At 36.1% G+C, this 72,089-nt stretch overlaps 1 protein-coding gene, 1 long non-coding RNA gene, 1 other non-coding gene and 4 pseudogenes across 3 annotated transcripts; 2 read left to right on the plus strand and 5 right to left on the minus strand.

Moving 5' to 3' along the window:
- Nucleotides 1-7,781: 7,781 nt before the first annotated feature.
- LOC112759094 (DEAD-box ATP-dependent RNA helicase 47A-like) lies at nt 7,782-9,737 on the minus strand (annotated as a pseudogene).
- Nucleotides 9,738-21,646: 11,909 nt separating this feature from the next.
- Nucleotides 21,647-21,754, minus strand: LOC112760273 (small nucleolar RNA R71). Its single transcript, XR_003180722.1, has one exon. It is a non-coding gene; the product is annotated as a small nucleolar RNA R71 (small nucleolar RNA).
- A 12,521-nt stretch (nt 21,755-34,275) lies between these two features.
- On the minus strand, nt 34,276-36,538 carry LOC112757534 (DEAD-box ATP-dependent RNA helicase 47A-like; annotated as a pseudogene).
- LOC140180233 (DEAD-box ATP-dependent RNA helicase 47, mitochondrial-like) lies at nt 34,846-35,319 on the minus strand. Its single transcript, XM_072220685.1, has one exon. The coding sequence runs from the start codon at nt 35,317-35,319 to the stop codon at nt 34,846-34,848; it is 474 nt and encodes a 157-aa protein (XP_072076786.1).
- Nucleotides 36,539-43,382: 6,844 nt separating the features above from the next.
- On the minus strand, nt 43,383-45,249 carry LOC112757535 (DEAD-box ATP-dependent RNA helicase 47A-like; annotated as a pseudogene).
- A 9,122-nt stretch (nt 45,250-54,371) lies between these two features.
- Nucleotides 54,372-62,002, plus strand: LOC112755018 (uncharacterized). The gene is made up of 3 exons (XR_011874560.1): nt 54,372-54,828; nt 61,063-61,281; nt 61,465-62,002. It is a non-coding gene; the product is annotated as an uncharacterized lncRNA (long non-coding RNA).
- On the plus strand, nt 57,853-59,404 carry LOC140173142 (DEAD-box ATP-dependent RNA helicase 47A-like; annotated as a pseudogene).
- Nucleotides 62,003-72,089: the final 10,087 nt, after the last annotated feature.

Here is a 72,089-nt window from a genome sequence, read left to right on the forward strand (position 1 = left end):
ATTTCTTTTGTTTACAAAAGACTTATAATAAATTAATAATTAACTTTAGATCTTTATATATTTTAGGAAAATACCTAAGTTTATTTTATTGTACTTTTGTATATATATACTTAGGTTATTTATATTTTTCAAAATACTAATCAAATTGAAGAACAATCAACAAGAACAAATTTGCCGTGCAAAAAGTAGCATTTCGTTGTCAATTAACTGCTTAAACTTCCATTATGAAACCTCTTAAATTATTGAAACTAAACAAGCTTCCATTGATACGTCAACAAAATTTTAACAAAACTCAAAATACCAAGACTACAAAATACTAAATATGTATGTTCCCTAAAGAAATAATCCGGGAAGGAAAATTGCTCGGGAAGCAAAGAAAACATAGAAACAACTCACTGCCTATTCCCAGCCAGTGAGAGCAACACCTCCAGGTGCAGGAACGGAAGCCTGTGGAGCTGGAACTGACTCTCAATCACCTGTAGCTGCGGATACAAAAGAACTTAGGTCAAATAAATTGCCATCACATTTTTCGACAGAACTATGTTAAGGCGCATAGATTTTCTTGCATATCGAGGGAGAATGATTCAACACAACAATCCAGAGTTATTTTGACTATAACATATTAGAAGCAAATACAACAATTATGTTGCATCAAATTTAACAGACTAATGGGAGAACAAATACAAAGACTTGATAGACAGAAAATTTCAATAGATAAGATTGAACTTAAATCACACATGTGACTAACAGATCCATAGTGGAAACAATTATTCTTACCGGCGTCTGGGGCCCAGTTAGCAGGAGCAGCTACAATGGGTTGTTGAGGAACTGGTTTAGTCCAGGATTGTTTAGCTGTAATAGACCCCCATGCCCCATCAGTTGCAGGGAAGCTGGCAATGCCAGCAGCACCAAAATCTTGAATGCATATTCTGGGGCAGCTGGTAATTCCTCCTCCTCTTGTTGCTTGGCCTCTTCAGGATCTCTATAGAAGAATAAATCCACCTACACATGAAAAGTTGACATAATGTAGCTAAGGTTCAAAGGAAACCACATAATAAGACTAATATCTTTTGTTAAAATATGAAATTTTTTACACCTGTATGTACTACAAGAAAGATTGTTCTAAATAAGTGCATGCAAGATCAGACACTTACAATGCAGACATTGGGAAACACAATAAATCTAAAAGTGCTACAAAATAATAATAGTTCAATCCGTTAAGAGCAAAAATTAGTTTACCATCACGTCCCACTTAAGCCCCGGACAAATAGTACCCCTCATCTACAGAACCATTCTTGCTAATAACCAAACCAGACAACCAATATTGTGCTTCCCCTTATTATTGGCAGGAATGCCAACATCAACATAGCGCATCGGAGAATCAGTGTCACAGAAGGCAATGGTCGGAATATTTCCAAGAGCACCTTCCTTAATGGGTTGCACATATTTTTTTGAAAAAAAAATAGAAAAACAAACCCAAAATGAGATCTAATAACAAAATTTCAAACTCCCATAAAAAACATATTGATAGTTAATAGTGAAAGAAGTGAATAACATAAGGGGCACCAGATGATCAGTCCTTGGATCAGTCAGAATGAGTAGACGAGGCTCGTTATAGGATGTTTCATTTGATTAGTGAATGTTCCAGGAGTGTGCCTTCCAGCAATTGCATTCACACCAGTGTATTGTGCAAACTTAAGGACAACTCTCTGACCATATGGCCTAGTAGACTGAACAATGATATCCTGCGGGTTTTCAATTGCAACAATAATCCTAGCAGCAAGTTGGAGCTTCTCCCATGTCTTGCCAAGGTTAATTATGTAAATACCTGGGAACAAGGAATACGAAAAATCAACCAAACATAAAAATTCTTTCATTTAGCAGCTGAAGCATCGGAAAGATAACATAAATGTTGAGGTTTGACAAGTTTTCATTTTCATAAGCTCTATCATAAAATTATGATAATAAGTTGTTTTAAACACAATGTGGTCATACAAAATACACTTACTCGTATCAAAATTCTGATTAGAAATTAAATTGACTCTTTGAATAGACAACACGAAACAAATAAAGAAAAATTGACAAACCACTAGGGGAGGGCTGGAGAAGAGGACGGCGATACAACAGAACTCAGAGAAGAGGATGGCGGGTCGGCCGCGATCTTGGCTAGACAAAGGTGGCAATGCTTGAGACGGAGAGACTCGACGGTGGCAGAACTCATGAGACCAAGAGAAGGTGGAGCTTGAAGGGCGGTGAATTGTAGATGGCGAAGCTCAAGGCGCAGTTAATCACAAACGGCAGAGCAGGAGCTTGAGGAGTTGTGAATGGTGGATGCTGTGTGAGACTTGAGTGTGTGAGGAAGATTCTTCCACTCAGTGGCTTGATGGGAAAAAATGGGATATATGGAGAGTCGATTATCGAAGTTCAGAATCTCCTGCCATTTTTTTCAATTTTCGGCTTGGAATATCCTTAGGATTCTTTTTTAAATAAATAAAGTAAATATATTAATTACCAAAATATGTATTTACCACCCTTTTTACCGAAAAGCATCACATCACTTATGTCGTTTATAGTATAAACGAAATAAGTTAACACGTATCTCGTTTATACTATAAACAAGATAAGGCTAGAGATGACGTGGTTGTATCACGTTTATATACGTATTGTGTAACGGACTTATCTCGTTTACAGTGTAAACGAAATACGTGTTAACTTACTTCATTTGCACTGTAAACGAGATAAGTGGAGCGGATGCCTATATATGTATCTCGTCCACAGCATCCCTTTTTTTCCTTTGTCTTTTTTTTATTCATGTAGCCGACTCCACCTAGTAGGACAAGGCTTTGTTGTTGTTTTCTCCCACCTTTAACCCTTTTTAATTATATTTCTGAGTTACTCGAAGAATATGGCGTGTGCTAATAGCCATGATGGAGACATTAACAGACTCAATGCGACTTGGCACATTGCAGGGGCAGAGGACTTTGAGGTTAGTATTGTTTTCCCTTTTTATGGTTATGTTTTTGCATAGATGTTGCTCCCTAATTAGGGTAGTTTTACGTAGGTAGTATGCAGTACATGTTAAGATCGGCTTAAATGTTAGGATATGATGTTAGGTACACGTTAAATAGGATGTTATTGATTTAGTTGTTAATTAAGGTTATTAACTTAGGTTAGAATTTGTTTAAATACACGGATATGATGTTAGGTTTAAATGCTAGTATGCTACGTTATTATTAAGCATATGTTTATTAATGTAGTTATTAATTTAGGGGATTGACAATTTGTAATAAACGTAATGACATAGCAAAAGTTTTATGTCTCTATACTAAATGTCTAAGTAAGTTGTTTATTGTGGAGTTTTGTTGTCACTTAGACTAAATAATCTATACAGATGGCAGATTAAGTCAACACATTTACTTACTAATTGACAAGTACATCTGTATAGATTATTTAGTCTAAGTGACAACAAAACTCCACAACAAACAACTTACTTAGACATTTAGTATAGAGACATAAAACTTTTGCTATGTCATTAGGTTTATTACAAATTGTTAATCCCCTAAATTGATAACTATATTAATAAAAATATGCTTAACAATAACATAGCATACTAGCATTTGAACCTAACATCATGTCCGTGTATTTAATCAAATTCTAACCTAAGTTAATAACCTTAATTAATAACTAAATCAATAATATCGTATTTAACATGTACCTAACATCATATCCTAACATTTAAACCGATCTTAACATGTACTGCATACTACCTACGTAAAACTACCCTACTTAGGGAGCAACATCTATGCAAAATCATAACTATAAAAGGGAAAACAATACTAACCTCAAAGTACTCTGCCCCTGCAATGTGCCAAGTCGCGTTGAGTCTGTTAATGTCTCCATCATGGTTACTAGCACGCGCCATATTCTTCAAGTAACTCAGAAATCTAATTAAACAAGGTGGTAGAAAACAACAACAACAAAGCCTTGTCCTACTAGGTGGAGTTGGTTACATGAATAAAAAAAGTCAAAGGATGAAAAGGATGCTGTGGACGAGATACATATATAGGCCTCCGCTCCACTTATCTCGTTTACAGCGTAAATGAAATAAGTTAACACGTATCACGTTTACACTGTAAACGAGATAAGGCCGTTACACAATATATGTATAAATGTGATACGACCACATCTTCTCTAGCCTTATCTCATTTATAATGTAAACGAGATACGTGTTAACTAATTTCGTTTATACTATAAACGAGATAAGTGATGTGATGCTTTTCAGTAAAAACGGTGATAAATACATATTTTGATAATTAATATGTTTATTTTATTTATTTAAAAAAGAATCCTAAGAATAATCCAAGCAGAAAATTAAAAAACAGAGGTAGGGAATTCTGAACTTCGATAATCCACTCTCTATATATCCCATTTTTTCCCATCAAGCCACTAAGTGGAAGAATCTTCCTCACACACTCAAGTCTTACACTGTGTCCATCATTCACAAATCCTCAAGCTCCTACTCCGCCGTCTGCGATTAACTACGCCTGGAGCTCCACGGTCTGTGTTTCACCGGGCCTCGAGCTTCGCCGTCCACGATTCATCGCGCTTTAAGCTCTACCGTCTCTTGGTCTCGTGAGTTCTGCCAGTGTCGAGTCTCTTCGTCTCGAGCATTGCCCCCTTCGTCCTACCAGCGTCGCGGCCGACCCGCCACCCTCTTCTCCGAACTCTGTTGTTTCGTCGTCTTCTTCTTTAGCCCTCCCATTTGTGGTACCATTTTCTGCTTCTACATGCTTTGTTTGTTTTTTTTACCCAGTGAGCTCTAATAATAGTTTTTCAGACAGTGCTGAAATTTGTTCCTTCAGGCAATTATTAATTTAGATTTTTTTTGTTCCCTTGTATAATTTAATTTCAATGTCGATAGAAGTTAAAAGCATAAAATTTTGCACCAATTTGAAAGTTCAATAACGTTATGAATGACTATGCTATGTTCTATGTCATTAGATTTATGTTTTCGTTGAGACTTATGTTATTGTTGATGGATGGAATTGTTATGTACGCTGGATTGTTGATGGGATTGTTATAAATTTATGTTTTCCTTCTTAAGGTGCAGAATTTGAATATTTTGTTTGCATGTGCTTTGTAATTTATGTTTTCAATCTAATGGTTCTTACTTCAGTAGATTGAGTAACGTTATATTATATATTACATAATACATATTTCATTCCGCTGCTGTGTTGTGATGTACTTATTGCCATTTAGACAGTGCTTATTCTTTGGTTTTGTTGTTCTTTTTCCTTTCCTTTTATTTTCAAACACCAAAAGAATATATTACATATTACATATTACATATTCAAATTGATTTAGTTTTTCATACTTTGCATATTGTAGTTAGATTTTTGGTAAGTTATCCTTGTTGAAATTTTTGACATAATCTTTGAAGTTAGGTGTTTTCTTGCCATTCAAGGTTTCCAAAAGATAAACAAATAAGTAATGGAAAAAAGGAAGGTGTTGCATTGTTGTTTTGGACTATTGCAGTGAACTTGTTTTATTTTAATAGTGGTTGCTTGGCCCAAGAAAAAAAAACATTAAGGGGAATGTGCTGTCAAGTTTTTAGTTTAAGACACATATTTACTAATAACTTGTGGTGGGAGAATTTGATAATGAAAATGAATGTGGGCATCAGACACATAGGGAGAGGGAAAGGGAGAGAGGAATGGCAGCTCCATGATTCATTCATGTAGAACTATCGGTGACACACCAACCTTGGAAGACAGCAACCTCATGTTCAAAATCAGTTGTATACCCAATATATGTTGTAACTGTCTGTATGATAATGAAATAATTGTGTGTGATGATGGTGTTGCTTGGGTAAATGAAAAATTTGTGATGCATAAAAAATAGGTTATAACTTATAAGAAAGAAGGGATGAATTGGGTTCTTTTTCTCAAAAATATTTTACCCTTTTGATGAATGAATCACTTCTTTTTATAGGTAAAGTTTACATCAATGATGCATGTAACATAGTAGATTCTTAGAATAGATTGGCCAAATATCAAACACACTTGTTTGATATTTTAAATTTACATTTATTACGTTTTCTGATTTTTGAACATGAGGTTGCTGTCTTCCGAGATTGGTGTGTCACCAATAGTTCTACATGAATGAATCATGGAGCTATAGTTCCTCTCTCCCTCTCCCTCTCCCTATGTATCTGAAGCTCCCATTAATTTTCATTACAAAATTCTTCCACCCCAAGTTATTGGTAAATATGTGTCTTAATGGGATGCACATATTTTTTTTAAACAAAAATAGAAAAACAAACACAAAATGATATCAACTAATAATAGAATTTCAAACTCCTATAAAAATATATTGACAGTTAATAGTGAAACAACACACACCACTACACCATCAACACAAATGAATAACATACGTTTCAAACATCTAAAACATGTGGCACCTGATGATCAGTCCTTGGATCAGTCAGAATGAGTAGACAGGGCTCGTTATTGGATCTCGGCATTTGATTAGTAAATGTTCCAGGAGTGTGCCTTCCAGCAATTGCATTCGCACCCATGTGTTGTGCGAACTTTGATATCCTGAGGGTTCTTGATAGCAACAATAATCCTTGCAGCAAGATGGAGCCTCTCCCATGTCTTGCCAAGGTTAATTATGTAAATACTTGGGAACAAGGAATACAAAAATTCAACCAAACATAAAAATACTTTCATTCGGTAGCTGTAGCATCGGAAAGATAACAGAAATGTTGAGGTTTAACAAGTTTTCTTTTTCATAAGCTCTATTGTAAAATTATGATAATAAGTTATTTTAAAATTTGAACACAATATGGTTATACAAAATACACTTACTCGTATCAAAATCATGATTAGAAATTAAATTGACTCTTTCAATAGACAACACACCATATAAAGAAAAATTGACAAACCACTAGATTATAACAAATTTATAGGTATATAACAAAAAAGAACCCTAGATACAGGAAAAGACAAATATAAAGGTAAAAACTCAGGTACAGTCAGCTTCACCTGAAGTTGATAACTGAGAGTCGTTAGATAAAAATTTAGTCAAATCAGTCAAATTATTTAACCGCTCTCAACTATCAACCTCACGTGAAATTGACTGCACCTGAGTTTTTACCAAATATAAAAAATTGAATACAAAATTCACAAAAGATTCACATCGACACATTCTTCAATAATATTCAGATTCAGAATCCCAAAAGATAAATAAGAAATATTATGTGAAAATGGGAAAGCAAGACTGACCTCTTAGAAGTGTGCCTTCCAGCAATTGCATTAGCACCAGTTTATTGGGCAAATTTCAAGATTGCTCGCTGACTACATGGTCTAGCAGACTGAACAACGATATCCTGAGGGTTCTCAATAGCAATAATAATCCTGCTTAGATATTTAAGTTGCCGAAGCAAAGAGCTCGATTCAAAAAGCAGGAATTTAGAGCAGGAGAACATAAGTTGAAATTGCAACCCCAGAAGACAGAAGACTAGGATCTAGGAGGAAACTTTGCCAAGTGAAAATTTTCCAGTTAAACATTGCGCAATGTTGTATACTACCATGGAAATTCAACTTTTTTTAAATGGAGAAACATATAGGTTCAAAAATAAATATCCTATTCTCCAAGTTCTAAACTAGAAACTTTTGCAACAGCAGTTAACAAAAATGTTATACAGCTATTTTCTATGATTACATCAGCAAATTTAAAACCAGCTACAAATTTCATACTGAATTACTTTGACATCACAGAAAGTGATAATAAGAGGAGAAAAAGAGAAAGAAAAACTGAATTCAGATTTGAAACATTATAAGAACTTGATAACAATAATCAGATATGAGGAAAAAGAAAGATGCAGATGAGAGGGACTCTGGTAACTATAGTTGATGTCATGCTTGACTTACAACGTAAATTATACGGTGAGTTTCTGTTTTAGAGTATGCACTTGCAAGTAGAAGTTGTCTATTCTTGAAAACATGCAAGAGCTAAAACCTAGAGTATAGCTTTGTAAACCTCAACTAAACCTCATTTTCTTGAAGTGCTGAGTGCTTTCTCTTTTTGGTTGACAAGCATCTATCCCTCAACAAAATTACAGAACACCACAGTTACTCCAAGCTACTTCTCCATTTTCTTCACAATAAACACTTCGGACTCTTCACATATGGTTAGCACTATACCATCACTACCAAGCTGACTAGTTCGGCATGCTCGGTGTGCATAGTGACTTGAATCCGTAGGTAAGTCCAGATTAACCACGAGATCACATTCTGCCACATCCAAACCTCTAGCTGATAATTCATTTGTCACAAGAACTCTCACCTCGTCATTCTTGAATTTCTTCAAAGTTGACGACCTAGCAAGCTTCCCAAGATCCCCATGCAACTCTGTCGCTTTCATTCCACGGGCCTCCAGCTTGAAGACGACATCCTTTAGTTGCTTAGTGTTGTTCATGAAAGCTATTACAACTTTTGCATCCAGGGCATGAATACACTTTCTCATGGTATCGACCTTGTGCTGTAACCTCGCTACACAGTAATAGTGTTTCAAAAACAGAGGCAAACTCTCTACTGATGCCTGAGATGGCTTAGTTGGGTCTGGAGTAGAACCGACTGAAGGCCTTGACAAATTGATAGGGCCTGAAGGCGATACAGTATCAAGCGGTATAACTTACTTAGCTTGGACAAGAAGTGGATCACATCCCCAGCTTCTCGCTGCTCTTACAACAGAAAACGGAACAGTTGCAGACACTATAATTAATTGACGCCCAGTCCCTTTAACATTTGGATCCAGGTCTGCACCTGATCTCCTGCCTACATGCTGCAATATCCGGTGCATGTCCACCCGAAAATTGAATGACAAGAGCTCATCAACTTCATCCAATACCAAATAGCGACCGCCATGTGTCCAAAGCTTCCCTGCTGCACTAAGTTTCGCTATCCTTCCAGGTGTGCCAACAACAATGGCATGTTTATTCTTCTTGAGAGCTTCTTCCTGCCTGGTTCAGTTTGCACCTCCCACAAGCTACTGAACCACTTTCTTGTTCTCCACTCCTAGTATCTTCTTAAAATCCCTCACTATCTGCATCCCTAGCTCCCTAGAGGGAGCAACAACCACTGCTTCTACTCCCATTTTCTCACCAGAATTACCACCACTGTAACTCTTGGAAACTTTGTTCATCAGTGGACCAATAGATGATAGTATAGGAAGAAGATAAGCCAATTTCTTCCCCGAACCCGTGTAAGACTGAATTATGACATCATGGTTCTATAGAATGGTAGGAACAGCTGTAGACTGAACCCTAGTTGGAACACTGATCCCCTCTTTCTCAAGTCTCTCAATTAGAACATGGGGCAACCCAAGTTCAGAGAACGATTTTACTGCAAATGGGGCAGCCTTGATTTGTTGTTTCTTCCTCTCAACAATCTCGAACGCTTTCTTCTTCTCACTGGAACCAATAAGTTTCCCTATGCCTTTGCTCTTAAGGGACCCCAGGGATGAACCCAACAATGGCTTTACCTTACTGCTAGACTTGCCACCTTTGTTAATTGGTTTATCAACTTCACTTTGGAAACTAACATTTGAGAGGGTTAAGGAACCATGATTGGGTGGTTCCACTTGGCTCATACAATAAATACTTGTGTGCAACAAAGAAGAAGCATTTTTATGAGTAGCCAATGCCCTTCTAATGGGGAAGGACTCTCCAACAAGAAGAAACCTAGATGGCATCAAAGCTGGCATCGTTGATGTAAACATTACCTATAAAAAGAAGTGATTCTTTCATCCAAAGGGTAAAATATTTTTAAGAATAAGAACCCAAATCATCCTTTCTTTCTTATAAGTTAAAACCTATTTTTTATGCATCACAAATTTTTCATTTACACAAGCATCACCATTATCACAGACAATTACTTCATTATCATACAAACAGACACAACATATATTGGGTATACATAAAAGATTGTCACTGATTTTGAACATGAGGATGCTGTCTTCCAAGGTTGGTGTGTCACCGATAGTTCTACATGAATGAATCATGGAGCTGCCGTTCCTCTCTCCCTTTTCCTCCCCCTATGTGTCTGAATCCCCCATTCATTTTCATTATCAAATTCTCCCACCCCAATTTATTAGTAAATATGTGTCTTAAACTAAAAATAAGACAGCACATGCCCCTTGATATTAATTTATTTTTTTACTTGGGCTAAGCAAGCATGATTAAAATAGAACAAGGTCACTGTAATAGTCCAAAACAACAATGCAGTACCTTCCTTTTTTCCATTACTTATTTGTTTATCTTTCAGAAACCATGAATGGCAAGAAAACACCGAACTTCAAAGATTATGTCAGAAACTTTAACAAGGATAACTTACCAAAAATCTAACTACGATATCCAAAGTATGAGAAACTAAATCAATCTGAATATGTAATATATAATATATTCTTTTGGTGTTTGGAAATAAAAGGAAAGAAAAAGGAACAACAAAACCAAAGAATATGCACTGTCTAAATGCCAGTAGGTACATCACAACGCAGCAGAGGAATGTAATATATAATATAACCTTACTGAATCTGCTGAAGTAAGAACCATTAGATTGGAAACATAAATTTAAAAGTACATGCAAACAAAATGTACAAATAGTGCACCTCAAAAAGGAAAACATAAATTTATAACAATCCCATTAACAATCCAGCATACATAACAATTCTATCTATCAACAATAACATAAGTCTCAATGAAAACATAAACCTAATGACATAGCAAAAGTTTTATGTCTCTATACTAAATGTCTAAGTAAGTTGTTTGTTGTGGAGTTTTGTTGTCACTTAGACTCAATAATCTATACAGATGTACTTGTTGATTAGTAAGTAAATGTGTTTACTTAATCTTCCATCTGTATAGATTATTTAGTCTAAGTGACAACAAAAATCCACAACAAACAACTTACTTAGACATTTAATATAGAGACTGATGAGCAGATAATTTATACGCTTTTTGGCATTGTTTTTACTTAGTTTTTAGTATGATTTAGTTGGTTTTTAGTATATTTTTATTAGTTTTTAATTAAAAATCACATTTCTGGACTTTACTATGAGTTTGTGTATTTTTCTATGATTTCAGGTATTTTCTGGCTGAAATTGAGGGAGCTAAGCAAAAATCTTATTCAGGCTGAAAAAGGACTGCTGATGCTGTTGGATTCTGACCTCCCTGCACTCAAAGTGGATTTTCTAGAGCTACAGAACTCCAAATGGCGCGCTCTCAATTGCTTTGGAAAGTAGACATTTAGGGCTTTCCAGCAATATATAATAGTCTATACTTTGCTCAAGGATAGATAATGTAAACTGGCGTTCAACGCCAGTTCCATGTTGCAGTCTGGCGTCCAGCGCCAGAAACAAGTTACAAGTTGGAGTTCAACGCCAGAAACAGGTTACAACCTGGCGTTGAACGCCCAAAATAGCCCAGGCACGTGAGAAGCTTAAGTCTCAGCCCCAGCACACACCAAGTGGGCCCCAGAAGTGGATTTCTGCGCTATCTATCATAGTTTACTCATTTTCTGCAAACCTAGGTTACTAGTTTAGTATTTAAACAACTTTTAGAGATTTATTTTGTATCTCATGACATTTTTAGATCTGAACTTTGTACTCTTTGATGGCATGAGTCTCTAAACTCCATTGTTAGGGGTGAGGAGCTCTGTAGCGTCTTGATGAATTAATGCAATTATCTCTGTTTTCCATTCAAACACGCTTGTTCCTATCTAAGATGTTCATTCGCGCTTCACTATGAAGAAGGTGATGATCCGTGACACTCATCACCTTCCTCAATCCATGAACGTGTACCTGACAACCACCTCCGTTCTACATCAGATTGAATGAGTATCTCTTAGATTTCTTAATCAGAATCTTCGTGGTATAAGCTAGAATTGATGGCGGCATTCATGAGAATCCGGAAAGTCTAAACCTTGTCTGTGGTATTCCGAGTAGGATTCAAGGATTGAATGGCTGTGACGAGCTTCAAACTCGCGATTGTTGGGCGTAGTGACAGACGCAAAAGAATCAAGGGATTCTATTCCGACATGATCGAGAACCAACAGATGATTAGCCGTGCTGTGACAGAGCATTTGGACCATTTTCACTGAGAGGACGGGAAGTAGCCATTGACATCGGTGACACCTTACATACAGCTTGCCATGGAAGGAGCCTTGCGTGTGTGAAGAGGAGTACAAGAGAAAAACTGAAATAAAGAAGACAAAGCATCTCCAAAACCCCAACATATTCTCCATTATTGAGTAACAAGTATTTGTTTTATGCCCTTTGACTTTTTACAATTAAAACTAAGAATTATTATTGATATTATATCCTGACTAAGAGTTACAAGATAACCATAGCTTGCTTCAAATCAACAATCTCCGTGGGATTCGACCCTTACTCACGTAAGGTATTACTTGGACGACCCAGTGCACTTGCTGGTTAGTGGTACGAGTTGTGAAACGTGTGATTCACAATTCGTGCACCAAGTTTTTGGCGCCGTTGCCGGGGATTGTTTGAGTTTGGACAACTGACGGTTTATTTTGTTGCTTAGATTAGGAAAAAATTTTCTTTTTGGTTTAGAGTCTTTTATTATTTATACATTGTTAAAACACTTTAAATTTATAGCTCAATTAGCTAGAGCGTGGTGCTTATGTTCTTGGTAATTGGCTATCCTATTTTTAAAATCTTTTTCAAAAATAATTTTTCTTTGAATAAATCTTGTGCCAAACTTTAAGTTTGGTGTTTTCTTGTTGATTTTTCTTTGTTTTTCAAAAATTTTAGTTTGGTTTTCTAAAAATTTTAAGTTTAGTGTTCTTTCTTCATGTTCTTGTGTTCTTGTGAGTCTTCAAAGTGTTCTTGAGTTCTCCTTGTGTCTTGATCTTAAAATTTTTAAGTTTGGTGTTCCTTGGTGTTTCCCTCCAAAAATTTTCGAAAACAAGGAGCATTAGATCTAAAAATTTTAAATCTTGTGCTATCTTATTGTTTTTCTCTTTCCTCTTTAAATTCAAAAATATCTTTTCTCTCTATTTTAAAGCTTTTTTTTCAAAAATCAATTTTAAAATCCATATTTTTTTTTGAAATTTAAAACCCTTTTCAAATCATATCTTTTTCAAAACTTCCTAACCACTTTCTCTTTCCTCATTTTTTTTCGAAAATCTTCACCCATTTTTATTTATTTTAATTTATTTTGTTTTTGAAATAAATAAATAATTAAATAAATAAAAATATTTTTCTTCTATTTTACATCATCTCCCTTTCTCCATCATGGACCTAAGCGGAAATGAACAATCTAGGAGGACTCTGGGATCATATGCTAACCCCTCTACTGCTTCATATGGGAGCAGTATCTGCATACCCTCCATTGGAGTCAGTAGCTTTGAGTTGAATTCTCAGCTCATTATCATGGTGCAGCAAAGTTGCCAGTATTCCGGTCTTCCACAGGAAGAACCTACAGAGCTTCTGGCACAGTTTTTACAGATTGCTGACACAGTACATGATAAGGAGGTAGATCAGGATGTCTACAGATTATTACTGTTTTCATTTGCTGTAAAAGACCAAGCTAAAAGGTGGTTAAATAACCAACCTAAGGCCAGCATAAGGACATGGAAACAGCTGACAGAAAAATTCCTGAATCAATACTTTCCTCCAAAACGGATGACACAGCTAAGGCTGGACATCCAAGGCTTTAAACAAGGAGATAATGAATCTCTTTATGATGCCTGGGAGAGATACAGAGAGATGCTACAAAAATGCCCCTCTGAAATGTTTTCAGAGTGGGTTCAGTTAGACATCTTCTATTATGAGCTTGCAGAAAGAGCTCAGATGTCTCTAGATTACTCAGCTGGTGGATCTATCCACATGAGAAAGACAATTGAAGAAGCTCAAGGGCTCATTGATACAGTTGCCAGAAATCAGCATCTGTATCTAAGCAGTGACCCTTCCATGAAAGAAGAGGTTAAAACAGTAACTGCTGAACTCAGTCCTGTAAAATAAGCTGCTGAATTCAATCAGCAATTGGACTTTCTAACAAAGCAGTTAGCCGAATTCAAGGATAGACTACAAGAGACAAGGATGGCTAATATAAATATGGAAGAACAATTGAAGCAAACAAAGCAGCAGCTGTCAAAACAAATAACAGAAGAATGCCAAACAGTTCAATTAAGAAGTGAAAAGACGTTAAATACCCCACCTCAAGGCAGCAAGAAGCCAAGAAATGAGCAAACCACCCAAAATCCACCTGAGGACAGTAAGAGCCCAGGGAAAAATAATTCTGGCGCTAAAACGCCAGAAATTGGGTAGAAGGCTGGCGCTGAACACCCAGACCATGCTCAGGATTGGCGTTCAACGCCAGAAACAAGCAAGAATCTAGCGTTGAACGCCCAGAGGAAGCACAGTTCTGGCGTTCAGATGCCAGAAACAGATGAGGAGTTGGCGTCTAACGCCACTCCAGCTTCCAACCCTGGCTTTCAAATGCCAGTGAGGGATCAGACACCTGCAAGTGCTTATAATAAATCCCTCAAGAAGGCTTCTCAACCTACCTCTGTAGGAAATAAACCTGTAGCAACTAAGGTTGAGGAATATAAAGCCAAGATGCCTTATCCTCAAAAACTCCGCAAAGAGGAGCAGGATAAGCAGTTTGCCCGCTTTGCAGACTATCTCAGGACTCTTGAAATAAAGATTCCGTTTGCAGAGGCACTTGAGCAAATACCCTCTTATGCCAAGTTCATGAAAGATATCTTGAGTCATAAGAAGGATTGGAGAGAAACTGAAAGAGTTCTCCTCACTGAAGAATGCAGTGTAGTCATTCTGAAAAGCTTCCCAGAAAAGCTTAAAGATCCCAGGAGCTTTATGATACCATGCATATTAGAGGGTAACTACACCAAGACAGCTCTATGTGATCTTGGGGCAAGCATCAACCTAATCCCTGCATCCACTATTAGAAAGCTCGGCTTGACTGAAGAGGTCAAACCAACCCGGATTTGTCTTCAACTTGCTGATGGCTCCATTAAATACCCATCAGGCATAATTGAGGACATGATTATCAAGGTTGGGCCATTTGCCTTCCCTACTGACTTTGTAGTGCTGGAAATGGAGGAGCACAAGAGTGCAACTCTCATTCTAGGAAGACCATTCCTAGCAACTGGACGAACCCTCATTGACGTCCAAAAAGGGGAGATAACCCTGAGAGTCAATGAGGATGAGTTTAAGTTGAATGTTGTCAAAGCTATGCAACATCCAGACACATCAGACGACTGCCTGGGCATTGATATTATTGACTCCCTGGTGGAAGAGGTCCATATGACTGAGAGTCTCGAATCAGAGCTAGAGGACATTTTTAAAGATGTTTAGCCTGATCTGGAGGAACCAGAGGAAATAAAAGAACCTCTGAAAACTCCTCAGGAAAAGGAGAAACCTCCTAAACTCGAGCTTAAACCACTACAACCATCCCTGAAATACGCATTTCTGGGAGAAGGTGACACTTTTCCTGTAATCATAAGCTCTGCTTTAGGGCCACAGGATGAGAAAGCACTAATTCAGGTGCTAAGGACACACAAGACAGCTCTTGGGTGGTCCATAAGTGATCTTAAGGGCATTAGCCCAGCCAGATGCATGCACAAGATCCTATTGGAGGATGATGCTAAGCCAGTGGTTCAACGACAGAGGCGGCTAAATCCTGCCATAAAGGAAGTGGTGCAAAAAGAGGTCACTAAGTTACTAGAGGCTGGGATTATCTATCCTATTTCTGATAGCCCTTGGGTGAGCCTTGTCCATGTTGTCCCTAAGAAGGGAGGAATGACAGTGGTTCATAATGAAAAGAATGAACTGGTTCCTACAAGAACAGTTACAGGGTGGCGTATGTGTATTGACTACAGAAGGCTCAATACAGCCACCAGGAAGGATCATTTTCCTTTACCATTCATAGACCAGATGCTAGAGAGACTAGCAGGTCATGAATATTACTGCTTTTTGGATGGCTATTCAGGTTACAACCAAATTGCAGTAGATCCTCAGGACCAAGAGAAAACAGCATTCACATGTCCTTCTGGAGTGTTTGCCTACAGAAGGATGCCTTTTGGTATGTGTAATGCACCTGCAACCTTCCAGAGGTGCATGCTCTCTATCTTCTCTGATATGGTAGAGAAGTTTCTGGAAGTCTTCATGGATGACTTTTCAGTATTTGGAGACTCATTCAGCTCCTGCCTTAACCATTTAGCACTTGTTCTGAAAAGATGCCAAGAGACCAATCTAGTTTTAAACTGGGAAAAATGTCACTTTATGGTGACTGAAGGGATTGTCCTTGGGTATAAAATTTCAAACAAGGGGATAGAGGTGGATCAAGCTAAAGTTGAAGTAATTGAAAAATTACTACCACCTTCCAATGTTAAGGCAATCAGAAACTTTCTGGGGCATGCAGGATTCTATAGGAGGTTTATAAAGGATTTTTCAAAAATTGCAAAACCTCTGAGCAATCTGCTAGCTGCTGACACGCCATTTGTGTTTGACATAAAGTGTCTGCAGGCGTTTGAGACCCTGAAAGCTAAGCTGGTCACAGCACCAGTTATTTCTGCACCAGACTGGACATTACCATTCGAACTAATGTGTGATGCCAGTGACCATACCATTGGTGCAGTATTGGGACAGAGGCATAACAAGCTTCTGCATGTCATTTATTATGCTAGCAGTGTTTGAAATGATGCCCAGAAAAATTACACAACCACAGAAAAAGAATTACTTGCAGTGGTTTATGCCATTGACAAGTTTAGATCCTACTTAGTAGGATCAAAAGTGATTGTGTACACTGACCATGCTGCTCTTAAATATCTACTCACAAAGCAGGATTCAAAGCCCAGGCTCATAAGATGGGTGTTGCTTCTGCAAGAGTTTGATATAGAAATAAGAGACAGAAAAGGGATAGAGAATCAAGTAGCTGATCACCTGTCCTGGAAAGAACCAGTAGCAGGAGCATCCCTCCCTCCTACTGAGATCTCTGAAACTTTTCCGGATGAGTAATTGTTTGCTATTCAGGAAGCTCTGTGGTTCGCAAACATTGCAAACTATAAGACACAAGGTTCTCCTTCTGTAACCATGGAGAGGAAGCATGAAAAGCTTCTCTCACTGCAGAGTCAACCAAAGCCGCCACAGTCAAACTCTAAGTTTGGCGTTGGGAGGTCCCAACCTTGCTCTGATTATCTGTGAGGCTCCATGAGAGCTCACTGTCAAGCTATTAACATTAAAGAAGCGCTCGTTGGGAGGCAACCCAATGTTATTTAATTATATCTATTTATTTTCCATGGCTATTTTATGTTTTCTTTAGGTTGATGATCATGTGAAGTCACAAAAACAAATGGAAATTCAAAAATAGAATGAAAAATAGCATGAAAAATAGCACACCCTGGAGGAAGATCATTCTGGCGTTTAAACAAGCATCTGTCTGGCATTTAACGCCAGAAACAAGCACCAAGCTGGCGTTTAACACCAGAAACAAGCATCAGTCTGGCGTTAAACGCCAGAAACAGGCTATATTTGGGCGTTTAACGCCAGAAACAGGCAGCAGTCTGGCGTTAAACGCCAGGATTGCACAGTAAGGGTATTTTGTACGCCTAATTGGAGCAAGGATGCTAAATCCTTGACCCCACTGGATCTGTGGACCCCACAGGATCCCCACCTACCTCACCATTCAAATTCAAACCATTCCCCTCCCAAACCCACCCATTCACACACTTCCATCTCCTCCATCTTCTCCACTTCTTTCTTCTTTTGCTCGAGGACGAGCAAACCTTCTAAGTTTGGTGTGGTAAAAGCATTGCTTTTGTTTTTCCGTAATTCAGTGGTAGAGCAATTGACTGCAGATCAAAGAGCTATGAGGAAAGAGCAACAAAGGTGATGAGCGGATAATTTATACGCTTTTTGGCATTATTTTTAGTATATTTTTAGTAGAATCTAGTTACTTTTAGGGATTTTTTCATTAGTTTTTATGTTAAATTCACATTTCTGGACTTTACTATGAGTTTGTGTGTTTTTCTGTGATTTCAGATATTTTCTGGCTGAAATTGAGGGACTTGAGCAAAAATCAGATTCAGAGGTTGAAGAAGGACTGCTGATGCTGTTGGATTCTGACCTCCCTGCACTCAAAGTAGATTTTCTGGAGCTACAGAACTCAAAATGGCGCGCTTTTAATTGCGTTGGAAAGTAGACATCCAGGGCTTTCCAGCAATATATAATAGTCCATACTTTGGCCGAGTTTAAACAACGTAAAAGGGCATTGAACGCCAGTTCTACACTACTGTCTGGAGTTAAACGCCAGAAACATGTCACAAGCCAGAGTTGAACGCCAGAAATACGTTACAAACTGGCGTTCAACTCCAAGAATGACCTCTGCACGTGTAACATTCAAGCTTAGCCCAAGCACACACCAAGTGGAACCCGGAAGTGGATTTATGCATCAATTACTTACTTCTGTAAACCTTAGTAACTAGTTTAGTATAAATAGGACTTTTTACTATTGTATTAGACATCTTTGGACGCCTAGTTCTTAGATCATGGGGGCTGGCCATTCAGCCATGCCTGAACCATTATCACTTATGTATTTTCATACGGTAGAGTTTCTGCACTCCATAGATTAAGGTGTGGAGCTCTGCTATTCCTCAAAGATTAATGCAAAGTACTACTGTTTTTCTATTCAATTCAACTTATTCCGCTTCTAAGATATTCATTCGCACTTCAACCTGAATGTGATGAATGTGACAATCATTATCATTCCCCATGAACGCGTGCCTGACAACCACTTCCGTTCCACCTTAGATTGAATGAGTATCTCTTGGATCTCTTAATCAGAATCTTCGTGGTATAAGCTAGATTGATGGCGGCATTCATGAGAGTCCGGAAAGTCTAAACCTTGTCTGTGGTATTCTGAGTAGGACTCTGGGATTGAATGACTGTGACGAACTTCAAGCTCGCGAGTGCAAGGCGTAGTGACAGACGCAAAAGGAGGGTAAATCCTATTCCAGTATGATCGAGAACCTCAGATGATTAGCCGTGCTGTGACAGAGTATTTGGACCATTTTCACAAGAGGATAGGATGCAGCCATTGACAACGGTGATGTCCTTACAAAAAGCCAGCCATGGAAAGGAGTAAGACTGATTGGATGAAGACAGCAGGAAAGTAGAGGTTCAGAGGAACGAAAGCACTTCTATACACTTATCTGAAATTCTCACCAATGATATACATAAGTGTTTCTATCCTTATTTTCTATCTATTTATTATTTATGTTCGAAAACTCCATAACTATTTTATATCTGCCTAACTGAGATTTACAAGGTGACCATAGCTTGCTTCATACCAACAATCTCCGTGGGATCGACCCTTACTCACGTAAGGTTTATTACTTGGACGACCCAGTGCACTTGCTGGTCAGTTGTATCGAAGTTGTGAATGAAAAACGATTTATTAAGACGTGCGTACAGAGTTTCTGGCACCGTTGCCTGAGATCACAATTTCGTGCACCAAGTTTTTGGCGCCGTTTCCAGGGATTGTTCGAGTTTGAACAACTGACGGTTCATCTTGTTGCTCAGATTAGGTAATTTTCTTTTTGTTTTATTTTCAAAAATTTTTCAAAAATCTTTCAAAAATTTCTCATCTGTTTTCGAAAAAAATATACAAAAATCCAAAAAAAATCAAAAAAATCAAAAATATTTCATGTTTCTTGTTTGAGTCTTGAGTCAAGTTGAAAGTTTGGTGTCAATTGCATATTCATCTTGCATTTTTCGAAAAAATTCATGCATTCATAGTGTTCTTCATGATCTTCAAGTTGTTCTTGGTAAGTCTTCTTGTTTGATCTTGATGTTTTCATGTTTTGTGTCTTTTCTTGTTTTTCATATGCATTCTTGCATTCATAGTGTCTATACATGAAAAATTTTTAAGTTTGGTGTCTTGTATGTTTTCTTTGCATTAAAAATTTTTCAAAAATAAGTTCTTGATGTTCATCTTGACATTCAAGGTGTTCTTGGTGTTCATCTTGACATTCATAGTGTTCTTGCATTCATCACATACTTTGATCCAAAATTTTCATGCATTGCATCATTTTCATGTTTTTCCCTCTCATCATTAAAAATTCAAAAATAAAAAAAAAATATCTTTCCCTTTTTCACTCATAAATTTCGAAAATTCGAGTTGACTTTTTTCAAAACTTTTTAAAATCTAGTTGTTTTTATGAGTCAAATCAAATTTTCAATTTAAAAATCTTATCTTTTTCAAAATCTTTTTCAAAAAAATCAAATCTTTTTCATTTTTCTTATTTATTTTCGAAAATTATAAAAATATTTTTCAAAAACCTTTTTCTTATCTTTATCACATAATTTTCGAAAATAACATCATCAATTAATGTTTTGATTCAAAAATTTCAAGTTTGTTACTTACTTGTTAAGAAAGATTCAAACTTTGAGTTCTAGAATCATATCTTGTGATTTCTTGTGAATCAAGTCATTAATTGTGATTTTAAAAATCAAATCTTTTTCAAAACTAATTTCAATCATATCTTTTCAAAAATATCTCTTTATCTTATCTTTTTCAAAATTTGATTCTAAAATATCTTTTCTAACTTCTTATCTTCTTATCTTTTCAAAAATTGATTTTCAAAATTTATTTCAACTAACTAACTAACTAACTTTTTGTTTGTTTCTTATCTTTTTCAAAACTACCTAACTAACTCTCTTTCTCTAATTTTCGAAAATATCTTCCCTCTTTTTCAAAATTTCTTTTTAATTAACTAATTAATTTAATTGTTGATTTTAATTTTCGAAAAATTACTAACCTTTTTCAAAAATTATTTTCGAAAATCACTAACTCTTTTTCAAAAATTATTTTCGAAAATTCTCTCTCTCTCTTATCTCCTTCTATTTATTTATTCATCTACTAACACTTCATCTCACCCAAATTTGAACCCCCTCTTCCATCTGTGTTCGAATTTTTTCTTCTTCTTTTCTTCTACTCACACAGGGACCTCTATACTGTGGTAAAAAGGACCCCTATTATTATTATTTTTCTGTCCCTCTTTTTCATATGAGCAGGAGCAAGGACAAGAACATTCTTGTTGAAGCAGATCCAGAACCTAAAAGGACTCTGAAGAGGAAATTAAGAGAAGCTAAATTACAACAATCCAGCAAGCACCTTTCAGAAATTTTTGAACAAAAAGAGGAGATGGCAGCCGAAAATAATAATAATGCAAGGAGGATGCTTGGTGACTTTACTGCACCTAATTCCAATTTACATGGAAGAAGCATCTCCATTCCTGCCATTGGAGCAAACAATTTTGAGCTGAAACCTCAATTAGTTTCTCTGATGCAGCAGAACTGCAAGTTTCATGGACTTCCATCTGAAGATCCTTTTCAGTTCTTAACTGAATTCTTGCAGATCTGTGATACTGTTAAGACTAATGGAGTAGATCCTGAAGTCTACAGGCTCATGCTTTTCCCTTTTGCTGTGAGAGACAGAGCTAGAGTATGGTTGGACTCTCAACCTATGGATAGCCTGAACTCTTGGGATAAGCTGGTCAAGGCTTTCTTAGCCAAGTTCTTTCATCCTCAAAAGCTGAGTAAGCTTAGAGTGGATGTTCAGACCTTCAGACAGAAAGAAGGTGAATCCCTCTATGAAGCTTGGGAGAGATACAAAGGACTGACCAAAAAGTGTCCTTCTGACATGCTTTCAGAATGGACCATCCTGGATATATTCTATGATGGTCTGTCTGAATTAGCTAAGATGTCATTGGATACTTCTGCAGGTGGATCCATTCACCTAAAGAAAACGCCTGCAGAAGCTCAAAAACTCATTGACATGGTTGCTAATAACCAGTTCATGTACACTTCTGAGAGAAATCCTGTGAGTAATGGGACGCCTATGAAGAAGGGAGTTCTTGAAATTGATACTCTGAATGCCATACTGGCTCAGACTAAAATATTGACTCAGCAAGTCAATATGATTTCTCAGAGTCTGTATGGAATGCAAGCTGCATCCAACAGTACTCAAGAGGCATCTTCTAAAGAAGAAGCTTATGATCCTGAAAACCCTGCAATAGCAGAGGTGAATTACATGGGTGAACCTTATGGAAACACCTATAACCCCTCATGGAGAAATCACCCAAATCTCTCATGGAAGGATCAACAAAAGCCTCAACAAGGCTTTAATAATGGTGGAAGAAATAGGTTTAATAATAGTAAACCTTTTCCATCATCCACTCAGCAACAGACAGAGAACTCTGAACAAAATACCTCTAATTTAGCAAACTTAGTCTCTGATCTATCTAAGGCCACTGTAAGTTTCATGAATGAAACAAGGTCCTCCATTAGAAATTTGGAGGCACAAGTGGGCCAGCTGAGTAAAAGGATCACTGAAATCCCTCCTAGTACTCTCCCAAGCAATACAGAAGAAAATCCAAAAGGAGAGTGCAAGGCCATTGACATAGTCAACACGGCCGAACGTGGAAAGGAAGGGGAGGACGTAAATCCCAGTGAGGAAGACCTCCTGGGACGTCCAGTGATCAATAAGGAGTTTCCCTTTGAGGAACCAAAGGAATCTGAGACTCATCTAGAGACCATAGAGATTCCATTGAACCTCCTTATGCCCTTCATGAGCTCTAACGAGTATTCATCTTCTGAAGAGAATGAGGATGTTACTGAAGAGCAAGTTACCAAGTACCTTGGTGCAATCATGAAGCTGAATGGCAAATTATTTGGTATTGAGACTTGGGAAGATGAACCTCCCTTGTTCACCAATGAACTAAGTGATCTGGATCAACTAACATTGCCTCAGAAGAAACAGGATCTTGGAAAGTTCATAATACCTTGTACCATAGGCAACATGATCTTTGAAAAGGCTCTGTGTGACCGGTTCAGGAATAAACCTCATGCCACTCTCCGTAATGGAGAAAATGGGAATCTTTGAGGTACAAGCTGCTAAAATCTCATTAGAGATGGCAGACAACTCAAGAAAAGAGGCTTATGGACAAGTAGAGGACGTGTTAGTAAAGGTTGAAGGCCTTTACATCCCTGCTGATTTTATAATCCTTGATACTGGGAAGGATGAGGATGAATCTATCATCCTTGGAAGACCTTTCCTAGCCACAGCAAGAGCTGTGATTGATGTTGACAGAGGTGAATTAGTCCTTCAATTGAATGAGGACTCCCTTGTGTTTACAACTCAAGGTTACCCTTCTGTAAACATGGAAAAGAGGCACAGTAAGCTTCTCTCAAAACAGAGTCAACCAGAGCCCCCACAGTCAAACTCTAAGTTTGGTGTTGAACTCCCATATCCAAACTCTAAGTTTGGTGTTGGGAAGTCTCAACAATACTCTGAACATCTGTGAGGCTCCATGAGAGCCCACTGTCAAGCTATTGACATTAAAGAAGCGCTTGTTGGGAGGTAACCCAATTTTTATTTATCTAATTTTATTTTTCTTGTTCTTTCATGTTTTATTAGGTTCATGATCATGTGGAGTCACAAAATAAATATAAAAATTGAAAACGGAATAAAAAATAGCAGAAGAAAAATCACACCCTGGAGGAAGACCTTACTGGCGTTTAAACGCCAGTAAGAAGCATCTGGTTGGCGTTCAACGCCAGAACAGAGCATGGTTCTGGCGCTGAACACCCAAAATGGGCAGCATCTGAGCGTTTGAACGCCAGAATTGCACCCTGGAGAAGTGCTGGCGCTGAACGCTCAGAACAAGCATGGTTCTGGCGTTCAACGCCAGAAATGGGCAACAAATGGGCGTTCAATGCCCAGAACAAGCACCAATCTGGCGCTGAACGCCCAGAGTTGTGTGCAAGGGCATTTTGCATGCCTAATTTGGTGCAAGGTTGTAAATCCTTGAACACCTCAGGATCTGTGGACCCCACAGGATCACCTCAGGATCTGTGGACCCCACAGGATCCCCACCTACCTCCACTCACTTCTTCTCACCCCTCTTTCACACAATCCCATAAACACTCTTCCCCAAAACTCTTCACCAATCACCTCAATCTCTCTTACCCCCCTCCCTTCCCTATATAAAGCCCTCCATTCTTCTTCATTTTCACACAACACAACCCTCTCTTCCCCTTCTTGGCCGAATACACCCCTCCCCCCTCTTCTCCATATTTTCTTCTTCCTCTTCATCTATTCTTTCTTCTCTTGCTCGAGGGCGAGCAATATTCTAAGTTTGGTGTGGTAAAAGCATAAGCTTTTTATTTTTCCATTACCATTGATGACACCCAAGACCGGAGAATCCTCTAGAAAAGGGAAAGGGAAGACAAAAGCTTCCACCTCCGAGTCATGGGAGATGGAAAGATTCATCTCACAAGCCCATCACTAAGAAAAGGATGGAGCAAACAAGAGAGCCCACTCATGGAGCTCAAGAAACACATGAGGAAGCTCACCATCAAGAAATCCCTGAGATACCTCAAGGGATGCACTTTCCTCTACAAAACTATTGGGAGCAAATCAACACCTCCCTAGGAGAATTAAGTTCCAACATGGGACAATTAAGGGTGGAACATCAAGAGCACTCCATCATCCTTCATGAAATTAGAGAAGATCAAAAAGCAATGAGGGAGGAGCAACAAAGACAAGGAAGAGACATAGAAGAGCTCAAGGACATCATTGGTTCCTCAAGAAGGAGACGCTACCATCACTAAGGTGGATTCATTCCTTGTTCTTACATTCTCTGTTTTTCATTTTCTCTATGTTAAGTGCTTATCCATGTTTGTGTCTTCATTACATGATCATTAGTATTTAGTAACTTTGTCTTAAAGTTATGAATGTCCTATGAATCCATCACCTCTCTTAAATAAAAACTGTTTTAATTCAAAAGAACAAGAAGTACATGAGTTTCGAATTTATCCTTGAACTTAGTTTAATTATTTTTATGTGGTGACAATACTTTTTGGTTTCTGAATGAATGCTTGAACAGTGCATAGGTCTTTTAAAGTTGATGTTTAAGAATGTTAAATATGTTGGCTCTTGAAAGAATGATGATAAGGAGACATGTTATTTGATAATCTGAAAAATCATAAAAATGACTCTTGAAGCAAGAAAAAGCAGCAAAGAACAAAGCTTGCAGAAAAAAAAATATAGGCGAAAAAAAATATAAAAAGAAAAAGCAAGCAGAAAAAGCCAAAAGCTCTTAAAACCAAGAGGCAAGAGCAAAAAGCCAATAACCCTTAAAACCAAAAGGCAAGGGTAAATAAAAAGGATCCCAAGGCTTTGAGCATCAGTAGATAGGAAGGCTTAAAGGAATAAAATCCTGGCCTAAGCGGCTAAACCAAGCTGTCCCTAACCATGTGCTTGTGGCATGAAGATGTCAAGTGAAAACTTGAGACTGAGCGGTTAAAGTCAAAGTCCAAAGCAAAAGAAGAGTGTGCTTAAGAACCCTGGACACCTCTAATTGGGGACTTTAGCAAAGCTGAGTCACAATCTGAAAAGGTTCACCCAATTATGTGTCTGTGGCATTTATGTATCCGGTGGTAATACTGGAAAACAAAGTGCTTAGGGCCACGGCCAAGACTCATAAAATAGCTGTGTTCAAGAATCATCATACTGAACTAGGAGAATCAATAACACTATCTGAACTCTGAGTTCCTATAGATGCCAATCATTCTGAACTTCAATGGATAAAGTGAGATGCCAAAACTATTCAAGAGGCAAAAAGCTACAAGTCCCGCTCATTTAATTGGAACTATGTTTCATTGATAGTTTGGAATTTATAGTATATTCTCTTCTTTTTATCCTATTTGATTTTTAGTTGCTTGGGGACAAGCAACAATTTAAGTTTGGTGTTGTGATGAGCGGATAATTTATACGCTTTTTGGATTGTTTTTAGTATGTTTTTAGTAGAATCTAGTTACTTTTAGGGATGTTTTCATTAGTTTTTATGTTAAATTCACATTTCTGGACTTTACTATGAGTTTGTGTGTTTTTCTGTGATTTCAGATATTTTCTGGCTGAAATTGAGGGACTTGAGCAAAAATCAGATTCAGAGGTTGAAGAAGGACTGTTGATGCTGTTGGATTCTGATCTCCCTGCACTCAAAGTGGATTTTTGGGAGCTACAGACCTCAAAATGGTGCGCTTCCAATTGCGTTGTAAAGTAGACATCCAGGGCTTTCCAGAAATATATAATAGTCTATACTTTGGCCGAGTTTAGATGACATAAAAGGGCGTTGAACGTCAGTTCTATGCTGCTGTCTGGAGTTAAACGCCAGAAACACGTCACAAGCCAGAGTTGAACGCCAGAAATACGTTACAAACTGGCGTTCAACTCCAAGAATGACCTCTGGACGTGTAACATTCAAGCTTAGCCCAAGCACACACCAAGTGGAACCCGGAAGTGGATTTATGCATCAATTACTTACTTCTGTAAACCCTAGTAACTAGTTTAGTATAAATAGGACTTTTTACTATTGTATTAGACATCTTTGGATGCCTAGTTCTTAGATCATGGGGGCTGGCCATTCGGCCATGCCTGAACCATTATCACTTATGTATTTTCATACGGTAGAGTTTCTGCACTCCATAGATTAAGGTGTGGAGCTCTGCTGTTCCTCAAAGATTAATGCAAAGTACTACTGTTTTTCTATTCAATTCAACTTATTCTGCTTCTAAGATATTCATTCGCACTTCAACCTGAATGTGATGAGCATGACAATCATCATCATTCCCCACGAACGCGTGCCTGACAACCACTTCTGTTCCACCTTAGATTGAATGAGTATCTCTTGGATCTCTTAATCAGAATCTTCGTGGTATAAGCTAGATTGATGGCAGCATTCATGAGAGTCCGGAAAGTCTAAACCTTGTCTGTGGTATTCTGAGTAGGACTCTGGGATTGAATGACTGTGATGAACTTCAAACTCGCGAGTGCTAGGCATAGTGACAGACGCAAAAGGAGGGTGAATCCTATTCCAGTATGATCGAGAACCTCAGATAATTAGCCGTGCTGTGACAGAGTATTTGGACCATTTTCACAAGAGGATAGGATGCAGCCATTGACAAGGGTGATGCCTCCAGACGATTAGCCATGCCCATCGGACCATTTTCCAGAGAGGATTAAAAGTAGCCATTGACAACGGTGATGTCCTTACAAAAAGCCAGCCATGGAAAGGAGTAAGACTGATTGGATAAAGACAGCAGGAAAGCAGAGGTTCAGAGGAACGAAAGCATCTCTATACACTTATTTGAAATTCTCACCAATGATATACATAAGTGTTTTTATCCTTATTTTCTATCTATTTATTATTTATGTTCGAAAACTCCATAACTATTTTATATCCGCCTAACTGAGATTTACAAGGTGACCATAGCTTGCTTCATACCAACAATCTCCGTGGGATCGACCCTTACTCACGTAAGGTTTATTACTTGGACGACCCAGTGCACTTGCTGGTCAGTTGTATCGAAGTTGTGAATGAAAAACGATTTATTAAGACGTGCGTACAGAGTTTCTGGCGCCGTTGCCTGAGATCACAATTTTGTGCACCAAAAGGCAAGGAAGAGACATAGAGGAGCTCAAGAGCACCATTGGTTCTTCAAGAAGAGGAAGACGCCACCCTCATTAAGGTGGACCCATTCCTTAATCTCCTTGTTCTTATTTTCCTGTTTTTCGTTTACTATGCTTCATGTTTAATTATGTTTGTGTCTTTACTATATGATCACTAGTACCAAAGTGTCTATGTCTTCAAGATATGAATGTCCTATGAATCCATCACCTTTCTTAAGTGAAAATTGTTTTCTGAAAAAGAAAAAGAAGTACATGAATTTCGAATATTAAAATAGTTTAATTATTTTGATGTGGTGGCAATACTTTTTGTTTTCTGAATGAATGCTTGAACAGTGCATATGTCTTTTGAATTTGTTGTTTATGAATGTTAAAATTGTTGGCTCTTGAAAGAATGATGAAAAAGGAGAAATGTTATTTGATAATCTGAAAAATCATAAAAATGATTCTTGAAGCAAGAAAAAGCAGTGAAGAACAAAGCTTGCAGAAAAAAATACGAAAAAAAAGAGAGAGCAAGAAAAAGAAAAAGCAAGCAGAAAAAGCCAAAAGCTCTTTAAACCAAAAGGCAAGAGCAAAAAGCCAATAGCCCTTAAAACCAAAAGGCAAGGGTAATAAAAAGGATCCAAGGCTTTGAGCATCAGTGGATAGGAGGGCCTAAAGGAATAAAATCCTAGCCTTAGCGGCTAAACCAAGCTGTCCCTAACCATGTGATTGTGGCGTGAAGGTGTCAAGTGAAAACTTGAGACTGAGCGGTTAAAGTCGAGGTCCAAAGCAAAAAAAAACAGAGTGTGCTTAAGAACCCTGGACACCTCTAATTGGGGACTTTAGCAAAGCTGAGTCACAATCTGAAAAGGTTCACCCAGTTATGTGTCTGTGGCATGTATGTATCCGGTGGTAATACTGGAAAACAGAGTGCTTAGGGCCACGGCCAAGACTCATAAAGTAGCTGTGTTCAAGAATCAACATACTGAACTAAGAGAATCAATAACACTATCTAAATTTTGAGTTCCTATAGATGCCAATCATTCTGAACTTCAAAGGATAAAGTGAGATGCCAAAACTGTTCAGAAGCAAAAAGCTAATAGCCCCGCTCATCTAATTAACACTGATCTTCATAGATGTTTTTGGAATTCATTGTATATTCTCTTCTTTTTATCCTACTTTGTTTTTATTTGCTTGGGGAAAAGCAACAATTTAAGTTTGGTGTTGTGATGAGCGGATAATTTATACGCTTTTTGGCATTGTTTTTACTTAGTTTTTAGTATGATTTAGTTGGTTTTTAGTATATTTTTATTAGTTTTTAATTAAAAATCACATTTCTGGACTTTACTATGAGTTTGTGTGTTTTTCTGTAATTTTAGGTATTTTCTGGCTGAAATTGAGGGAGCTGAGCAAAAATCTGATTCAAGCTGAAAAAGGACTGCTGATGCTGTTGGATTCTGATCTCCCTGCACTCAAAGTGGATTTTCTGGAGCTACAGAACTCCAAATGGCACGCTCGCAATTGCGTTGGAAAGTAGACATCCAGGGCTTTCCAGCAATATATAATAGTCCAAACTTTGCTCAAGGATAGATGACGTAAACTGGCGTTCAACGCCAGTTCCATGTTGCAGTCTGGCGTCCAGCGCCAGAAACAAGTTACAAGTTGGAGTTCAACGCCAGAAGCAGGTTACAACCTGGCGTTGAACGTCCAAAATAGCCCAGGCACGTGAGAAGCTTAAGTCTCAGCCCCAGCACACACCAAGTGGGCCCTAGAAGTGGATTTCTGCGCTATCTATCATAATTTACTCATTTTCTGCAAACCTAGGTTACTAGTTTAGTATTTAAACAACTTTTAGAGATTTATTTTGTATCTCATGACATTTTTAGATCTGAACTTTGTACTCTTTGACGGCATGAGTCTCTAAACTCCATTGTTGGGGGTGAGGAGCTCTGCAGCGTCTTGATGAATTAATGCAATTATCTCTGTTTTCCATTCAAACACGCTTGTTCCTATCTAAGATGTTCATTCGCGCTTCACTATGAAGAAGGTGATGATCCGTGACACTCATCACCTTCCTCAATCCATGAACATGTGCCTGACAACCACCTCCGTTCTACATCAGATTGAATGAGTATCTCTTAGATTTCTTAATCAGAATCTTCGTGGTATAAGCTAGAATTGATGGCGGCATTCATGAGAATCTGGAAAGTCTAAACCTTGTCTGTGGTATTCCGAGTAGGATTCAAGGATTGAATGGCTGTGACGAGCTTCAAACTCGCGATTGTTGGGCGTAGTGACAGACGCAAAAGAATCAAGGGATTCTATTCCGACATGATCGAGAACCAACAGATGATTAGCCGTGCTGTGACAGAGCATTTGGAGCATTTTCACTGAGAGGACGGGAAGTAGCCATTGACAACGGTGACACCTTACATACAGCTTGCCATGGAAGGAGCCTTGCGTGTGTGAAGAGGAGTACAAGAGAAAAACTGAAATAAAGAAGACAAAGCATCTCCAAAACCCCAACATATTCTCCATTATTGAGTAACAAGTATTTGTTTTATGCCCTTTGACTTTTTACAATTAAAACTAAGAATTATTATTGATATTATATCCTGACTAAGAGTTACAAGATAACCATAGCTTGCTTCAAATCAACAATCTCCGTGGGATTCGACCCTTACTCACGTAAGGTATTACTTGGACGACCCAGTGCACTTGTTGGTTAGTGGTACGAGTTGTGAAACGTGTGATTCACAATTCGTGCACCAGAGACATAAAACTTTTGCTATGTCATTTGGTTTATTACAAATTGTTAATCCCCTAAATTAATAACTACATTAATAAACATATGCTTAACAATAACATAGCATACTAGCATTTAAACCTAACATCATATCTGTGTATTTAAACAAATTCTAACCTAAGTTAATAACCTTAATTAATAACTAAATCAATAACATCCTATTTAACGTGTACCCAACATCATATCCTAACATTTAAACCGATTTTAACATGTACTGCATACTACCTACGTAAAACTACCCTACTTAGGGAGCAACATCTATGCAAAATCATAACCATAAAAGGGAAAACAATACTAACCTCAAAGTACTCTGCCCCTGCAATGTGCCAAGTCGCGTTGAGTCTGTTAATGTCTCCATCATGGTTACTAGCACGTGTCATATTCTTCAAGTAACTCATAAATTTAATTAAAAAATGTGGGAGAAAACAACAACAACAAAGTCTTGTCCTACTAGGTGGAGTCGGCTACATGAATAAAAAAAGTCAAAGGATAAAAAGGATGATGTCGACGAGATACATATATAGGCCTCCGCTCCACTTATCTCGTTTAGAGTGTAAATAAAATAAGATAACACGTATCTCGTTTACACTGTAAATGAGATAAGGCCGTTACACAATATATGTATAAATGTGATACGACCACGTCTTCTCCAGCCTTATCTCGTTTATAATGTAAACGAGATACGTGTTAACTAATTTCGTTTATACTATAAACGAGATAAGTGATGTGATGTTTTTCGGTAAAAATGGTGATAAATACATATTTTGATAATTAATATGTTTATTTTATTTATTTTAAAAAGAATCCTAAGAGTAATTCACGCCGAAAATTGAAAAACAGAGGCAAGGAATTCTGAACTTCGATAATCCACTCTCCATATTTCCCATTTTTTCCCATCAAGCCACTAAGTGGAAGAATTTTCCTCACACACTCAAGTCTTACACTGCATCCACAATTCACAACTCCTCAAGCTCCTGCTCCGCCGTCTGTAATTAACTGCGTCTGGAGCTCAGCGGTCCGCGTTTCACCGCGCCTCGAGTTTCACCGTCCACGATTCACCACGCTTCTAGCTCCACCGTCTCTTGGTCTCGTGAGTTCTGCCACTGTCGAGTCTCTCCGTCTCGAGCATTGCCCCCTTCATCCAACCAGTGTCGCGGCCGATCTGCCGTCCTCTTCTCCGAACTCTGTTGTTTCATCGTCCTCTTCTTTAGCCCTCCCATTCGTGGTACCATTTTTTGCTTCTACATGCTTTGTTTGTTTTTTTTACCCAGTGAGCTCTAATAATAATTTTGTTGACAATGCTGAAATTTGTTCCTTCAGGCAATTATTAATTTAGATTTTTTTTTGTTCCCTTGTTTAATTTGATTTCAGCGTCGATAAAAGTTAAAAGCATAAAATTTTGCTCCAATTTGAAAGTTCAACAACGTTATGAATGACTATGCTATCTTCTATGTCATTAGATTTATTTTCATTGAGACTTATGTTATTGTTGATGGATAGAATTGTTATATATGCTGGATTATTGATGGGATTGTTATAAATTTATGTTTTCCTTCTTAAGGTGCAGAATTTGAATATATTGTTTGCATGTGCTTTGTAATTTATGTTTTCAATCTAATGGTTCTTACATCAGTAGATTCAATAACGTTATATTATATATTATATACTACATATTACATTCCGCTGCTGCGTTGTGATGTACTTATTACCATTTAGACAGTGCTTATTCTTTGGTTTTGTTGTTCTTTTTTCTTTCCTTTTATTTTCAGACACCAAAAGAATATATTATATATTACATATTACATATTCGAATTGATTTAGTTTTTCATACTTTGGATATGGTAGTTAGATTTTTGGTAAGTTATCCTTGTTGAAGTTTTTGACATAATCTTTGAAGTTAGGTGTTTTCTTGCCATTCATGGTTTTTGAAAGAAAAAAAATAAGTAATGAAAGATAAACAAATAAGTTATCCTTGTTCTATTTTAATAGTGCTTGCTTGGCCCAAGAAAAAAAATAAATAAATATAAAGGAGAATGTGCTCTCTAGTTTTTAGTTTAAGACACATATTTACTAATAACTTGGGGTGGGAGAATTTGATAATGAAAACGAATGGGGGTATCAGACACATAGGGGGAGGAAAAGGGAGAGAGGAATGGCAGCTCCATGATTCATTCATGTAGAACTATCAGTGATACACCAATCTCGAAAGACAGCAACCTGATGTTCAAAATCAGTTGTATATCCAATATACGTTGTGACTGTCTGTATGATAATGAAGTAATTGTGTGTCATAATGGTGTTGCTTGGGTAAATGAAAAATTTGTGATGCATAAAAAATAGGTTATAACTTATAAGAAAGAAGGGATGAATTGGGTTCTGTTGCTCAAAAATATTTTACCCTTTTGATGAATGAATCACTTCTTTTTATAGGTAAAGTTTACATGAATGATGCATGTAACAGAGTAGATTCTTAGAATAGATTGGCCAAATATCAAACACACTTGTTTGATATTTTAAATTTACATTTATTACGTTTTTTTATTTTTGAACATGAGGTTGCTGTCTTCCGAGGTTGGTGTGTCACCGATAGTTCTACATGAATGAATCATGAGCTACAGTTCCTCTCTCCCTCTCCCTCTCCCTATGTATTTGAAGCTCCCATTTGTTTTCATTACAAAACTGTTATTGGTAAAATATGTGTCTTAATGGGCTGCACATATTTTTTTTAACAAAAATAGAAAAACAAACCCAAAATGAGATCAACTAATAACAGAATTTCAAACTCCCATAAAAATATATTGACAGTTAATAGTGAAACAACACACCACTACACCCTCAACACAAATGAATAACTTAAGTTTCAAACATCTAAAACACATGGCACCTGATGATCAGTCCTTAGATCAGTCAGAATGAGTAGACAGGGCTCGTTATTGGATGTCGGCATTTGATTAGTAAATGTTCAAGGAGTGTGCCTTCCAGCAATTGCATTCGCACCCATGTATTGTGCAAACTTTGATATCCTGTGGGTTCTTGATAGCAACAATAATCCTTGCAGCAAGATGGAGCCTCTCCCATGTCTTACCAAGGTTAATTATGTAAATACCTGGGAACAAGGAATACAAAAATTCAACCAAACATAAAAATACTTTCATTCAGTAGCTGTAGCATCAGAAAGATTACAGAAATGTTGAGGTTTGACAAGTTTTCTTTTTCATAAGCTCTATTGTAAAATTATGATAATAAGTTGTTTTGAAATTTGAACACAATATGGTCATACAAAATACACTTACTCATATCAAAATCATTATTAGAAATTAAATTGACTCTTTCAATAGACAACACACCATATAAAGAAAAATTGACGAACCACTAGATTATAACAAATTTATAGGTATATAACAAAAAAGAACCCTAGATACAGGAAAAGACAAATATAAAGGTAAAAACTCAGGTACAGTCAGCTTCACCTGAAGTTGATAACTGAGAGTCGTTAGTTGAAAATTTAGTCAAATCAGTCAAATTATTTAACCGCTCTCAACTATCAACCTCACGTGAAATTGACTGTACCTGAGTTTTCACCAAATATAAAAAATTGAATAGAAAATTCACAAAAGATTCACAATTGACACACTCTTCAATAATATTCAGATTCAGAATCCCAAAAGATAAATAAAAAATATTATGTGTGAATGGGAAAGCAAGACTGACCTCTTAGAAGTGTGCCTTCCATCAATTGCATTAGCACCAGCTTATTGGGAAAATTTCAAGATTGCTCGCTGACTACATGGTCTAGCAGACTGACCAATGATATCCTGAGGGTTCTCAATAGCAACAATAATACTGCTTAGATATTTAAGTTGCCGAAGCAAAGAGCTCAATTCAAAAAGCAAGAATTTAGAGCTAGAGAACATAAGTTGAAATTGCAACCCCGGAAGACAGAAGACTACGATCTAGGAGGAAACTTTGCCAAGTGAAAATTTTCCAGTTAAACATTGCGCAATGTTGTATACTACCATGGAAATTCAACTTTTTTTAAATGGAGAAACATAGAGGTTCAAAAATAAATATCCTATTATCCAAGTTCTAAACCAGAAACTTTTGCAGCAGCAGTTAACAAAAATGTTATACAGCTATTTTCTATGATTACATCAGCAAATTTAAAACCAGCATCAAATTTCATACTGAATTACTTTGACATCACAGAAAGTGATAATAAGAGGAGAAAAAGAGAAAGAAAAACTGAATTCAGATTTGAAACATTATAAGAACTTGATAACAATAATCAGATATGAGGAAAAAGAAAGATGCAGATGAGAGGGACTCTGGTAACTATAGTTGATGTCATGCTTGACTTACAACGTAAATTATACGGTGAGTTTCTATTTTAGAGTATGCACTTGCAAGTAGAAGTTGTCTATTCTTGAAAGCATGCAAGAGCTAAAACCTAGAGTATAGCTTTGTAAACCTCAACTAAACCTCATTTTCTTGAAGTGCTGAGTGCTTTCTCTTCTTGGTTGACAAGCATCTTTCCCTCAACAAAATTGCAGAATGCTACAGTTACTCCAAGATGCTTCTCCATTTTCTTTACAATAAACACTTTGCACTCTTCACATATGGTTAGCACTGTACCATCCTTACCAAGCCGACCAGTTCGGCCTGCTCGGTGTGCATAGTGAGTTGAATCCGTAGGTAAGTCCAGATTAACCACGAGATCACATTCTACCACATCTAAATCTCTAGCTAATAATTCATTTGTCACCAGAACTCTCACCTCGTCATTCTTGAATTTCTTCAAAGTTGATGACCTAGCAAGCTTCCCAAGATCCCCATGCAACTCTGCCGCTTTCATTCCACGGGCCTCCAGCTTGAAGATGTCATCCTTTAGTTGCTTAGTGTTGTTCATGAAAGCTATTATAACTTTTGCATCCAGGGCATGAATACACTTTCTCATGGTATCAACCTTGTGCTGTAACCTCGCTGCACAGTAATAGTATTTCAAAGCCAGAGGCAAACTCTCTACTGATGCCTGAGATGGCTTAGTTGGGTCTGGAGTAGAACCGACTGAAGGCCTTGACAAATTGATAGGGCTCGAAGGCGAGATAGTATCAAGTGGGATAACTTACTTAGCTTGGACAAGAAGTGGATCACATCCCCAGCTTCTCGCTGCTCTTACAACAGAAAATGCCACAGTTGCAGACACCATAATTAATTAACGCCCAGTCCTTTTAACATTTGGATCCAGGTCTGCACCTGATCTCCTGCCTACATGCTGCAATATCCGGTGCATGTCCTCCCGAAAATTGAATGACAAGAGCTCATCAACTTCATCCAATACCAAATAACGACAGCCATGTGTCCAAAGCTTTCTTGCTGCACTATGTTCCGCTATCCTTCCAGGTGTGCCAACAATAATGGCAGGTTTATTCTTCTTGAGAGTTTCTTCCTGCCTGGTTCGGTTTGCACCTCCCACAAGCTGCTAAACCACTTTCTTGTTCTGCACTCCTAGTATCTTCTTAAACTTACTCACTATCTGCATCCCTAGCTCCCTAGAGGAAGCAACAACCACTGCTTCTATTCCCATTTTCCCACCAGAATCACCACCACTGGAACTCTTGGAAACTTTGTTCATCAGTGGAGCAATAGATGATAGTATAGGAAGAAGATAAGCCAATGTCTTCCCTGAACCCGTGTAAGACTGAATTATGACATCATGGTTCTGCAGAATGGTAGGAACAGCTACAGACTGAACCCCAGTTGGAACACTGATCCCCTCTTTCTCAAGTCTCTCAATTAGAACAAGGGGCAACCCAAGTTCAGAGAACGATTTTACTGCAAATGGGGCAGCCTTGATTTGTTGTTTCTTCCTATCAACAATCCCGAACGCTTTCTTCTTCTCACTGGAACCAATAGGTTTCCCTATGCCTTTGCTCTTAAGGGACCCCGGGGATGAACCCAACAATGGCTTTACCTTACTGCTAGACTTGCCACCTTTGTTAATTGGTTTATCAACTTCACTTTGGAAACTAACACTTGAGAGGGTTAAGGAACCATGATTGGGTGGTTCCACTTGGCTCTTACAATGAATACTTGTGTGCAACAAAGAAGAAGTATTTTTATGAGTAACCAATGCTTTTCTAATGGGGAAGGACTCTCCAACAAGAAGAAGAAACCTAGATGGCATCAAAGCTGGCAGCATTGATGTAAACTTTACCTATAAAAAGAAGTGATTCATTCATCAAAAGGGTAAAATATTTTTGAGAAAAATAACCCAAATCATCCCTTCTTTCTTATAAGTTAAAACCTATTTTTATGCATCACAATTTTTTCATTTACCCAAGCATCACCATTATCACACACAATTACTTCATTATCATATAAACAGTCACAACATATATTGGGTATACATAAAAGATTGTCTCTGATTTTGAACATAAGGATGCTGTCTTCCGAGGTTGGTGTGTCACCGATAGTTCTACATGAATGAATCATGGAGCTGTCGTTCCTCTCTCCCTCTTCCTCCTCCTATGTGTCTGAAGCAACCATTTGTTTTCATTATCGAATTCTCCCACCCTAAGTTATTAGTAAATATGTGTCTTAAACTAAAAATAAGACAACACATGCCCCTTGATATTTATTTATTTTTTTAATTGGGCCAAGCAAGCATGATTAAAATAGAACAAGGTCATTGTAATAGTCCAAAATAACAATGCAGTACCTTCCTTTTTTTTCCATTATTTATTTGTTTATCTTTCAGAAACCATGAATGGAAAGAAAACACCGAACTTCAAAGATTATATCAGAAACTTTAACAAGGATAACTTACCAAAAATCTAACTACGATATCCAAAGTATGAGAAACTAAATCAATCTGAATAAAAGGAAAGAAAAAGGAACAACAAAACCAAAGAATATGCACTGTCTAAATGTCAGTAGGTACATCACAACGCAACAGAGGAATGTAATATATAATATAACGTTACTGAATCTGCTGAAGTAAGAACCATTAGATTGAAAACATAAATTTAAATGCACATGCAAACAAAATGTTCAAATACTGCACCTCAAAAAGGAAAACATAAATTTATAAGAATCCCATCAACAATCCAGCATACATAACAATTCTATCCATCAAACAATAACATAAGTCTCATTGAAAACATAAATCTAATGACATTGAACATAGCATAGTCATTCATAACATTGTTGAACTTTGAAATTGGAACAAAATTTTATGCTTTTAACTTCTATCGACACTGAAATTAAATTAAATAAGGGAACAAAAAAATCTAAATTAATAATTGCGCGAAGGAACAAATATCAGCACTGTCTGAAGAACTATTATTAGAGCTCATTGGGGAAAAAAACAAAGCATGTGGAAGCAAAAAATGGTACCACGAAGGGGAGGGCTGGAAAAGAGGACGTCGAAAAAACAGAGCTCGGAGAAAAGGACGGCGGGTCAGCCGCGACGTTGGCAAGCCGAAGGTGACAATGCTCGAGACGGAGAGACTCGACGGTGGCAGAACTCACGAGACCAAGAGACGGTGGAGCTTGAAGCGCAGTGAATACGGACAGCGAAGCTCGAGGCGCGGTGACATGCGGATTACGGAGCTCTAGGCGCATTTAATCGCGGACGGTGGAGCAGGAGCTTGAGGCGTTGTGAATGGTTGACGCTGTGTGAGACTTGAGTGTGTGAGGATGATTCTTCCACTTAGTGGCTTGATGGGAAGAAAATGGGATATATGGAGAGTGGATTATCAAAGTTTAGAATCCTCTGCCTCTATTTTTCAATTTTTGGCTTGGATTATCCTTAGGATTCTTTTTTAAATAAATAAAATAAATATATTAATTACCAAAATATGTATTTACCACCGTGTTTACCGAAAAGCATCACATCATTTATCTCGTTTACACTATAAACAAGATAACGCTCCAGAATACGTGGTCGTATCACGTTTATACATGTATTGTGTAACAGACTTATCTCGTTTACAGTGTTAATGAGATACGTGTTAACTTATTTCATTTACATTATAAACGAGATAAGTGGAGCGGATGCCTATATATGTATCTCGTCCATTGCATTCTTTTTATCCTTTGACTTTTTTTTATTCATGTAGCCAACTCCACCTAGTAGGACAAGGCTTTATTGTTGTTGTTTTCTCCCACCTTTTTTAATTAAATTTCTGAGTTACTTGAAGAATATGACGCGTGCTAGTAACCATGATGGAGACATTAACAGACTCAACACGACTTGGCACATTGCAGGGGCATAGTACTTTGAGGTTAGTATTATTTTCCCTTTTATGGTTATGATTTTGCATAGATGTTGCTCCCTTAATAGGGTAGTTTTATGTAGGTAGTATGTAGTACATATTAAGATCGGTCTAAATGATAGGATATGATGTTAGGTACACGTTAAATAGGATGTTATTGATTTAGTTATTAATTAAGGTTATTAACTTAGGTTATAATTTGTTTAAATACACGGATATGATGTTAGGTTTAAATGCTAGTATGCTAGGTTATTGTTAAGCATATGTTTATCAATGTAATTATTAATTTAGGGGATTAACAATTTGTAATAAACCTAATGACATAGCAAAAGTTTTATGTCTCTATACTAAATGTCTAAGTAAGTTGTTTGTTGTGGAGTTTTGTTGTCACTTAGACTAAATAATCTATACAGGTGGCAGATTAAGTCAACACATTTACTTACTAATCGACAAGTACATCTGTATAGATTATTTAGTCTAAGTGACAACAAAACTCCACAACAAACAACTTAGACATTTAGTATAGAGGCATAAATTTTGCTATGTCATTAGGTTTATTACAAATTGTTAATCCCCTAAATTAATAACTACATTAATAAACATATTTCTAACAATAACATAGCATACTAGCATTTAAACCTAACATCATATCCGTGTATTTAAACAAATTCTAACCTAAGTTAATAACCTTAATTAATAACTAAATCAATAACATCCTATTTAACGTGTACCTAACATCATATCCTAACATTTAAACCGATCTTAACAGGTACTGCATACTACCTACATAAAACTACCCTACTTTGGGAGCAACATCTATGCAAAATCATAACCATAAAAGGGAAAACAATACTAACCTCAAAGTACTCTGCCCCTGCAATGTGCCAAGTCGCATTGAGTATATTAATGTCTCTATCATGGTTACTGGCACGCGGTATATTCTTCAAGTAACTCAGAAATTTAATTAAAAAAGGTGGGAGAAAACAACAACAACAAAGCCTTGTCCTACTAGGTGGAGTCGGCTACATGAATAAAAAAAAGTCAAAGAATAAAAAGGATGCTGTGGACGAGATACATATATAGGCCTCCGCTTTACTTATCTCGTTTACAGTGTAAATGAAACAAGTTAACACGTATCTCGTTTACACTATAAACGAGATAAGGCCGTTACACAATATATGTATAAATGTGATACGACCACGTCTTCTCCAGCCTTATCTCGTTTATAATGTAAACGAGATACGTGTTAACTTATGTTGTTTATACTATAAACGAGATAAGTGATGTGATGCTTTTCGGTAAAAACAATGATAAATACATATTTTGATAATTAATATGTTTATTTTATTTATTTAAAAAAGAATTCTAAGAATAATCCAAGCCGAAAATTGAAAAACAGAGGCAAGGAATTCTGAACTTCGATAATCCACTCTCCATATATCCCATTTTTTCCTATCAAGCCACTAAGTGGAAGAATCTTCCTCACACACTCAAGTCTTACACTGCGTCCACCATTCACAACTCCTCAAGCTCCTGCTCTGCCGTCCGCGATTCACCGCGCTTCAAGCTACACCATCTCTTGGTCTCGAGAGTTCTGCCACTGTCGAGTCTCTCCGTCTAGAGCATTGCCCCCTTCGTCCAACCAGCGTCGCGGCCGACCCGCCGTCCTCTTCTCTGAACTCTGTTGTTTCGTCGTTCTCTTCTTTAGCCCTCTCATTCGTGGTACTATTTTCTGCTTTTACATGCTTTGTTTGTTTTTTTTACCCAGTGAGCTCTAATAATAGTTTTTCGGGCAATGCTGAAATTTGTTCCTTTAGGCAATTATTAATTTAGATTTTTGTTCCCTTGTTTAATTTGATTTCAGTGTCGATAGAAATTAAAGCATAAAATTTTGCTCCAATTTGAAAGTTCAACAACGTTATGAATGACTATGCTATGTTCTATGTCATTAAATTTATGTTTTCATTGAGACTTATGTTATTGTTGATGGATGGAATTGTTATGTACACTGGATTGTTGATGGGATTGTTATAAATTTATGTTTTCCTTCTTAAGGTGCAGAATTTGAATATTTTGTTTGCATGTACTTTGTAATTTATGTTTTCAATCTAATGGCTCTTAGTTCAGTAGATTCAGTAACGTTATATTATATATTACATACTACATATTACATTCCGCTGCTGCGTTGTGATGTACTTATTGCCATTTAGACCGTGCTTATTCTTTGGTTTTGTTGTTCCTTTTTCTTTCCTTTTTATTTTCAGACACCAAAAGAATATATTACATATTACATATTACATATTCAAATTGATTTAGTTTTTCATACTTTGGATATTGTAGTTAGATTTTTGGTAAGTTATTCTTGTTGAAGTTTTTGAAATAATCTTTGAAGTTAGGTGTTTTCTTACCATTCATGGTTTCTGAAAGATAAAAAAAGAAGTAATGAAAAAAAGGAAGGTGTTGCATTGTTATTTTGGACTATTTCAGTGAACTTGTTCTATTTTAATAGTGCTTGCTTGGCCCAAGAAAAAAATAAATAAATATAAAAAGGAATGTGCTGTCTAGTTTTTAGTTTAAGAAACATATTTACTAATAACTTTGGATAGGAGAATTTGATAATGAAAATGAATGGGGGAATCAGACACATAGGGAGAGGAAAAGGGAGAGAGGAATGGCAGCTCCATGATTCATTCATGTAGAACTATCGATGACACACCAACCTCGGAAGACAGCAACCTCATGTTCAAAATCAGTTGTATACCCAATATATCTTGTGATTGTTTGTATGATAATGAAGTAATTGTGTGTCATAATGGTGTTTCTTGGGTAAATAAAAAATTTGTGATGCATAAAAAATAGGTTATAACTTATAAGAAAGAAGGGATGAATTGGGTCCTTTTTCTCAAAAATATTTTACCCTTTTGATGAATGAATTACTTCTTTTTATAGGCAAAGTTTACATCAATGATGCATGTAACAGAGTAGATTCTTAGAATAGATTGGCCAAATATCAAACACACTTGTTTGATATTCTAAATTTACAATTATTACGTTGTTTTATTTTTGAACATGAGGTTGCTGTCTTCCGAGGTTGGTGTATCACCGATAGTTCTACATGAATGAATCATGGAGCTACAGTTCCTCTCTCCCTTTCCCTCTCCCTATGTGTCTGAAGCTCCCGTTCGTTTTCATTACGAAATTCTTCCACCCCAAGTTATTGGTAAATATGTGTCTTAATGGGCTGCACATATTTTTTTAATCAAAAATAGGAAAACAAACCTAAAATGAGATCAACTAGTAAAAGAATTTCAAACTCCCATAAAAACATATTGACAGTTAATAGTGAAACAACACACACTACTACACCATCGACACAAATGAATAACATAAGTTTCAAACATCTAAAACACGTGGCACCTGATGATCAGTCCTTGGATCAGTCAGAATGAGTAGACAGGGCTCGTTATTGGATCTCGGCATTTGATTAGTAAATGTTCCAAGAGTGTGCCTTCCAGCAATTGCATTCGCACCCATGTATTGTGCAAACTTTGATATCCTGAGGGTTCTTGATAGCAACAATAATCCTTGCAGCAAGATGGAGCCTCTCCCATATCTTGCCAAGGTTAATTATGTAAATACCTGGGAACAAGGAATACAAAAATTCAACCAAACATAAAAATACTTTCATTCGGTAGCTGTAGCATCAGAAAGATAACAGAAATGTTGAGGTTTGACAAGTTTTCTTTTTCATAAGCTCTATTGTAAAATTATGATAATAAGTTGTTTTGAAATTTGAACACAATGTGGTCATACAAAATACACTTACTCGTATCAAAATCATGATTAGAAATTAAATTGACTCTTTCAATAAATAACACACCATATAAAGAAAAATTGATAAACCACTAGATTATAACAAATTTATGAGTTTATAACAAAAAAGAACCCTAGATACAGGAAAAGACAAATATAAAGGTGAAAATTCAGGTACAGTCAACTACACCTGAAGTTGATAATTGAGACTCGTTAGATGAAAATTTAGTCAAATCAGTCAAATTATTTAATCGCTCTCAACTATCAACTTCACGTGAAATTGACTGCACTTGAGTTTTCACCAAATATAAAAAATTGAATACAAAATTCACAAAAGATTCACAATCAACACACTCTTCAATAATATTCAGATTCAGAATCCCAAAAGATAAATAAAAAATATTATGTGAAAATGGGAAAGCAAGACTGACCTCTTAGAAGTGTGCCTTCCAGCAATTGCATTAGCACCAGTTTACTGAACAACGATATCCTGAGGGTTCTCAATAGCAACAATAATCCTGCTTAGATATTTAAGTTGCCGAAGCAAAGAGCTTGATTCAAAAAGCAGGAATTTAGAGCTAGAAAATATAAGTTGAAATTGCAACCTCGGAAGACAGAAGACTAGGCTCTAGGAGGAAACTTTACCAAGTGAAAATTTTCTAGTTAAACATTGCGCAAAGTTGTATACTACCATGGAAATTCAACTTTTTTTTTAAATGGAGAAACATAGAGGTTCAAAAATGAATATCCTATTCTCCAAGTTCTAAACCAGAAACTTCTGCAGCAGCAAATTTCATACTGAATTACTTGGACGTCACAGAAAGTGATAATAAGTTGAGAAAAAGAGAAAGAAAAACTGAATTCAGATTTAAAACATTATAAGAACTTGATAACAACAATCAGATATGAGGAAAAAGAAAGATGCTAATGAAGGGGACTCTGTCAACTATAGTTGATGACATGCTTGACTTACAACATAAATTATAAGGTGAGTTTTTGTTTTAGAGTATGCACTTGCAAGTAGAAGTTGTCTATTCTTGAAAACATGCAAGAGCTAAAACCTAGAGTATAGCTTTGTAAACCTCAACTAAACCTCATTTTCTTGAAGTGCTGAGTGCTTTCTCTTCTTGCTTGACAAGCATCTTTCCCTCAACAAAATTGCAGAACGCCATAGTTACTCCAAGCTGCTTCTCCATTTTCTTCACAATAAAAACTTCGTACTCTTCACATATGGTTAGCACTGTACCATCCCTACCAAGCCGACCAATTCGGCCTGCTCGGTGTGCATAGTGAGTTGAATCCGTAGGTAAGTCCAAATTAACCATGAGATCACATTCTGCCACATCCAAACCTCTAGCTGATAATTCATTTGTCACAAGAACTCTCACCTCGCCATTCTTGAATTTCTTCAAACTTGATGACCTAGTAAGCTTCCCAAGATCCCCATGCAACTCTGTCGCTTTCATTCTACAGGCCTCCAGCTTGAAGACGACATCCTTTAGTTGCTTAGTGTTGTTCTAGAAAGCTATTACAACTTTTGCATCCAGGGCATGAATACACTTTCTCATGGTATCGACCTTGTGCTATAACCTCGCTACACAGTAATAGTGTTTCAAAGCCAGAGGCAAACTCTTTACTGATGCCTGAGATGGCTTAGTTGGGTCTGGAGTAGAACCGACTAAAGGCCTTGACAAATTGATATGGCTCGAAGGCGAAACAGTATCAAGCGGGATAACTTACTTAGCTTGGACAAGAAGTGGATCACATCCCCAGCTTCTCGCTGCTCTTACAACAGAAAACGGCAGAGTTGCAGACACCATAATTAATTGACGCCCAGTCCTTTTAACATTTGGATCTGGTCTGCACATGATCTCCTGCCTACATGCTCCAATATCTGGTGCATGTCCTCCCGAAAATTGAATGACAAGAGCTCATCAACTTCATCCAATACCAAATAACGACAGCCATGTGTCCAAAGCTTCCCTGCTGCACTAAGTTCCGCTATCCTACCAGGTGTGCCAACAACAATGGCAGGTTTATTCTTCTTGAGAGCTTCTTCCTGCCTGGTTTGGTTTGCACCTCCTACAAGCTATTGAACCACTTTCTTGTTCTCCACTCCTAGTATCTTCTTAAACTCCCTCACTATCTGCATCCCTAGCTCCCTTGAGAGAGCAACAACCACTGCTTCTATTCCTATTTTCCCACCAGAATCACCATCACTGGAACTCTTGGAAACTTTGTTCATCAGTGGAACAATAGATGATAGTATAGGAAGAAGATAAGCCAATGTCTTCCCCGAACCCGTGTAAGACTGAATTATGACATCATGGTTCTGCAGAATGGTAGGAACAGCTGCAGACTGAACTTCAGTTGGAACACTGATCCCCTCTTTCTCCAGTCTCTCAATCAGAACAAGGGGCAACCCAAGTTCAGTGAATGATTTTACTGCAAATGGAGCAGCGTTGATTTGTTGTTTCTTCCGCTCAACAATCCCAAACGCTTTCTTCTTCTTACTGGAACCAATATGTTTCCCTATGCCTTTGCTCTTAAGGGACCCAGGGGATGAACCCAACAATGGCTTTACCTTACTGCTAGACTTGCCACCTTTGTTAATTGGTTTATCAACCTCACTTTGAAAACTAACACTTGAGAGGGTTAAGGAACCATGATTGGGTGGTTCCACTTGGCTCATACAATGAATACTTATGTGCAACAAAGAAGAAGCATTTTTATGAGTAGCCAATGCTCTTCTAATGGGAAATGACTCTCCAACAAGAAGAAAAAACCTAGATGGCATCAAAGCTGGCATCATTGATGTAAACGTTAGCTATAAAAAGAAGTGATTCATTCATCAAAAGGGTAAAATATTTTTGAGAAAAAGAACCCAAACCATCCCTTCTTTCTTATAAGTTAAAACCTATTTTTTATGCATCATAAATTTTTCATTTACCCAAGCATCACCATTATCACACATAATTACTTCATTATCATACAAACAGTCACAACATATATTCGGTATACATAAAAGATTGTCTCTGATTTTGAACATGAGGATGCTGTTGGTGTGTCACCGATAGTTCTACATGAATGAATCATGGAGCTGTCGTTCCTCTCTCCCTCTTCCTCCCTCTATGTGTCTGAAGCCCTCATTAGTTTTTATTATCAAATTCTCCCACCCCAAGTTATTAGTAAATATGTGTCTTAAACTAAAAATAAGACAGTACATGCCCCTTGTTATTTATTTATTTTTTTATTTGGGCCAAGCAAGCATGATTAAAATAGAACAAAGTCACTGTAATGGCCCAAAACAACAATGCAGTACCTTCCTTTTCTTCCATTACTTATTTGTTTTTCTTTCAGAAACCATGAATGGCAAGAAAACACTGAACTTCAAAGATTATGTCAGAAACTTTAACAAGGATAACTTACCAAAAATCTAACTACGATATCCAAAGTATGAGAAACTAAATCAATCTGAATATGTAATATGTAATATGTAATATATTCTTTTGGTGTTTGGAAATAAAAGGAAAGAAAAAGGAACAACAAAACCAAAGAATATGCACTGTCTAAATGTCAGTAGGTACATCACAACGCAGTAGAGGAATGTAATACATAATATAACGTTACTGAATCTGCTGAAGTAAGAACCATTAGATTGAAAACATAAATTTAAAAGCACATGCAAACAAAATATTCAAATACTGCACCTCAAAAAGGAAAACATAAATTTATAACAATCCCATCAATAATCTAGCATACATAACAATTCTATCCATCAATAATAACATAAGTCTCAATAAAAACATAAATCTAATGACATAGAACATAGCATAGTCATTCATAACATTGTTGAACTTTCAAATTGGAACAAAATTTTATGCTTTTAACTTCTATCGACACTGAAATTAAATTAAACAAGGGAACAAAAAAATCTAAATTAATAATTGCCGGAAGGAACAAATATCAGCACTGTCCGAAGAACTATTATTAGAGCTCACTGGGGAAAAAAAACAAAGCATGTGAAAGCAGAAAATGGTACCTCGAATGGGAGGGCTGGAAAAGAGGACGTCGAAAAAATAGAGCTCGAAGAAGAGGACGACGGGTCAGCTGCAAAGTTGGCAAGATGAAGGTGACAATGCTAGAGACGGAGAGACTCGACGGTGGCAGAACTCATGAGACCAAGAGACCGTGGAGCTTGAAGCGCAGTGAATCGTGGACGGCGAAGCTCGAGGCGCGGTGAAACGCAAACCACGGAGCTCTAAGCGCATTTAATCGCGAACGGCGGAGCAGGAGCTTGAGGCGTTGTGAATGGTGGACGTTGTGTGAGACTTGAGTGTGTGAGGATGATTCTTCCACTTAGTGGCTTGTTGGGAAAAAATGGGATATATGGAGAGTAGATTATCGAAGTTCAGAATCCCCTGCCTCTGTTTTTCAATTTTCGGCTTGGATTATCCTTAGGATTCTTTTTTAAATAAATAAAATAAACATATTAATTACCAAAATATGTATTTACCACTATTTTTACCAAAAAGCATCACATCACTTATCTCGTTTATAGTATAAACGAAATAAGTTAACACGTATCTCGTTTACACTATAAACAAGATATTGCTAGAGAAGACGTGGTCGTATCACGTTTATACATGTATTGTGTAACGGACTTATCTCGTTTACAGTGTAAACGAGATACGTGTTAACTTATTTCATTTACACTATAAACGAGATAAGTGGAGTGGAGGCCTATATGTATCTCGTCCACAGCATCACTTTTTATCCTTTGATTTTTTATTTATTTATGTAGCTGACTCCACCTAGTAGGACAAGGCTTTGTTGTTGTTGTTGTTGTTTTCTCCCACCTTTAATCCTTTTTAATCATATTTTTGAGTTACTCGAAGAATATGGCATGTGCTAATAACCATGATGGAGACATTAACAGACTCAACATGACTTGGCACATTGCAGGCGCAGAGGACTTTGAGGTTAGTATTGTTTTCTCTTTTATGGTTATGTTTTTGCATAGATGTTGCTCCCTAAGTAGGGTAGTTTTACGTAGGTAGTATGCAGTACATGTGAAGATCGGTTTAAATGTTAAGATATAATGTTAGGTACACGTTAAATTGGATGTTATTGATTTAGTTATTAATTAAGGTTATTAACATAGGTTAGAATTTGTTTAAATGCACGGAATATGATGTTAGGTTTAAATGCTAGTGATGACTGGAAATTCACTATATCACTACAATGAATCCGTCTTTGGCAAGTGTACCAACTCGTCGTCAAGTAATAACTCACTATGAGTGAGGTCGAATCCCACAGAGATTGATTAATTGAACAATTTTAGTTACTGGGTGATTTAGTCAAGCTAATCAAGAATAATTGTGAGTGCAGAATTCTAAACAGCAGAATTGTAAATGACTTAAAGATAAAAGAAAGCAATAAAGTGCAGGAATGTAAATGACAAGAATGTAAAGTAATGAAACATAAAAGACTGAATTGTAAATGGGGAGTGGGTTGATAGCAGAAATTAAAGAAAGCTATAAAGAATAGGGAAGATAAGAATAGGGGAAATTCATTGGGATTAGGAGATGTTGCTCTCTTTGGATCAAATCTAGATCATCTCATCTTCAATCATACAACTCATTGACCTCTTGGCAATTATGATTGATTGAACCCCAATTCCTTGGTGATTCAATCTCTCAAATCTTGGTAATCAGCCAATTCTTTGGTCTAATTGCTCATGAAGAGAGATAAACTTAGTCCCTGATTATACCACACATCCTCACAGATCCAAGTAGTGGGTAGATTTTATGTCACCATATCCAATCCCAAAACCCAGATCTACTCAAGTGTGAGAAGATATTCCAAGCATGGTTTCATGTTTCCTTTTTCAAAGTTCCCATGAAACCCAATTTGCATTCAACCTCTTTTCCAAGATGATTGAATGCTAAACTTGAAGAACAAAATTCCTTCTAGCAAATCAAAGAGAGATGAAGAGAAGAAGAAATCACTATCATTAATCCATCAAGTACAACAGAGCTCTCTCTCCCAATGAGAGGGAGTTTAGCTACTTATAGCTTAGAGAAAAGTATAAGAGATGGAAGAAGATGAAGTGAAGTAAGTGTAAAAGTTCCAAACTAACTAACTAACCAACTTTTTAGTCCTCTTAAGGGGTATTTATACTACTCCTATTACTAGAAATGAAAATTACAAAAAGAAAAGAAAATTACAATTGAAAATTAAAGAGAAAAATTATTAAATTGAAACATGTGCCTGGCGTGTGAGCGGCGTGTGAGTGGCACGCCCCCTTTGTCCAGCTGGCTTGGCGTGCCACGCCCATAACTCAAGTGGCACGCCCACAGTGATGTCTTCCTTCTTCCTCTCTGGTAAATTGAACTAGCGTGGCACACCCGGAACTAGCGTGCCACGCCTTCAGCAAAGTCCTCATTCTTCTCTTCTGGTCTATTGAACTGGCGTGCCATGCCCTATAGTGGTGTGCCACGCCCTAATTAAGCTCGTCAATCTTCCTCTCTGGTCACTTGTACTGGTGTGCCGCGCCCAGGTCTGGCGTGCCACGCCTTCAATAAGGTCTTCATCCTCTTCGTTGAAATGTTGAACTGGCGTGCCACGCCTGTGTCTGGCGTGCCACGCTCTTTGTTGGCACATGCACATTCTTCTCTGGTGGGTTGAACCAACGTGCCATGCCCAGGTCTGGCGTGGCACACCCCTTATAGTGCATGATCAGTCCTCTCTGGTCCAGTAAACTGGCGTGCCACGCCCAAGACTCAAGTGGCACGCCCATGATACGAATAAGGTTGGCGTGCCACGCCCCAAATACCAAGTAGCACGCCCATTGACACTTTGACTTGGCATGCCACGCCTAAAGTCTCAAGTGGCACGCCTTCGATGAAGCCTTGTCCCTTCTTCTCTGAAAGTTTGAACTAGCATGCAACGCCCTTGTTGGAGCTTCATGCACCCTTTCTGGTTAGATAAACTGGCGTGCCACGCCTTGGGTTCAAGTGGCATGCCTTTGTTGATGATTGAACTCTCAAGCTAGGCGTGCCACGCCCAAAGTACTAAGTGGCATGCCCATTGAAGTTGGTATGGATACTCAAGCTTGGCGTGCCACGCCCAGGACTCAAGTGGCACACCCATAGTGTTGCTTCTTCCATTCTCCTCTGTTTAGTTGAACTGGTGTGCCACACCCATTGTGGAGGATAAGGTTGGCATGCCACGCCCAGTTTGGCATGCCACGCCCCTTGCAAGTCTTCAAAGATCCCTTCCTGGCCAGAATGCCTGGCGTGCCACACCCAGCAGTGGCGTGCCACGCCTATAGTAAAGCTTGGAGTTCCTTCTCTGAAAAAGATAACCGGTGTGCCATGCCTAGCCTTGGCGTGCCATGCCCATTGTAATTCATCAAAACCTCCTTTCTGGAAATTGTAGTTGGTGTGCCACGCCTGGCCTTGGCGTGCCACGCCCATTGTAGCTCTTCATGGAGTCTCCTCTGGAAGATTAACTGGTGTGTCATGCCCATCAATGGCGTGCCACGCCCATAGTAATCCTTCATGGGCTCTTTCTGGAAAATGTTAACTGGCGTGCCATGCCCTACTCTGGCGTGCCATGCCCATAGAAGCTCTTCCACTTTGCTCCTTGGGAATAATAGCTGGCGTGCCATGCCCAATAGCTGGTGTGCCATGCCCAGTACAAATAGTGGCATTTGCACCAAGTGGCATGTCCAGTACACACGCCCAACTCCTTTTTCTTGCTTTCTTCCTCTTTTGTTGCTCTTTTCACCTGAAATTCAAGCAAGACTCATTTCAAAGCAATGTCCCATAAATTCATCATATAGTTCATGTAATTGCATCAAATAAATGAGAAATAATCACTTCTATGGTCCTTTTTTATGAGAGAAAGAGGTAGATGATGCAAGTCATCAGCTAGTATGCTATGTTATTGTTAAGCATATGTTTATTAATGTAGTTACTAATTTAGGGGAGTAAAAATTTGTAATAAACCTAATGACATAGCAAAAGTTTTATGTCTCTATACTAAATGTCTAAGTAAGTTGTTTGTTGTGGAGTTTTGTTGTCACTTAAACTAAATAATCTACACAGATGTACTTATCGATTAGTAAGTAAATGTGTTCACTTAATCTGCCATATATAGGAGTTGCAAAATGAATTTCGTTATTCACTATGTCTCTAAATAAATTTATTTAAATTAATTAAAATAGATGTTTATTAGTGTAGTCATTAGTTATCTCAGGAGAAATTTTCATGTGTATTATACTATACAGACGTTAAAGCTAATTATTTTTTTAGACATTTTCATTATTCAAGTAAACTAATTGATGCAAATAAATCCATAATTTAAGTGTTTATACTTGTTTGGTTGAATGGTTTACTTATAAGCCAAATTAATTCTTGATCCACTATTCTTATTGTTTATTACAGGCTTCGCCTACTTCTTCCGAGGAGGGTGAATCACACACTCCCACCGTTGGACGCTATTGTCCCGTATCTGAGGAAGGCAAGATTTGACGATGTGCTGCCGCTCAGGGATTTTGTGCTTGACAACTCCTTGATCATGGTATTCGTCGAGTGTTGGTAGCCAGAGATCCACACCTTCCACAGGGGTGAGTGTACGATCACCCTATAGGACGTCGCATACCACTTCGAGCTATGCGCCAATGGAAAGACCATTGGTGGTTTCTTTTGGGACTTTCACACGTGGTATGGTACCGGGGACTAGGAGTTGGTTGAGAGGCTACTCGGTGCCAGGCCTCTAGCAGTCCAGCAATAGGAAGGACAGAGGAAGGAGTCCTTCTCCTTAAAGCTGATATGGCTTTGAGATCGAGTTCAACAGATGCCCCCCGATGCTGATGACCCAGACACCCTTCGACAGTATGCGAAGTGCTACATACTGTTGATGATCGAAGGTAACCTGATGACCGATAAATCCAACAATCAGGTTCATCTCCGGTGGCTCCCACTACTGGATGAATTTGCGAGGTGCTGTAGTCGGTCATAGGGATCTGCGGTGCTGGCATGGACATACCACTCACTATGCTCAGCGGTCCACTGCTCCACCACAGACATCGCTGGGTGCACCTCTCTGCTGGTTTCTTGGATATAATAGTGGTTCCCTAAGTAGTGTCCCCCTGAGTGACAGATTCACATGTTCCCTCTTCTTCATCATCATCCTCGGAGGAACCGCTCTCATTGCTATCCACAATATACTCCTCGTCCAACTCCTCACCGTTGACCTCCATGTCTTCCACTGGACTGGCAACATGAATTGGTGGTGGTGCGAGAGGTGGGTCATCCTGGATGAAGTCTGACGACCCAGATTTACTGCCACCGACGTTGCCAACCTCTGCAGAAAGCTCCATCACTTGCTCCGCCATGATTGTTCTATGAATGTCAAATATCAGGCGCACATGCTCGTCTCCAATGAGCCAATATAGATGGAACCGAAAAACTCCATTTTCCATCAGTGCTGGCCGGATACGTAAGAGAATGGGATTCTCACACTCAAATGTTACCCCATTATCACTATTTTTCATATGACAATTGTGATACACACTTACAACCAAGAAACTATTACTACTAGATATTTTGGCTTATTTTCAGAAGGAATAGATAGCAAAGAAGTAGTGAAATATTTTTGGAGGATACCAAGGGTTGCACATCCTTTTATAGTCATTGAAAATTTGTCTTAACGTATCTTGTTTATATTATTTACACTGTAAACGAGATAAGTGATGTGATGTTTTTCAGTAAAAACTCTAGTAAATGCATATTTTGGCAATTAATATATTTATTTTATTTATTTAAAAAATCCTTATCCTTTATCGGTTTATCTCATGAAATTTGTTTTCTTTTTTTTTCCTCCTTTTAGCTCGAGCCAGCAATCGACGAGCAAAGTTACTGTGTCACTGGATTAATGATTCAATTGGTGGATCATTAGTTAAATTGTTTGATTCAATAATAATTAAATAAATATATAAAAAACCAATTAGTTATAATTCAAATGGCATAATCTTCCCATATTCACCTAAAGGTCGCGGATTCAAGTCTCGCTCGTAACTTTGAAAAAAAATATATATAAAAGTATCAACTATGTTACGTTTATACTAAGATCAACCATTAAAGTCAACAACCAATATAAAATATATATTGGAATATAAATACACATTAAAAATAAATTAAACTACATATACATGTATTTATACACAAATACATTAGTGATTGATTTTGGTGTACGAGTAGTATTTTTGATAAAAATATACTAAAATTAAAATTTAAACAATATAATAAGAATTTAATTTTGATGTACTATATCTAATTAAATAAATCAGTAAAAAATTTATTTTTGATATTGATAAAGTAAATAGTTATTCAAAAAATAAATATAATTAGATAATTGTATAATACATTTTATACTATCAGTAAATCAAAATTAAATTATAAAAATAAATAAATATAATATTATTAAAATAATATTTTGAAAGTTCAACAATGTTATGAATGACTATGCTACGTTCTATGTCATTAGATTCATATTTTCATTGAGACTTATGTAGATGGATGAAATTATTATGTATGCGGGATTGTTGATGGGATTGTTATAAATTTATGTTTTCCTTGTTGAGGTGCAGTATTTGAACATTTTGTTTGCATGTGCTTTTAAATTTATGTTTTCAATCTAATGGTTCTTATTTCAGCAGATTCAGTAATGTTATATTATATATTACATACAACATATTACATTCTTCTGCTGCGTTGTGATGTACTTACTGCCATTTAGAAAGTGCTTATTCTTTGGTTTTGTTATTCCTTTTTCTTTTCTTTTATTTTTAGACACCAAAAGAATATATTACATATTACATATTACATATTCAGATTGATTTAGTTTCTCACACTTTAGATATTGTAGTTAGATTTTTGGTAAGTTAACCTTGTTAAAGTTTCTTACATAATCTTTGAAGTTAGGTGTTTTCTTGCCGTTCATGATTTCTGAAAGATAAACAAATAAGTAATGAAAAAAAAGGAAGGTGCTGCGTTGTTGTTTTGGACTATTGCAGTGAGCTTGTTCTATTTTAATCATGCTTGGTTGGCCCAAGTAAAAAAATAAATAAATATCAAGGGGCATGTGCTGTCTTGTTTTTAGTTTAAGACACATATTTACTAATAACTTAGAGTGGAAGAATTTGATAATAAAAATGAATGGGGCTTCAGACACATAGGGGGAGGGAGAGGGAGAGAGGAACAGCAGCTCCATGATTCATTCATGTAGAACTATCGGTGATACACCAACCTCAGAAAGCAGCAACCTCATGTTCAAAATCAGAGACAATCTTTTATGTATACCCAATATATGTTGTGACTGTCTGTATGATAATGAAGTAATTGTGCGTGATAATGGTGATGCTTGGGTAAATGAAAATTTTGTGATGCATAAAAAATAGGTTATAAGCAATGTTTTGAAAATCGGACCAGACCGGCCAGTTTAACCAGATTAATCGAAAACCGGTTATCTAACCGGTCCGATTGACATCTAATATCATTCTGCAAAAACCGGTCGAACCAGTGGTTAACCGATGAATCGGCCAGGTTTTTAAAATGTTCCCTTCTCTAATCAACACCAAAACGGCGCCGTTTTGGTCCCAACCCAAAAAAAAAAACGCTCAGCCCATAATGAGAACACCCAATCTTCTGAAAACCGGTTCGAACCGTCCGATTGAATCGGTTGAACCGCAAACCGATGAGAATTACGATTCGATTTTATGCCAAACCGAAAAAAATAAAAACCATTGTTGAACCACTAAACCAGCCGGTAACCGGTCAGTCGAGTCGAACCGGGACCCGGCCGGTTTTTTGCTTTGCCCAAAAACACTCAAAACGCACCGTTTAGCATTCATTAACCCCCTTCCCAACTCTTACGTTACCAACCCTAACCCACTCCAAATCTCCAACGGCGCAGCAGCGCACCCTCCCTCGTCCCTCCCATCACCCTCGAGCTAGCCGTTCCTCTCAATGCCAGCAAGCTCAGCCCCTCCCTTACGTGCAGCCACAGTCCTGCCGGCGCTAGCTTTGTTCCACCGCAGCCACTGTCCCGTTCGAAGGTGCTCCTTGTCTCGGTGTCTCCCTCTTTCGTGCTCTGTTCAAGGCTTCTAGCTTCGAAGGTGCTCTCTTTCGCCGCCGTCGCGCTCCCATAGAGGAAGAATCATCGCAGGCGCTGCCATTTCCTCCTCATCTCGGTCAAGCCGTCATCCACTTCTCAGCTGCGCCGCTGTCTACTTCTCAGTCGTCCTACTCACCGCGGTCCTTGTCGTCCGCGACACTCAGTCACGCCACGTCTTCCATCTTAGGGTTTGTAGCTTTCTTCTTTTATTTTCTTTGTGTGTTTTGGTAATTTCTGATGTGTGAAATTTATTTCTCTGTTTGGTTTTGCTATGCTGTTGTTTTGTGTATGTTGTGATTTTATTATTTTAATTTAGTGATTATTGATTAGCTTTGGTTCTTCTATGCTGCTGTTTTGTGTGTCAATGTGTTGCTGATAATAATACCTCAGTCAGTAAAGATGAATTATGGCATGATGCTGATCAATATGGATTATCTTGGTTTAATGTTGCTGAATTGAAATTATGTGTTGTTTTACTAAGATTTTGAGGACCACGCTCTAATAATTGACCTTGCATATTAGTAACTGAGCTTTTAATAGAATTTAGAGGTGTTGAAATTTGGGTTGGCATGGTTAGAAACTAGAATTTACCTGTAACTTTGTTTTATGTTTCCAGCTTTGTTCAATGGCAAAGTAGACAAGTGTAGGGTCAAGTTTGTGATTTACATGTCCTTGGATTGCGGCTGTTTTGATGATTTATTGAGTAACGCAATGAAGGGGCATTAAAATGTCAAGTTAGCTTTGGGTTATTGTGAAATCCTTTTGCTTTTCTGATTTGTTTTGAGTCTCCTTAAGTGAATACAATTTTACTGTGAGCCTGCAAGTTTGAGTCTCCTCTTGATTAGAAATTTGTGATATGTTAGGTGGCAGGTTAGATTTAGGTGGCGATAGCTTTGAGCCTGCAGCTATGGAAGAACGAGATTTCTAAACTTCTAGTTTGTGTTAAATGATGTGGATTGTACAGCTGCTACTTCGAGGAACCTTCATTCTTTTTTTTTGGTGATGAAACCTTTGATTCTTTTTCTTTGTTGCTTGGATAAATTTAAACCAGAGTTGGAAATGGTTTGATATTTTTTGGATATAATTGCTTTATTGATTAATGTCATCAAAGCAAACATTTATATGATGAAGAAAGAATTTTGGTTTCTCTTATAGCAAACTTTGAAAGCAAAAGCTTCACTTCATTAAAATATTTAAGTTTTTACTATCTAAAGATCTTAAGATTGTGGTTGATAACATTTCATGTAGTTTTTTAATTTAGAAGATATTTTAAAATTTATATTAGACTATAATTATGTTTTGAAGTGTTTATTTATTATTTTAATATAAAACGATTTTTTTAGTTGGACCACGGTTGGATCGATTAAACTACTAAACCAATAAACCGGTAACTAAAGCGGTTCGATGATCGGTTCGGTTTTCAGAACCTTGAGAACACCCCTCCCTCTTCAATCTTCCACAAACGCCCAAAGCCTCAAACTGACCAACCCTAACCCTATCAGAGCAAAATCAACAAAGCTTTTCAGCCACCATCATTCCCCACCACTATCGGCGGTGACAACCAGTGATTGCCATCCTCGCTTCTCGAAGGTATTCTCTCCTCCTCGCGTTGTCAAGCCCGAGGGTGCCGTCAAGCCCGGACCTATCCTCGTCGTTGTCGCCAGAAGGTTGTCAATGCCGGACCTGTCATCGTCGTCCTCGAGCCCGAGGGTGCCGTTGTTGCCGCCGAACGTTTCTGTTGCTTGACGTCGCGAACGTCTACTCAGTCTTGTTCTCCTCGCCGTCGCAAACGTGCCTGTTCTCCTCACCGTCGTTCCAGTGCCTCCAGAAGCTTCCTTCCTCCAACAACAAGTTCACCTACAACTGCGACAACCACACCTTCAACTTCCTCGTCGATAATGGCTTCAGTCGGTTCCTCTCTTTTTCTCTCTGGATCTGTTTTCCTCTGATTCAATTTTGTGTATATATGTATGCATTTTTGCTCAGATGATTGTTAGAGTGGAATTCTCATTGTGTTTGAGTGATTTGAAATGCTGCATTGTCGTTTTTCTGCTTACTGTGTTGTTGCGGATGAATCTGCTGGAAGGCAGGTTCCTATTGCGTTTCTAGAGCGAGTGAAGGATGATCTTGTTTCCAAATATGGTGCCTCCGATAAGGCCGGTACTAATGCTGCCGCCAGCAGCCTTAACAAGGAGTTTGGGTAATTTTGCTGTAATTGCTGTATGTATATTTGTAATTTGTAATTCGGTTCTGTTTTATCCCTTTGTTTTATGCTTGTTGAAGGTATGCTATGTTGTAAGTTGTAACTGCAACTGAAACATAAAGCTGGGTTTTAGACTTTTCTTCTTTGAGGTTGTACCAATTTTTTAGGAGAAATGTTTAGAAGGTTTGAATGTTAAAATAGAAGTTGGTCAATTATCGATAAATCTCTTTCCTTTTAGGATTTTCAGGGGGCAGGGATGGTTTGTTTTGCACATCTTGAAAAAATATTGCTGCTGAGATTGGTTCATAGCTATTTTTAATTAGTAATTTGGCATTAATTGAGTGAGTTTTGTCTAATTAAATAATTATTGATATTATTATTGATTGTTGGTGATTGTTGATTGAATGTGGATATAGTATTTTATGCCATGATTTTTTTAGTTCTAAATTTTGATGTTTGAATTTGAATGTAGAATTTTAATGATGATATGGGATATAGTTTAGTTAGTGGATGGGTCATAAAATTTTAAATTTTATTATTATATGAATGATTGAATTAAAATTTTAAAATATTTATATTGTATTTTTAATCATTTTATTTTATATTTAACGAAACCGGTTCGACTATGGTTCGATCACGGTTGGACCATTGAACCATTGAACCAGTTACTCAATCGGTTCGATGGCCGGTTCGGTTCTCGCAATCTTGGTTATAAGAAAGAAGGGATGAATTGGGTTCTTTTTCTCAAAAAGATTTTACCCTTTTGATGAATGAATAACTTTTTTTTATAGGTAAAGTTTACATCAATGATGCATGTAACAGAGTAGATTCTCAAAATAGATTGGCCAAATATCAAACACACTTGTTTGATATTTTAAATTTACATTTATTACGTTTTTGAACTAACAGGTACTTTAATTAGGTGTTGAAATTTCCATCTATGACCAGCACGTGGTAAGACTTTGAGGACTTCTAGCTTTCATCACATTTGATGACTTTTCAATGCCAATGGAGGAAAGTAAACAAACATCAGGAAGAAGGATATTGTGACACCTAGAGCTACATGTCTGGATTTTAAGATATTAAGTAAGGAAGTAAGGATAAGTAAGGATAAGGATAGTATTTTGTTCTTAGTTTTGTTAGAAAGATGCCAGCTTTGATGTCATCTAGGTTTCTTCTTCTTGTTGGAGAGTCCTTCCCCATTAGAAGAGCATTGGCTACTCATAAAAATGCTTCTTCTTTGTTGCACACAAGTATTCATTGTATGAGCCAAGTGGAACCACCCAATCATGGTTCCTTAACCCTCTCAAGTGTTGGTTTCCAAGGTGAAGTTGATAAACCAATTAACAAAGGTGGCAAGTCTAGCAGCAAGGTAAAGCCATTGTTGGGTTCATCCCCTGGGTCCCTTAAGAGCAAAGGCATAGGGAAACCTATTGCTTCCAGTGAGAAGAAGAAAGCGTTTGGGATTGTTGAGAGGAAGAAACAACAAATCGAGGCTGCCCCATTTGCAGCAAAATCGTTCTCTGAACTTGGGTTGCCCCTTGTTCTGATTGAGAGACTGGAGAAAGAGGGGTTCAGTGTTCCAACTGAAGTTCAGTCTACAGCTGTTCCTACCATTCTGCAGAACCATGATGTCATAATTCAGTCTTACACGGGTTCGGGGAAGACATTGGCTTATCTGCTTCCTATACTATCATCTATTGGTCCACTGATGAACAAAGTTTCCAAGAGTGCCAGTGGTGGTGATTCTGGTGGGAAAATGGGAATAGAAGCAGTGGTTGTTGCTCCCTCTAGGGAGCTAGGGATGCAGATAGTGAGGGAGTTTGAGAACATACTAGGAGTGGAGAACAAGAAAGTGGTTTAGCAGCTTGTGGGAGGTGCGAACCGAACTAGGCAGGAAGAAGCTCTCAAGAAGAATAAACCTGCCATTGTTGTTGGCACACCTGGTAGGATAGCGGAACTTAGTGCAGCAGGGAAGCTTCGGACACATGGCTGTCGCTATTTGGTATTGGATGAAGTTGATGAGCTCTTGTCATTCAATTTTTGGGAGGACATGCACCGGATATTGGAGCATGTAGGCAGGAGATCAGGTGCAGACCCGGATCCAAATGTTAAAAGGACTGAGCGTCAGTTAATTATGGTGTCTGCAACTGTGCCGTTTTCTGTTGTAAGAGCAGCGAGAAGCTGGGGATGTGATCCACTTCTCGTCCAAGCTAAGAAAGTTATCCCGCTTGATACTGTCTCGCCTTCGGCCCCTATCAATTTGTCAAGGCCTTCGGTCGGTTCTACTCCAGACCCAACTAAGCCATCTCAGGCATCAGTAGAGAGTTTGCCTCCGGCTTTGAAACACTATTACTGTGTAGCAAGGTTACAGCATAAGGTCGATACCATGAGAAAGTGTATTCATGCCTTGGATGCAAAAGTTGTAATAGCTTTCATGAACAACACTAAGCAACTAAAGGATGTCGTCTTCAAGGAGGCCTGTGGAATGAAAGCGGCAGAGTTGCATGGGGATCTTGGGAAGCTTGCTAGGTCATCAACTTTGAAGAAATTCAAGAATGGCGAGGTGAGAGTTCTAGTGACAAATGAATTATCAGCTAGAGGTTTGGATGTGGCAGAATGTGATCTCGTGGTTAATCTGGACTTACCTACGGATTCAACTCACTATGCACACCGAGCAGGCCGAACTGGTCGGCTTGGTAGGGATGGTACAGTGCTGACCATATGTGAAGAGTCCGAAGTGTTTATTGTGAAGAAAATGGAGAAGCAGCTTGGAGTAACTGTGGCGTTCTGCGATTTTGTTGAGGGAAAGATGCTTGTCAACCAAGAAGAGAAAGCACTCAGCACTTCAAGAAAATGAGGTTTAGTTGAGGTTTACAAAGCTATACTCTAGGTTTTAGCTCTTGCATGTTTTCAAGAATAGACAACTTCTACTTGCAAGTGCATACTCTAAAACAAAAACTCACCTTATAATTTACGTTGTAAGTCAAGCATGTCATCAACTATAGTTGACAGAGTCCCCCTCATCTGCATCTTTCTTTTTCTTCATATATGATTGTTGTTATCAAGTTCTTATAATGTTTCAAATCTGAATTCAGTTTTTCTTTCTCTTTTTCTCCTCTTATCATCACTTTCTGTGACCTCAAAGTAATTCAGTATGAAATTTGATGCTGGTTTTGAATCTGCTGATGTAATCATAGAAAATAGCTATATAACATTTTTGTTAACTGCTGCTGCAGAAGTTTCTGGTTTAGAACTTGGAGAATAGGATATTCATTTTTGAACCTCTATGTTTCTCCATTTAAATAAAAAGTTGAATTTCCATGGTAGTAGACAACATTGCACAATGTTTAACTGGAAAATTTTCACTTGGTAAAGTTTCCTCCTAGAGCCTAAGTCTTGTGTCTTCCGGGGTTGCATTTTCAACTTATATTCTCTAGCTGTAAATTCCTGCTTTTTGAATCGAGCTCCTTGCTACGGCAACTTAAATATCCAAGCAGGATTATTGTTGCTATTGAGAACCCTAAGGATATTGTTGTTTAGTCTGCTAGGCCATGTAGTCAGCAGGCAGTCTTGAAATTTGCCCAATAAACTGGTGCTAATGCAATTACTCAGAGGTCAGTCTTGCTTTCCCATTTTCACATAATCTTTTTTGTTTATCTTTTTGGATTCTGAATCTGAATATTATTGAAGAGTATGTCGATTGTGAATCTTTTGTGAATTTTGTATTCAATTTTTTTATATTTGGTGAAAACTCAAGTGCAAGCAACTTCACGTGAAATTGATAGCTGAGAGCGGTTAAATAATTTGACTGATTTGACTAAATTTTCATCTAACGACTCTCAGTTATCAACTTCAGGTGAAGTTGACTGTACATGAGTTTTCACCTTTTTATATTTATCTTTTCCTGTATCTAGGGTTCTTTTTTTGTTATATACTTATAAATTTGTTATAATCTAGTGGTTTGTCAATTTTTCTTTATATGGTGTGTTGTCTATTCAAATAGTCAATTTAATTTCTAATCATAATTTTGATACGAGTAAGTGTATTTTGTATGACCACATTGTGTTCAAAACAGCTTATTATCATAATTTCACAATAGAGCTTATGAAAAAGAAAACTTGTCAAACCTCAACATTTCTGTTATCTTTCCGATCCTTCTGCTACTGAATGAAAGCATTTTTATGTTTGGTTGATTTTTCGTATTCCTTGTTTCCAGGTATTTACATAATTAACCTTGGACAAGACATGGGAGAGGCTCCATCTTGCTGTTAGGATTATTGTTGCTATCAAGAACCCTCAGGATATCAAAGTTCGCACAATAGGTGCGAATGCAATTGCTGGAAGGCACACTCCTAGAACATTCACTAATCAAATGCAGACATCCAATAATGAGCCTCGTCTACTCATTCTGACTAATCCAAGGACTGATCATCAGGTGCCACTTGTTTTAGATGTTTGAAACTTATGTTATTCATTTGTGTTGAGGGTGTAGTGGTGTATGTTGTTTGTTTCACTATTAACTGTCAATGTTTTTATGGGAGTTTGAAATTCTGTTATTAGTTGATCTCATTTTGGGTTTGTTTTTCTACTTTTTTTTTTAAAAAAAAAATATGTGCAGCCCATTAAGGAAGGTGTTCTTGGAATTGCCTTGTGCGACACGGATTCTACAATGCGCTATTTTGATGTTGGCACTCCTGCCAATAACAAGGGGAAGCATAGTATTGGTTGTCTGTTTTGGTTATTAAGTGGGACGTGATGGTAAACTGATTTTTGCTCCTATGAATGGAACCATTATTAATTTGTGGCCGGTTTAGATTTACTTTATTTCCAGATGTCTGCATTGTAAATGTCTCATCTCATGTGCGCTTAGTCGGCGGAACAATCTTTCTTGCAGTACATACAGGCGTCTAAAGTTTCATATTTCCTCGTAAGATGGTAGTCTTATTATGTGGTAACCAGAAAATTTTCACTTGGTAAAGTTTCTTCCTAGAGCCCATTCTTCTGTCTTCCGGGGTTGCAATATCAATTTATGTTCTCTAGCTCTCAATTCCTGCATTTTGTATCAAGCTCCTTGCTTCGGCGAGTTAAATATTTAAGCAGCAGCTGAAGTTTGACTCCAATTTATTATTTCACTTTATTTAATGGTTCTTAGAAAATCTTGTTGTTTGCCCTTTATTGATTTATATAATGTTTGATAATCTAAATTTGTGATTGCTTTTGATCTTGGGGCTTTTTGAGTTTGTTATCTGCTAATTAAAAGGTAGTTTAGTTTATATAAAATCAAATTTGAAATTTTATTGTTACAATTAAAAAATTTTAATCATAGTTATCAGAACCAAACCGGTAATTAACCCGATTATATGACTAGGTCATTGGTTGAACCATTGAGTCATTGATTTACCCAATTGATTCGTTTATAATTAAATAAAAAATATAAAATTATAAAAATAAATTAAAATTAAAATTAAAATTAAAAGTTAAAATAAATATTTTTAAAAATATATTAATAATAATCAAATATTAATTTTTAGATATAATTTATGATGTAAAAAGAGATAAAAAATTAGTCATTAGTATAAAATAATTTTTCAATTGAAATGAATAAAAGATAACAATCAATTCCAATATATTAATTTGTTTATATATAATGTGTTGTTACTTTTTTTGTATTTTTATAAATTCATGTATAAAAAATAAAGACAAAAAATCGTTTATAGTTCATTTATATATATATACTTTTTTGTCGACTAATATGTTAAAAAGTAAAGTGGCTGAGTGGGCAAGGAGAGCCATGGCATTCAAATTTCTCCGTGTTCGAATCTTCGACGATCCGGCAGCTTGCGGGTGTAGAATCGGATAGATTACTGCCGATCTGATCCATTATTTTAATTCTAAAAAGATACTTTATTTTTTTATTAATACAGTTAAAAACTTTAATTCTAAGAGGATATTTTACTTTCTTAAAAGAAGTTCTAAAATGATATTTTATCATTTTAAAACGAACTAAAAAGGTACTATTAATTAGTCCTATAATGATATTTTTAAAGAAGTAATTTTTTTGTCCCTAGCATTTGAAATAAGTTTTAAAGTTGTTCTTAATATTTAAATCATCTTATTTGTGTACCTAATATTTCAAGATAGACTCAATGTTGTTCTATCACGAAAATTTAACAATTCATGTTTGTAATAGTTGACGAATTGAATTTGTTCTTTATAATTATCATGTTGTAATTAGTGACAAGGATAGTGATCATTAACCTTCAACTGTTGCCAAGATCTTTTAGCAATTGAATTTACTTGCATTTTTTAGTTAATTACCTTAATTACTCCTAATTTAATTTCTTGCATGTTTTCTTTAGTTTTTTGTCATTTAAATTCCCATAAATTGCAATCAAAACCTCTTTTTTTCCATAGTCAATAATTGAGCACTCGATTGTGATTTCAAGAGAGAACGACTCGAGATTAAACTCTCAGTATTTGTTTTGAATTTGTGACATTTTTACTAAACTTTGAAGAACGTTGAATTCCAGTTTAGAGTTACAATGAAATTGAGCTTTTAAACTTGTGAAATTCTAAACCGGTGTTTAGCGCTCGTCAAGTTTTGGACGCCGTTGCCGAGAAGTGCAATGTGTGCTTGTTATTGGCTATTGTTAATATGTGAATAATGTGAATAGCTTGTTTTTTATTTGTTTTCTTGTTTTTGCTAGTTAGGAATTTGCATTTTGCTCTTGATATCTTAAATAGTGTGAATATTGTATATATGCTTGTTTCTCAATTTTTGTTAGCTTTTCTTTTATTTTAATTCTCTCTTCTCTTATGAATTCACATTCTTGTAGCTTTGAGTATGATTTTGACTATGTTGTAGGAAATGACAATTTCAATGATGGTTTGCATCAAGGAAGGAATTATCAAATGAGGGAGGAGTCATATTCATATGGACAAATCTTCATGGCAACAACCTCCTCCGGACTACTATGATCACAACCCACCCCATGGTGTATACCAATCCAATGGACATGGTGATCCTTGCTATGATTATGAACCTCAACCACCATATTCCTATGACCGCCATTCTCAATATTTTTCTCAACCACAATACTCTCAAGTCCCATTTCACCACCAACAAATTCCATGGGATCCAAATCTATATCCACCATACCATCATGTGCCTCATGAAAAACTACCATTTGAACTACCACCATTCCAACATCACTACCCCCATAACCCTCTTGAACCATCACCTCCATATACACAATCTCAATATTCCCACCTTAATGAACCACCTTCTATACACTCTGATTTTCTCCAACATGATGAACCCTCTTTTTCTCCACAACCCTTGATGAAAGAAGCTATCCAACAATTAATCCAAGAACAAAAAGTGCTTCAATCTATTCTTCAAGAGCAAGAGGAATACCAAAAGAGACAAAAAAATTTCATGGATACCTTAGCCGAAGCCTTAAACCGCTTAGTCTTATTACGATCATGCAACAATCAAAATATCTCCATGGATGAATGTGAATAATCAACTTTAATTGAAGAATGTGGGGGTGAAAGAGAATTTGAAATCTCAAGAAAAAGAAGAGGAGTTGAAGCATGAGTTGCAATAAGCGGAGGATGTTGAGTACATTGAATTAGATGGAGTGGTTGGATTTTTAGAAGTTGAGCAAGGAACCAACTTCACCATTGAGGATAATTCTACACCAACTAGTGACGTTGACGAGTTTGTTGAACCTTATTTCGTTGGGCGTAAAAACGGTATTGAGGAGGAATGTGCACAACTTTCAATACACACTTTGAGTAATGAAGAATATGTATTCAAAGAAGTCGGCAACCAAGAGGTGAAAGTCGTCGTGCAAGAAATACAAGAGAATGACACCGTTCGGAGTACAAATTGAGTGGATAAATCTTTCTTTCGTAATATTCATTATCCCACATCAATATGCTCTCTTGGAGACGTATGACCAACTTATGATTCTTCTTGGAATATTAAATGGTGGAGCATTGGATAGTGGTTTGCAAAAAGGACAAAGGTTCATAAAAGGTGACAACTTAAATTTGGGAGTTCGAGATGAAGGATTACCATGTGTTCGTAACACGCAGCGGAAGAAAAATAAGGTAATCCTAAATATCTATTTCTGCGCTTAAACTTTATTCCAATAAACAATATATATTTTAGATCAGACCTAAATACTTGGGTACGCTAGTAAAAATCACTTTCTCCTTCGATGGTACGAAGGCGCTATGCGTATCCACATCGAGACCAACCTTTGCTGTCAACTCCTTGACCAATGGACATCTTATCTAAATTGAGAAACCTCTTGCAACTCTTTGCACGCCATAAAATTCTTCTCCAAGAATTAGACTCACATACGTTTATGTGTGTAGAGGTAAAAGAATAAAACTCTTGTTATTCTCTCATATATTTCCTGTACTCTTGGCATACATATATATAGTATGATGTTTGTTACTGATTTTAAATTTGATTCTCAATTCAAATTTAAATCATATCTTGAAATTCCAAATCTAAATCCTTCAAATTTTATGAATCATATCATAACAATTTAAAACATAATCGATTTGGATCTCATCCAAATTTATAATTCAAATTCAGAAATAGAATAACTAATTATTCTCAAATCTCATTTAATATTCTCAATTATCATATTATTATATTCTTAGTGCTAGTAAAGAATATAATAATATTCCATTTGAATTAATATAATTATTTATTTGATCAAATCAAAATAATAATTAAATAATTCTACAGTAAAGATTAAGACACTCGTTAGTGTGTGACCCCATAGGTTCAATACTAAGCGGGTAGTAAATTAGTCATACTAAATTTACTAATCGAGGTTGGCGTCTAACAACACTCCTCAACGACCCGATAGTATGAAGTAATATATTTTTACTAAAAACCTTAGAAGAACAAAGTATAATTCCTTCCATCTTTCCAGCTCTTGGTTAACCCTTAGAGTATGGTTTAATTGTCAAACTCTAACTTGTTACCATTATTATAATGAACTGTGAATGACTTAAGAAACTCGTTTCTTCATTCATTCAATTCCCTTGGCCATGGTTTTATCATCTCAGTCATTATAATCATAGAGCTCAAACTCTTTACCGAGAATTGACGGATTCCTTATTGACTAATCATTAATTCTACAAGTATTTAAATTATACCCAATATCCATTCAACTAGCACCCTAGGGTATTAGGTGTCCGGAATCAAAGTATAATAAATACTTTGTTAATTACTATGACAGTCGCAAGTCAAAGGAAACTTTATTACTATGTTCATCTTGAGAATATCCTATTGACAAATATACGGTAATTATAACCATTAGAAATTCTCAAAGTGAGTCAGTTCAATGGTTATATCTCTATATACACAATCTATATATATAATTTAATAAATGAGATCTATTAATCTTCATCCAATGAAGACCATTATATATATATATGTGGTGAATTATACTATACAGATCAACTTGTATAGAGAGAGAATGCTATTTTCTCTGTAAGAATGCTTGACCTACACGTGGAATGACAATAGAGTAGCTAGATAGATTTTGACCTAACTTCTGAAAGAGTTATAGACTCATGGCTGGATTGGCAACTGATATGATCAAGCTGCGGCTATCAAGTCAACCAATAATTAATACAGAATCACTATTATTACATGAATGAATCCGGTTCAAATGCATATAGCATGCTAAACTTAGAAACTAAATACATTCCTAAATATTTGCGCTTTCACTAGTAACTAAATAAATAAATAAGTAAAATAAATTCAATTTGGATGCAAAAATGAACCAACTCAAAAAGTATAAAAATTTATTTTAATTTTTATTCAATATTTAAAAATAATAAATAGCTTAAGCAAAATAAAATTTTTACATTAGCAATGCTAGTATAATATACAAATAAATTCTCCAAAAGTAAAATTAAAAAGAAAAGATATTTGAATAATTTAAAACATATTTAATATATTTTTATTTTAGTCATTTATCCTTGATTATATATAATTTGTTAATAGATTAAAAGATTAAATTTACTACTTCTCATTTTAATTAAAAATCATATATTTAACTGATACGTATTTAAGAGAATAATTTTGTTATTTTAGAAACAAGATATAAAATGATAATTTTATCGTGTTAAAAAATCTTAATATTAGAAGAATTTAACTATACTGACATTGAATATCAAAACGACTAAAAATTCATCTAAAAAATAGTAGTGCTAAAATTAAAATCGTAATCAATCCCTTTTCCTATAAAAAAAATGAATGCTAATCTATATAAAATTATTTGAAGTGTTTTATTCAATTTTTTTATACTAATTTCAATTTTTTGTTCATTCTACTAAACTATATTTAATATTTTTATTTTGTAGATTTTTGTAAATCCTTCATTCTTTTCATAAAAAAGTAATAATAATATTTTTTTATATTTCACATTTTTTTATTTTTTTATTTTCATTATCCTTAATATTTTGCATGTAATTTATAAAATATTTATTTTTTACTCTATTATATATAAAATGTTCATTTTTTTGTAAATTAAGTTTAGAGTTAAATTTTAGGTGCTATTATGTATGATTAAAACTTATCTATTTTTATTCTTCGTTGTTAATGTTGTTAACTATTGCTTATATGAATAATTTAAAAATGATTGGTGATATCGAAAAAGAGTTTATGTGATGTAGTAGTCTAAATTTTTAATAAATTGATATACTTAAATTTGAGATACTTGGATATTTTATTATTCCAATTCATGGTAGGAAATAAAAAATTATATTATTATACTCAACAAAAAATGAACTTTTATATTTTTAAAATAATTCTTTATATATTTCAAAAATTATTAAATTATACATTCTTAAAATAATGAATTAATATGAATATAACATATTTTTTGTTCCTCTCTATTAAACTTATCTAAATAGTTAAATAATTAGTTTATATTATTTTTCAATAATACATCATTATTTCTTACCATTCAAATCAATAATAAGACATATTTTTTTATTAATAAAAATAGTTTAATAAATTGTGTAATATTTTTTGAACCACTAATTTAAAAGACAACTTTTCTCCGATTTTTAATTTACTTGTCATTCAATTTTTTTTTTCTTTTTGCTCACGATGCCATTGACATCGATGGTAACTTCTTCACAACTCACTTATTTAGAGTCTGTGCATCTAATACAACATGATTTGAATTTGTTTAATTTTCACTATACTGTATAACAAAACAAAATAATAAATCAAATTCACCTTAAACCTATATGCAACTGGATGATTGGATTCACTGCCAAAATATGGAGCCGAATAATTCATAATTCCATTTGAGTTTAAGCATTCCACTGAACGGTAAGCCGAGCCGATTTATAGTGTTGCGCCTTTGAAGCTGTGCCCCAGTTCACCGACAACTCACCCACATGTATCATGGTGACGTCAGAAAAAGAATATCTCTGTAAATCTGCTTCTGTAGCGTAGAGCGCACCTATATATATTGATTTTTTCAAAAGAAAAAAGAAAAGTATAGGGGTCAGCAATTTTGTTAAATTCTGGCCAGTATGTAACCAGCAAAAAAAAGTGAGCCATTGGATGAAATCTCACACCTATTTCACACCATTAAAACCATCATTAATGGCTATTTGATAGTTACAAATCACAAAGTTGCTGGCCCCTAGCATTCCTCTTTTTCAAATTATTATGTCATTTTTAATAATCCTATGACCAAGAACAATTTAGATTAAATTATAAAAAGATTTATCTCTCAATATTATGATCACTATCACAATGATAAATCTCTAAATTTAATCAAGGACGTTATTATATTAACATTTTAAAATAATAACAATAACAAATTATTTGACACGTGATTGATTGGATTGTGGTCATACTACTTATTTCTAACAATCTCTCACTTGCACGAGAGCCAATCATGATAGATTGGATCTTGGGCATACTATTATCTCAATAATCTTCCACTTGCACTAGAGCCAATCAATCATGTTTATAATTTTCAATGCACATTTGTGTTTATCAAAACTCTTTTGACTTTAAACACCTTAGCTTTTGAACATATGTGCTTGACCTTTTGCAAAGTGGGTCTAGTGTATAATAAATATCACGTTTTCTCAAAACATAAAATCTCCCACTACAATAGTGTATAATTGTATTTTAAGGACAATCCTTATAACATTATTAAAAAAAAAATCTAAGTAACCATTAAATCTATCTTCATAGAATTGTATCATTATACAAATAGGCTATTTTTTTTTTTTGAAAAGTTAGTTTGACGATCAAACTTTTTATACTTTCAGGAGAAAGTATATCCTTTATTGAGCAGTATACAATTCTAATAAAAGTAATTGTACTCTCACTCTTTCTTTAAGATGGAATCTCTTTTCTAAAAAGAGTTTAACCTCTTATTACAGACTCTTTGTCATAAGAAGAGTGATAAAAATAATCTCATTATTTCTTTAGGGTAACCAATAAATCTCATTTATCGGACCTAATATCAATTCTATTGTTATACAATTTCTTAACACATATAAGATATCTCCAAACTCTAATGTTCTTGAGTTTCAACTTATGCCTTTTCCATATCTCATATGGGTAAAAACTGATTTAGTGAGAAATTTGTTAGCAACATTTCTAAAATGTAGTCCAAATATTTAACAAACAGTGATACACAACTAAATCAAATTTCATGTTTCTTAAACATGATGGAGTACATAGAGTACTAGTATTTATGCATGGAGAGAATCTCATTCTCTATTCAATAAAATATCAATTAGATATTAGAGATTTTACTTTAAACTCTTATAATAAAAATAATCAATATCTTTATTATTGGTCAAACCAACCCTTAAGAGCAATTTTGATTGACATCCTCAATACTCATATTGAGTTTTTCTAAAAAGATCACAAATCTTAATCATATTAAGGCCAATTATAAATTGTTTGTAACAAAATAAATCTCCAAAAATGCTTACAAGAACAATTCTCGCAAAAACCATTTGCCTAATGGCATTTCAACTTCTAAAGTTGTTTAATTCAAAATATATTGCCCAATACTCCCACTAATTTAAATAAAATCTTTGATAGTCATACTATCTTACTTTGGGCACCACATCTTCTCAAGATGTTCAGCAATAAATAGTGGGGAGATGCCTTTGAAATTAGAACTTATGGCTGTCCAAACAACCCATGTAAAATAATATTATAAATATTTCAAAAGTTCTGACCATTTCAAAAACAATTTTATTAGAAGATATTATTTTAATAGAATTATCATCTCCATGATAACCCTTTCATACATGAAAATAATTCTCAAATGTCAATATATTACTTTTAAGTATGCCACACAAAAATGGGCATATTTAAAATTTTAAAATATGAAAGTAAATTAAGAAATCTATATTTCTGTCAAAATTATTTAGAATCATGAATGAGTACCTTGGTTGTCAAGTTGTTACTCATATCTATTTTAAATAAACATGATTAAATTGTATCTCATACAATTATAATCCCAAATAATTAACTGATTGTTAGACAATTATTTAAATAAATTATATTTTATATCCCTAGATAGTCTAGGTTCAAGTATAAAATTAATTCTCCTTATACATCATCATATACATAAATAAATTCTATCTTTGAGTACAAGTGTCCTGGTTGTCAGGTCGTTCCTTGTAAACAAGAGATAAATTTTTTTTTTACAATCTCCTAACTTTTAGGATTTATCTCCATTGTTAGAGAATTTCTACCAGTATTCATGGATTAAATTTTATATTCCTAGGTTGTCTAGGTAAAATATAAAATCAAATCTATAATACATCAATGTATATACTGATTATTATCTTGAAAATAAAACTCCTGGTTGTCAGGCCGCTCTTTATAATCAAGAAAATTAGAAAAATTAATTTCTAAAACCATAGTGTTCAAAACACATTAATCAAATCAAAATTTGATTTATAATAGATGAATACTTAGTCTTATAAAACTATCAAATCAAATTTGACCTTTATATATACACTTATATATATAAGAAACAAACAAAAGATATTTTGTATCTTATTCCTTTTATTGTGATCAAAATTACAACAAAATTTAATAAATAAATAAAATCAAACTTCAAATAAATTAACTATTAATTTATTAAAAAAATCATCTCAATGAAAATAACTACATCACATGCTTAAATTAATTTTTGAATTAATCCTATTAATTCACAAATTTTAAGAAAATAGGAATAAAATTTAAACACAAAAAGCTAAAGCTCTGATACCACTGAAGGATTACCATGTGTTCATAACATGCAGCAGAAGAAAAATAAGGTAATCCTAAAGATCTATTTTTGTGCTTAAACTTTATTCCAATAAATAATATATATTTTAGATCAGACCTAAATACCTGGGTAAGCTAGTAAAAATTACTTTCTCCTTCGATGGTACGAAGGCGCTATGCGTATCCACACCGAGACCAACCTTTGATGTCAACTCCTTGACCAATGAACATCTTATCTAAATTGAGAAACCTCTTGCAACTCTTTGCACGCCATAAAATTCTTCTCCAAGAATTAGGCTCACATACGTTTATGTGTGTAGAGATAAAAGAATAAAACTCTTGTTATTCTCTCATATATTTCCTGTACTCTTGACATACATATATATAGTATGAGATTTGTTACTGATTTTAAATTTGATTCTCAATTCAAATTTAAATCATATCTTGAAATTCTAAATCTAAATCCTTCAAATTTTATGAATCATATCATAACAATTTAAAACATAATCGATTTGGATCTCATCCAAATTTATAATTCAAATTCAGAAATAGAATAACTAATTATTCTCAAATCTCATTTAATATTCTCAATTATCATATTATTATTATATTATTGGTGCTAGCAAAGAATATAATAATATTCTATTTGAATTAATATAATTATTTATTTGATCAAATCAAAATAATAATTAAATAATTCTACAGCAAAGATTAAGACACTCGTTAGTGTGTGACCCCATAGGTTCAATACTAAGCGGGTAGTAAATTAGTCATACTAAATTTACTAATCGAGGTTGGCGTCTAACAACACTCCTCAATGACCCGATAGTATGAAGTAATATATTTTTACTAAGAACCTTAGAAGAACAAAGTATAATTCCTTCCATCTTTCCAGCTCTTGGTTAACCCTTAGAGTATGGTTTAATTGTCAAGCT

This window comes from Arachis hypogaea, chromosome 16, assembly GCF_003086295.3.
Source record: "Arachis hypogaea cultivar Tifrunner chromosome 16, arahy.Tifrunner.gnm2.J5K5, whole genome shotgun sequence".
In the NCBI taxonomy this organism is placed as follows: domain Eukaryota; kingdom Viridiplantae; phylum Streptophyta; class Magnoliopsida; order Fabales; family Fabaceae; genus Arachis; species Arachis hypogaea.

What these genes read in the sequence shown, in the direction of transcription:
- LOC140180233 (XM_072220685.1), bottom strand. Translation starts at nt 35,319, where the DNA reads ATGAGAAAGTGTATTCATGCCCTGGATGCAAAAGTTATAATAGCTTTC.